Source organism: Aythya fuligula, chromosome 16 (assembly GCF_009819795.1).
Source record: "Aythya fuligula isolate bAytFul2 chromosome 16, bAytFul2.pri, whole genome shotgun sequence".
NCBI lineage: Eukaryota > Metazoa > Chordata > Aves > Anseriformes > Anatidae > Aythya > Aythya fuligula.
In genome coordinates this window covers 11,508,625-11,580,713 of record NC_045574.1, presented here as the reverse complement: position 1 = coordinate 11,580,713, position 72,089 = coordinate 11,508,625, and the positions used below count along the sequence as shown (strand labels likewise).

Genomic DNA, 72,089 nt, shown 5'->3' with positions numbered 1-72,089 from the left:
AAAGCTGTGTGCAGTGTGATGGCCAGTTTGCAGCTTCGTTTCAACCCATTCTCCTTTTCTCCTTACTGTACCTTTGGTCCACGTTTCTGTTTCAAAAATTGTTTCATAGGTGATGAGAGGACTAGGTCTTCCAATATTACATGAGCTTTTCTTTGGCAGGGAGCTTAGAGAATCTGCATCCCTCAGCTTTCATAGCTTGGATGTCCGCAACAGAAGCACAAGGCTACTAGCCAGTGAAGAAACTACTTAAGAGACCATTGAGAGTCTATTTGTTTGCATCACTAGTTTATCTCTCAGTGTAGGACATAAGTTAAAATAATTTATATGGACAAGTAATAGGACAAGTAATTCTTTTTCTGTTTTTTTTTGTTGTTGTTGTTGTTGTTGTTTTGGTTTGGTTTGGTTTGTTTGTTTGTTTGTTTGTTTGTTGTTATTGTTGGTGGTGGTTGGTTGGTTTTGTGTTTTTTTTTTAAGGATTTTTAAAGAATCTTTGTTGCACTGTTATGTTGTATATATACAGTGCATGAAAAGCATTCTCATCACCAGCATGTATGCTGCATGTCCCGCTGCTCTAGTGGCACTTTTAAATCCAGTTAAAGCTGGTTGAATTTTGCCCTTACTACTTTTGATACATGGAGCATGGAACAATTGAGAATCCACATTTTCATTAAGGCATTATAGGAAAAAAATATTATCTTCCTGTATATTGCTCTTATATAAAAGTATGTCTTCTTATTTGAACTTTATTTTTATTGATACTAGCTTTTCAATGTCACTATCAACTCTTCTTCTGACCAATCCTGTATGCAACATTTATAAAGTCAGTTTCTATCACAACTTTGTACAAAACAATTGTGTGCATCCATTTTCATACCATGTAGCTTCTCCTTTAGGTTCCTTTAAAGTCAAGCTAAGTATGAACAGCTAAGTTTTGTTGCCACTCTCTGATATATTTTTCTAGCAATTATATGAGTTGTCAAGCAAAAATAACTAAGATACACGGGTATGTGTATCTTAAATTAAAAGTGATTAATAGTGGGAAGTGACTTTTACACTGCTAAATGTTGTCTGTACAGGTTTCCAACAGTGTGTGGTTACGTAATGATTACTTAATGGCACTCACTTTATATTGAACAAGGCACTTTTATCCTTTTGTGTTCTAGTGTTGTCTAAATGTATCGCAAGTATCTCTGATAGGGGAGACACATAGCAGGGAATGACTCCAATGTCTGAGCAATAATACAACATCAATAGCATATATGCTTAATAAGTTTAACATGAGTGATGACCCCTTGTCCCAGCCCAGTCACTGCCTCAATCAGATCATCTGATTCCTTTTTTTTTAATGCCTGGTTTGTAAGCCATATGATAGATACTTCACAAATATGCATATGGATATAGATCAAAAGGGTGACTGCACACGTTGACAGGACACTAATTAAATTGATCCACAGTTAGTGATTTATCTATTCAGAGCTGTTAATTTTGCAAGTGATAAGATAGGCTGCCTTCTTACAGGCTGCCTTCTTTTTTCTTATTGAAGGTGCACTGGTACTATTTCCTCAAGACAGTGAGTGCCACCTACTGTGCACTCACTGCCTCAGAACTGCCAGGAATTCATAATGTGAGTCCACCTAAACAAAGGGAATATTCTGCAGCAATACAAAAACTTGCTTCTTCGTCAGAGCTAATCTCTTAATTCTGACATATGTTAGACACAAAATTGACTGGAATTTCTGTGCAAGTGTATGGAAATATGGTAAGTGATGGTTCTCCCATCATTTGTCCTATACAGTCATGCAAATGTTATTAGTGTCTTTATTTATTTATTTATTTATTTTATTAAAGAGATGACTAAAGAATGTTTGTTGTAGTGATGAAGAGCTACAGGAAATCTAAAGTCCATGATCAGGCCACCTCCCAGTACTAAAGTATTGTGTTTTGTTTTTTTTTTCTAAAAGCGTCATAGATATGCAGTGCTCAAACCTTGAATAAAATCTGAAAGTATATGTCCTGAAGCAGTTGCCAGTGTTGATATTTAAAAAAAAAAATAAAACCTGGTTATATTATTGATAATAATCATCCTGGTGGACCAAAGTAGGAAAAAACAGATTATATGGCACCTGTCAAAAATTCTTACCAAGAGAAACTACATGGAAAAATCACAGAAAATGTGCTTTGTGGGGGTTCAGCAATCCATTAACTGGCTGTGCAAAGATGAATACTGGAAAAATACTTGTAAAAGATTTGACCCTGTTAAGAGTAGTTGGACTTAATAGTCTCTTTAAGATTCTGTAATATGCCAGACACAGCTATCATTTTGCATCCTTAGAAATAGTACTCTTGTCTCAGGAAACAATACTGAGAAGAGGCATTCTTGACAAACTGTTACCAAAGAAGCTACACAAATTCACTTTTATTTGTGTGCAGTTCATTTTTCACAGTGAAGTGGCATCTCCATGCTGAAAGGAAATGGGTGTGATTTCTCTGATGGATACGATGGGACAAACTGATTCTGATCAAAAGACAGAAATGCTGAAGTTAAACTAAAATCAAAAAGAATTCTAGTCAGTTCATTTTGCTCTGAATTACATGCTAATGGGAGATTAGAAGCTCAAGATGTACTTAAAATATCTACACAAAAAAACTTTGCAGCTCTTCTAAAGGAGGAATTTGCCTGTAAGCAAAAAGATAAAGGTTTACAAACCTTCCTTAGACACTTAGCCAGTGATCATAGAATGGATAAAATAATTTTTCTTACTTCAGAGAATTTTTATTTAGATGGTTGGCAATAAAAACTAAAATAATAATAATAATAATAATAATAATAATAATAATAATAATAATAATAATAATAAAGTTCGTGAAACAAAAAACATTCAAGAATGGTTCAAGATCAGAAGATTTTATAAGTGATGAGCAAACACATTAGAGCTGTGTATGTCTAATATATATTGGTCATCTTCTCATGAACAAAGGATCAAAGGATTTAGGTTGGATCCATACTTTTTTTTGCAAATCTTTCTTTCAATCTAATATTTTTTTCTGTTTATAGGCCAGATTTGTAATTTCAGATTTACAAGAAGAGCCTAAAGGATGTAAGCACTCATCTGTTTATGAAGTTCAGTGGCATTTGAGTATTTGACTCCTTCAGGCTTTATTATGAACCACTATTCTAACCATAACTTATTGACAATAGTCTTCCAGTTCAGAAAGCACAAAATTGTTGCCCTTTACAATAACAGAATATTTGTTTCGTAGAGGCAACATCTTCCTTCCAGGGACTAGCTTGTGGTCAAAATCAGGGTAATTTATACAATTTAACCCAGTGGAAAATTTGGCTTCATATATGTGGGAATACTTATTTTACCACAGATTTACATTCACAATTACCTGCCTAAAAGATGTTATCAGCTCCTCTAACTTCTCACATCCAAAAACTTCTCTCTTGTCTGCTCCCTGACCACATCTAGTCAGCAGGTCTTCAGCCTAGCTCATAAATGCTTCCTCAGTATCTCTGCCCTTGCCCTGATCCAAGGCTTCACAGATTTTTTTCCCAGCTACTTTTCCCCTGACAGTGGTCTGATCCTAGAAAACACCCCAGTCATTGCTGCTGTCTGGCTCTGAGAATCCAGAGTTACATGTTCTGACACAAAACGAGAAGTTAGGTGTGATGGAGATCTAGAGTATTAGGTGAAGATCCAGCTTGTCTTGCAGTCTTTATATGTAGACTTTGCAGAAGCAAACTCTAATGAGCACATGTGCACAAAAGGGACTGTCCTTCCCCAAGTGTAGCTGAGCTACACTTGGTGTGAGATCTAGAGGAAAGAGCAAGAAGGGCTTAGAGACATATTTTGCTGTCCTGAGAGCTGGGTTGGCCAAAGGCAGGGACAAATGCCTGTTTTGCCATTTTTCATGTTAGATAAAGGATATTAAACCTTATAGCTACCATTGTACATAATTTTTGACCACTAAAATGTCTGTTAAAAGGTGTAAAAAGACAGGGAGGAAATTGAATGCCTTTACAGTAGGACCAAAATAACGATAGTAGTGTTATGGGAGTACTTAATAAGGTCTCTGAGTTGCTCTAGCAGCTCAACTTATCCTTTTGACAAAATGCCTGTAAATAATGATTACTGCTTGACTGAGGGTGTGAGGAAGGAAATTCTAAGACAAAGTTAATTTACATCTTAAAAGAGTTTCTTTTTAAAAAACACACCATGGTAACAAAATTTCAGTATTGTAATGATTAATGTCACCACATTGTACTGACTCTACTGCCTCATAATTAAATAGAAGATATTCAGTTGTATAGCACTTGAATTTGATAATGGTTTAAATATTAACTCATTCACCTTGCAATTTCTTGACCTATTTTTCATTTTTAGAGGCACATAATGATGGAATGTATACAATACTCAGTGAGCAGACTCTGAGCAGTCTCTAAGCATTCAAGGAGGAAGGAAAGACAGTGTTGCTTTTGGCTTTACGTGAGCCTTCCTGATAAAGTGAAATCAAATTTTGGAAGTACATTTTACAAGGGCTTTCCAAGTATTCCAATCTGAGTAAAGTCACTGTATACTTATTTCCCAGAGCATGGTTCTAAAAAAAATCTAAAAAATATATTTTTTTTTCATCTGAGCCAATGAACCCAATGACAGCTGAAATGTAAAACTGGGAAATATGCAGTTCCTGTTGTTGTGAATTACATCTTGTTGTTTGCCTTCTTCCAGTAAAACAGAGAAAATACTTAACCTTCTGTTCAGTCTCACCTTCCTTCTGCATCTGCCCCCATTTCTCCCCAACTTTGGCAATAGTTTTGCTTCCATCAACATCAAAGGAAACATTTCCATTGCTTGAGTAAAAAGTAAACTGACTCTATTTCCATTGGAAAAAGAAGATTACAGATTTTATGCAAAAAACCCTATTTTCACCAAAATGAAGTGCTTGCATTCATTTTCAAACCTCTTCATACCCACTTCCTTTTCAGGAAATTCATAATGCAAAGCTCAATTACCCACTCACTAAAATATCCTGAAAGTATTTTTATGGAGTCTCTTTTGTTGGCCTTCACTCTTGGGAAGAGGTCCCCATAAATACAGATCTTCAGTAAAAATATATACAGAAAATGTAGGAATGCGTAGGCTTCTATAAGCTGTGAGAGAGCCTATCAAAACAACTGATTTTGTCACATTTTTAGATAATGTTTGTTCATGTACTACCACATCTCTGAATATACACACCTGTTGTAACACTTATTCTTAATAAGTAAGCTTCCTTGGCTGGGGCCATCATTTTTCCTGTGTGTGCACAGCATCTGGGTATAATGGAACTAAAGACCAGAATTATCACATACAAGTATTAACAGTGATAAAATTTTCTACACACCTTCTTGAATTGTGTATTACTCTTCATGCCTAGATTTAAATATTGTAATTTTTGCTCTTAATAATAATTTCTCTCATAAATCAATTGTAAATTCCTGGCAAAAAAAAAGCCCATGTAGGGTGCTTTGTTCATTATCTTCTTCAAGGTTCCGCTGTGGCATATAAGCAATGGCAAAGAAAAAAGGTAATGGCACACCCTGTTTGCAATGGTTATAATGGTTTCCATAACACTAGTTATAATGGAAAAGCATAATGCAAGGAGAACTGATGGGAAGGAGTCTTACAGATTGCACTGTGAGTTAGCAGGGTGCTTGGGATGAGGAGTGGTTGAGGACAACTCCCTCTCAAAACCTTGTGGAAAGGTGGGCTGGCAGTTAAGGCCTGGAGATTTTATTTCATTGTGTTCATTTTGTGCTTTAATTCTTGGAGCACAATGGCTATTAAGGAGATCAATGGGATTAATGTCTTAGTTTGGATTTTTCATAGGGCATGCACAAGGGATTTAATCCTTAATTTCTCTGTTGAGATGGAACTCCCACTGGCTTCTGTTTGGCACATTGCCTTTGTGAGGAGGGCATAATGGAGCCGTAAAATGATAAAGGAGTAGGTGTATAATTGTTGCAATTCAAATGTCAAGTAACTAGCTAGCCTATTGTGTCTTTCCTTCATGTATTTCCACCTTCTGCCATTCCAAACTGTGTTTGGAGTCCCACCTATTCAGCAAGATCAGTCTCAGTTTCCATCTGCTGGTATTCAAGTGGGAGAGCAGTAATACAGCAAGTGAAAGAATGTAGTCTGCATTTTGAACATAAGACAAAATCCCCAATAATGGTAATTCTCCACCATGTTAAAATCACCTATGTTGCAAAAGCTTGGGATTTTAAATCAGGAGAGCTGTTTGTTTGTTTTGTCTGTTTCTGTCAATGACTCACTCTGTGATGTTTGCCAGCTATCTTAAATGAACTATTTGAGAGCCTGAGGTTAACCATTTAAGTTCAACAAGGTACTGAAATACATCTTGTTTTTATCAGAGGTGTTGAGCTCCCACACTCTCAGTTCAAGTCAAGTACATGATTGTTTCACCCTCTTCATGGTCTTGTTAGCAAATATCCAGGAACTCCATGGCAGGGTGTCAGTTTTCCTCCTCATTTCTGAAATAACTTGTTTCTCTACATGAAAACACCGACTATAAATAATATTGGATCTTTAGCTTAAAAAATGCATATCCTGTTGAATATTTATTTAGCACATTAAAAATATCACCCATGCCTTCCTTTCATTTGGCTCATAAACCTGAGTATTGCAGGAAATACATAATATATATATATTTAATCCATACTTCAGCATAGCATCAGTTAAGGAAAACGTCATATTTCTCTTTAGAATACTTACAAGCTCCCTATTCCTGTCCTGTCAGGACACTTCATAATCTTTGGAAGTATTTCTTTGAGACAGGAAGGACTGTTGTTCCCATTTCACAACTAGAGAGACAGAGTAGACAGATTTATGGCATTTAATTTCCACTAATTCCAGTGGAGATAGATGCTTAATACTTTGTAAAAATCTGTCTGCAAGTAACTTACCCAGGGTCACAGGGAAATCTCATGAAACATGATTTTCAGAGCTGCAGATTAGCAATCAATCTGTTGGGACACCTAACTTCCTAATTTTCCCCTGGTGTTGAGTACTTATTTTTAATACCATGACAAGGTGTACACAGCAGTATTAACTTAGGCTTCCATCACAGGCTTGAGCCCAGTTTCCCCATTATCCATCATACCACAGTGGTAGCTTGCTCTCTAGCTCTGTTGTGGAGTAAGCCATCTGGATCTCAAAGCAAGAGAACTTAGATAATGTCTTAATTATTGGTCTTGGCAGTGCTTCCCTGCTCCCGCAATAGATGCATGCTCCAGTTACCTTTTCTTGCTCTGTTGGAACAAGGTGCAAACATGATCTGTCTCCTCCACTAAGGTTCTCATTTTCTTTGGCAGAGATACTGCTGTGTCTGGAAAGGGATTTTGCAGTTCGAGTACTCCTACATGTATGGAATTGCTCTGGAGACACAGCACCTCTCTAATACAAATATGTCTAGGTTTACCTTACACCCTCCTCAGTACAGTCCTCTGTTAACAGGCAACATTAAGCCTTTTTAGTTTTATTGTAGAGTCATTCCAGAATTCTTTTTTTTTTCTTTTTTTTTTTTTTCCTTATTCCAGTTTGGATTTGAAGAGATACTGCTTTATACGACGTTTTTCTAGGAATGTCTGAGTAAGAAATTGACAAGGTTCTTCATTCTGTACAGATGTTACAATCCAAGCTTTTTCAACTTCTGACATCATTGGGAAAGTTTAGATTTCCTTTTTTTTTCTTTTTTTTTTCAAATTCTTTACATTTGTCTCTTTTTAAGTATATACATTCCAGAATATCCTCTCATCAACAAAACCTATAGTTCTTACATATTGATGGCTGCTGCAAATAAAATGTCCTGGTAACAGCAATGGATGCTCTGACCAATAAAGCCCCATCCTCTCCATTGATTTATTTGATCACACTGGCTTTCCTAGTATCATTCCTGATTTACCCTTACACAACAGAAAGAAGGATCAGGAAATGAAGTGAGAAATTCTTTCCACTATAGATGGAAATAAGAACTCACTTGTCACTACTGCTTTCAAATGAATTTCTAAATGAAAATACCTTTTATACTGTCAGTAATATAATGCAGAGATGACAAGTTCTGTTGGTTTTCCATCAGTTACAGCCTGTGTCAGCAGCTTTTCAGGATCTGCAATACACTTGAGCTCCTATACTAAAAGCCCTTTTTTATGTTGGCTTTTTCCTAGGAACAGCTGTGAGTGCTAGTGACTTTAATACCTTTGCTGTTTTTTGTTTTTTGTTTTTTCTTATAAAAATCTGTAAATGTGTTCTTTGGAAGATTTTTTGGTAAAGCTTCTACAATCATCTTCTATTCTTTTCCACATCTCTTCTAAATGCAGTTCAATTAAATAGGTTGATGGTACTTTTATTAATGTAAATAGCATTCTTGGAAAGATGGCACACTAAGCTAGATGAAGTTTTTGTGTTTTATGGCAGCCCTGGCCATAGCTGAAGTTTCTTAATCAAAATGTTTAAAAACAAAAATATGTGTTTTGTTTTGTTTTGTTTTGTTTTTTTTTCAAATGTGAGATTCCTATCTCTGTTTATACAGAATATTTTTTGCAGGAGGTTAATTATTAGAGAACATCCTTTCCCCGAAATTGGCCAAAGTATGTTGGAATATTTTTCAAAAGCACAAGTAGTCATTCTGTATCTGACTGCCACTATTTTTATTATGGAAACATCTTGGAACCCTAATTAGAGACTGAAATCTCTTGTTTCATGTACTATAAGGAAGTAAAACACAGCAACAACCCATACAGGATTGAAACTAAGGTTGGTTGGTGTTTAACGGAGATTGGGAAGAAAGATCCAGTGGTGGCCCACAGCTCTGAAAGAAATAGGTCTGTTTAATATTTTTTCTTCACTTGTATATTAATACGCTCATCTCTTATAATCAAAGACATTTTACTTTTCTCACTTTCTTGGATCTGATTCAGAACTTAGAAATGTGATGCTTGCCTTGCCAGCAGTGTACACATCTCCCTGTGTAACTGAACTATTGTATCTCAGAGCTGATTTGCAACAGCCCTACTAACCCAGCTCTTGGCCTTTTGTAAGAAGTGGTTTCAGCTATGACTTTGTGTTAGACTTTGTAAACGGTTAGAAAAAAAAAAAAAAAAAGAGATAAATTCAGTGACCATCAAGAACACTTTCAGCAGCTGCCAAACCAGGATTTGATCCAAGGTCCAAGAAGGTTTGCTTGTTTAATTACCTTTTGTACATCGTTTCACTTTTGGACAATAACCTTAGAGGAACAGACAGCGTAGTTCAAGTTAGTAAATTTCATACTAACCCCAAGGACACTTGTATCATCAAGAACTATAGTTTGACACTATAAAATGTCTCCTTGAGCCATGATATAGGCATTTAAAAACACTGAAGAAAATGAGATAAACTATTCTCTCCTTCTGTTTCTTCTTTAAAATATCAATTACTGCAGTGTGCAGAGCGTCTTATCTTCACTATTTATGGAATGTATAGGTTTGAATACTGAAAATACTGCTCGGAATATGTAAATTACTCATGCAAAAAGTTACAACTTTGAGGCCAGTTGCAAGCATAAATTCCCTTTTTGTGCTCATAAATGGTTATTTGCTGGTGTAAATAGATTCTCCCATATGCCCCATAATCTTAGAAATTATCTGAATAAAACTCCTTGGAAAAGCAAATACTGTGTAATGAGCTACATGGAGTACAAAACATAATAGATACAACAAAGTATAGATATATGTCTTATCAGTCTTTGTTACTGTCTCTTCAAAAAAAAAGAAAGAAAGAAAAATCCACAAATGTCTGCTTAAAATTTTCATATTACTCTCCCCATTTTCCTTTTTCTTACTACTGCTTTGTAGTCATTAAATGGTACATTCCTTGCATGATGCTGATGAGGAAAGGAACTCTTAAAAAAAGAAAACTCTTCTCCATTGACCACATCAAAATATACATTTTAATAAGGAGATTTGTTTTGAAATAAGATACTTGTATAGAGACTTCTTAGTTTTCGCTTTTTGCTACGTGAAGGTAGCCTGGCCTTCTTATAACTGGCCTACTTATGCCATCTTCTGGATACTTGAAGAACTTTCTTTACACAGTTTCTTTTTCAAGAAACATTAATAATTATCAGTGCCTTGGAATAATTTGCTAATTGCATCCCAGAAGTAATTTTCTTTCTTATTTTATCGAATATAGATCAAAGCAAAACTGAATTATTAATAATGTATCATATTCAGCATTTATGAATAATCAGTAGATTGTAACAAAAGGTCTTTGTAAGTGCGGTCCCAAAAATACCGAAATATTTAGTGATGTCATGTTTTAAGAAAAAAATACTTTATTAATGAAAGCCCCATTTATTCAAAAGACTGGGCTTCCATCCCTTGGAGGTAAGTCAAAAGAGGGAATAAATATTAGTCATGTTGCTTAACATGTTCCTGGTGATGGCTCTGCTGTGTGACACTCTGTTACTATTCTGATGGAAGTGGTAGAAGAACCTGCGAAGAACAGATGATTTTGTATGAGCTTCTGGAAATTTTATCTATGGTATTTTATTTTATTCATTTAATCGCTCTTGGCAAATCTCACATTGGATTATTACATCTCTCCAAGGGATAGGGAAGAAGGCTGGAGAGCCTTCAATGTCTTCTGTAGCCTCAGTCTGCATCATCTTCCCCAGTGAAGACTGGATATCTTGCAAACTGGGGTCTCCTATAGGATCCTCAGAGGGAGGGACAGGAAGAGCAGAAGAAATGTAGAAATGTGTCCTTCAGAGTACAATATACTTTGCGAGTCTGGGATTCATTTCACACTTTGTAAGGTAACTGGAGATAGTAGGCTCCTACCACACATGTTAAGCAAAACAAAGTGGTCACCTGAAATGTTAGATATTCAAATTTGTCAAGTGCCTTCTGTTTCTTGAGAAATGTACCAGTACCTAAGAAAGATTCTTGCAGGCTAGTGGTAAGTGTTTACACTAGACACTGCATTTATCTTATTTTAGACATCAAGAAATTATCCAGGTGAGATCCAGGTCAGATCCAGGACAATATGCCATGTTTCACTAGCATGGTCAGCACAGGAGAGCTAAGGTTTCCATTTTGAAGACTTCTCAACACTTTTGAAAAGTATAAAATAATGTGCGTGTGAAGGGCAGAAATGGCACAAGGATGTGGTGGTACAGCATCCATTTGCCTGTGCTTTCCAAGTGTGTTCTCTCACTTTTTCTGAGTCAGCAGTTTTCCATTCCAAAAGCAATTACAGGTTAAGATGGAAAGCCACTTCGGAATGGCAGTGTTATTGCCATGTCTTGTTATTCTCAGACTTCAGCATCATAACATAGTAAGAAAGAAAACGTCCATTTTTGGTTTCTTTAAAGGAAATAGTGGCTTTTGAAATGAGTTGAGAAACTTTGCCACTACCACAAGTGCTACAACATCTGTTCTCTGCTTCCTCACAGAAAACCTTGAGAAAAATCCCCAGCTTGGCCTATGGGATTTTTTTTTTTTTTAATCCAACACTCTATTGCAGGGCATTTAATTATTAGGACTGTGAAATACAACAACACCTAAAGCATTAATGGAAGTAACTAATTATAGTCCACTCAGCATGTGGTTTACTCTTCGCTTATAAAGACTCTTGTCATTTATTTGTCCTTTAAATGACTTCTTTTGATACCTCAGCCAGGACAAATGTGTCCTTCAGAAGGGAGATGACCCCAAACTGGCACAAAAAGATTTGATTAAAACATATACTCCCTCTGTGGCAGCCTAAAGATCCCATGGGATCTGCTACTGCTCAGCAGAGTAGAGGAAATAGCAAACTGGGGAAATGCTTTCTTTATGAGACAAAAAGATTTCATTACTAACATGCTGACATCCACTCTATGTAGGACCATCCTGTGATCATTCTCTGTTGTTTCCTTTAAAGCTTAGAGGCAGAAGTTTAGTTCCAGCGTGATTAATTTCCCTTTTACTGATTGTGTGTCATTTACTTTCAAGCAAGATTTTTATAAATGAGGCAAAACAAAGACAGAGATGAAGATTGTGAAGAGATAAACATTTGTGCTGCTGGGACTCCCACTGACTTGGGCACAGCGGGGGCCAGAAGTAATGGGGATTCACAGGCGTCATGATTAGACCTCTCACTGTGAACAGGTAATTGAAACACTATAGCCCATCACCAGCATTTACGAAACGGCAAGCCATGAAGGTACTTAGTTTAAAGCAAACCCTGAACAAACCAGAGGCTTCATACACTCACTCTGCCATTATGTACGAGCAAAGCATAAGCTCAGGCCATCCGTACTCTATACTTTTGTTTGCGTGCAGTGCACTCCTGTGATGCCAGCCTGGCATTGTCCCCTGAGGACTGGCAATTTTGTGTAGTTCCTTTTGTGAGCGACGTGTAAGCTGTCTGCCTGGCCTTGGGGGTCACCAAGTGCAAGCAGAGGGGCTTTGGGAAGAAATGAGGCAAGTTTCCTTGCCTTGATGGCCTGGCTGTCAGCCCAGGTTTACTGCAAGGCACTTGCAGAACAGGGGTATGTGTCGCACCAACCTTCGTGTGAACATCTGAAAGCTCCCTCAGCCACTAGCAGCCTGGTGGTTTGCTGTCACCCTCAGCAGAGACAGGGCAACAGCAATTTTGAGGGCTCAAAGACTGACTGATAATATTCACTGTGTGTTGAGTCGCCTATGTCTCCATCTGCTGACGTACACCCCAGCCTCACATGATTAAGAGCTGTTTAGTGACTAGCTTCCTGCAAATGTGACTGATAAAATCTGTGATGTGAGAAATGCTCTCACTCCTATTTTTCACTACTTATTAATCACCATGTCTCTTAAAAACCTCTAAGTAAACCTTTTTGATTCTAGTTCATAGCAGTGAATGTGTACCTCACCAGCCTGGGCCTCCCTGCTGCCAAACTCCACTAAAGTCACTGGTATCTCAAGCAGATGTTTCTAGCTTTTAAAACAGTGGGCAATTACTAGACTAATTTAGGTTTCCTTCACTCTCATTAGAGTAGAAACATCAACTCAAACCTTATTAGAGATGGAAAAAGAAGAAATTTTCATATGGAGCTGACACGCTGACCTACACCTCTAGGCCTTCTGGATCTTGCTGAGTTTTGTTGTTGTCCAGAGACCCCAGCTGATGCATGACAGTTTCCCTGCCCATATTTTGGCAGCAGGGACAATATGAGATTTCAGCAGATTGAGTGGAGGTTTAGGTGCTTGTATCATGTTTGTGTCGTGTATTGTTACATAAAATTACTCATTCCAAATAGGGGGAGCATAGTGAGGTAAAAAATATCACTATAATCATTCAAATGAGCTGAACACCACATTATTATGTACTTACATGGTACATACAGGTAACACAGATAAAAATATCAACCAACAGTGTGATCATTAGTGGGAGTTCAACTGTCACATTACTGAATTTGTGATTGCAAATGGTTAATGAGTAAAAGGAAAAACATTTTTTTGTCCAGGTAATTGCATAAATGACAAGCTTGACAGGAATTATGACTATAATGTTATGTCAATGATTATAATGCCAAAAGATTTCTGAAAAAATATTCATCCACTCTGTCTCTTTTTGACTATGGGAGCTGGCTTACAATTTCTGTGAATTGGTATCTTATCTGTAAAATTAAGATTTTAATTATTTATTACTTGTTAAATTATTTTAATTATTTGAGTTTTGGTGCTTGTTGTGCTATAGACCCAACACAAATCTACATGAACAGTACACACACAGAACGCTTTGATTATTATTTTTAATCTTGCATAATTTTCAGCAGAGATAAAAAATCAAAACAATTCTAATCTTACAACTATGGTTACAGTTTGCAGTAAAAAAAAAAAAAAAAAAAAAAAAAAAAAAAAAAAAGTCATCTTGCTATTGTGCTGTTGGTGGTGTTGGTGGTGCTGCTGATTTAAAGTCTTCCATCCAGACTTCTAAGTTAAGGGCAGTTTATCAGACTAGTGATTTACTGTGTAAACAGATCCTGCTGCTGGCATTTAGGAAAACTTAGCTGCCTGCCATTCAGCCAGATTCTTTAATCACACTTGACTGAAGTTTCCAGCCTTGAATTATTATTTAATAACATCTGAGCAAAAGCCTAATTTATTGTTTAAGTAAACTTTGAAACAGAAGAACAGTGCCTTAGATACCAGACTTAGTGCTTGCCTCGGGCAGAGCATTTTTCTTTTAGCACAGAAGTGGAACAGAACAGAATAGTGTGACTAATTTCACCTCTTGTTGCATGCATAACTTACCTAATAGCAGCATGCTATCTTCTGAGCTGTTATTTCCTCATTCATGTTTTGTAACACTGTTAGCCATCATGCTGTAACTAACCACGGGCCAGTTGCACACAGACAGGTACAAACCACGCAATTTAAAAGTAACACATTTGTGCAGTCCATGTAGGGAAAATCGATACCATCCTTTCTTTATCATATCATCTGTTTTAGCAGTGATGCCTGAGGAAACCCGTGTATTTCCTTATCATAGTCACTTGTAGCTAATTTAGAGAAGGTTTCTATTTCGATGATAGCCATACCTTGTCCTCCATCAATTTCTTACTACTTATCGTTTACAATGGTGTAATAATACCAAGAGCCACCAGATGCCAGCACAAGCACGCAAGCACTCAATAAGTGCCTGTTTTGGGCTAAAAGGCAAGGATGGTGCAGACCTCTCAGGTTATTATGCAGTATACAGTCACTCTAACAGTACAAGTGGGCTTTCTCTTAGATGTTTCAATATCATTTAGGAAGAAAAGATCTTATCATCAAGTCAGACCTGCATGGATAATTTTGGATTTAAAGAGACCATCTACTGGAGAAAGGACTGTATCACTGGCCTAACTGGTAATTGCCTTTGCTGTTCAAGAGTAGTTTAATTCCATATGGAACTTTCACTTGAATTTCCAGCCAAATAGCCCTTCTCATTGTGCAAGTCTGCACAGAATATGACAAAATCACTCCATCATCTCTTCAGAGTAGAGCGTACCTTCCACGTGTGCCATGTTCTTGGCTGCAGGCATGCAAACAGCATAGGCAGGCAGAATAAAAGACAGGTATTCATGGTGCAAATACAGTGCAACACTTTCAAACATCGATGGGGGGGTTCTTTGGAATTTGTCAGCGCTGCTGCCTTTGCAACACCGTAAAGTACTCACAGCCTTTTGAGATTAACTGAATGACGAAAATCGCTTCTGACAGATTTCGTCCAGAGCAGAAAACTTTGGTCCTAGAGTGTTCAAAAAATCTGTGGGCAAGTCGTCACTGCCCATGGAGAGAGAGTGGAAGGAGTTACTTTTCTCCAGTTCTCCTTCCTGTGCATATATGCAAGGTGCATAGCTTGCCCAATAAGGTTCCAGTGCGCTTTGGTCATACAATTTCTAAAGGGAAGAAACAACACAAATCATCATGGAAGCTCCTACTACCCTTCAGGAAATTAAAGGGATTCACAGTATACTGTTATCAAACAGGCAAGCAGGAGGCTACAGTGAACAGTATAGGTTTCTCTCTGATAAAGAACAGTTGAACTGAAGCTCTCAGATGGAAAAGTACGAGAGCCTGATCTTCCCCTGAAGTGACAATGAAGCAGGAAGGAGATTTTAATATGCCTTAGAACAAAGAACTCTAAGTAAATATGACTGCGTGGAGGCATGCAGTCTGGTGCAAGGAAGTGTGGAGAATAGGCCTGTTCAATGACCAGACAGAACATGGCAAGAGAACTAAGATTTCTTTGCTTCCACAGAAATGAAATAGCAGGAAAACAAACTTTAACCCTGGTATGGTCATATAAAGTATTTTAGCCCCACCGCCTAGTCTTGAAATATTCATTCCAGGTGAAAGTCTCCAGCCTTCCAAGAACTGTTGGGTGACCAGGTACATTCAGCGAGAAGTCTAGGAGACATGGCATCTTCAGCAACTAAGAGTCCTGACTGTTCCTCCGTCCAATACATTCCTTTCATTCCTTTTTTTTTTTTTTTTTTTTAATAGTAATGCTTTTTAGGTGTGGCCAGACAGAGTAGCTGAAGCAATAGCAGCTTTTCAGTTTTGCATGCTTTTTTTCCTATTCTTACAAGCCACCTCAACAAAAGAGGGATTCAACATCTGCTTTCTTACCTGATTCAATATTTTGTCTACTGTCTGTATGATGTTATCGTAGTGTCTTACTTGGACTGTCTTTTGTATAGTGTACAGGCCACTCTGAAAGATAAACACAGTTTCTCAGGTTTCACCAGTGTAAAGTTGCCTACTAACATTTCTTTCAGATACAGATAAATCCAACTGCTTTCTCTCTGTTACATCCATTTCTCTTGTGCTGTCTTCTCTATTAGATTGCAGCTTTTCCTGGTCAGGGACTGTTTCTTCTTCTGCATATGTAAAACACTTCCTGTATATGTGGAGCCACCATGTATGTGCTGTTTGTAATCTCCAGTAGCTAAATATGTTTCTTCCTCTGAATTTAGTGAATTCCTTCTTGCTAGTGCACCAACATGACCTCAGAGCTTTGTAATGTCTACTTGTATAAGTACTTGTAGCTCCGAACTACAGACTAAGCATTGTGGAATTAGATTCTACATACATTAAAAAAAAAAAAAAAAAAAAAAAATGGTTTTCATTTTCTTTGTCTGCTGTAAAACAGAGGTTATTTTTAGAGTCTCTTGATGAACATTACATACTTATGACCAGAACACATGGCAGTCACTTACTGATGTAGACCAGAATTTCCTTCAGGGATTCTTTGCAACAAAAATAGAGGTCTGTTGCATAAATTAGAGAATGCAGCACAAAAATCTGCAGAACAAATTCAAAAGCCTTCAAAACTTCAAAAGTACATCTTCCAGTTAAAATAAATAAATAAATAAATAACTCTTAAATCCTGTCCACACAGGACAGGATTAGCCAGTATGCTAAGTCAAAGATGTTGACTGGCATGTTTTTGATCAGATGAAGAATGATGGATCCTTTTCACTTATACCAAGAACTAAGTAAAGTTTTACTTAGTTTTATTTTACTTGTTTTATTTACCTGCATATCAATTCAGGTACTGTGAGAAGAATTTTGGAAGAAATTGCACTTCCAAATATTTAGGACAATTACTAATGAAAAGAAGTGTCAGTCTCAAACTGAAAGTTGCTGGGGAAAAAAAAAAGTGTCAACATTTTTTCATATGCTGCTGGAATCTCCAGCAAGTAAAATTTATTTCTAATTTAGCTATATTGCATTATTTTTCCCACTATAATTTATACCAAGCATCATTCTTAGGATTCCAGCCACACGGATGTATGTTTTTGCACTTACATGACACAATGGCTTACTGCTCTCTTCATTATAGTTGATAAAAGTCTGTTCACCTTCTTGAGGTAGAAAAACAGCTTTGCTTTTAGATTGTGGCACATGAAACTGACAAAGTAAAATACTGGAAACTGTTGAAAGAAGAAAGGAAATGATGAAATTTATGTTGCGAACAGATCTGTATGGTTAAGTACAGGTGTCTGGTGAGGCTACTCACCCAATAGTATTAAGAAAGCTGTCAGTATTATTGCAATGGCACCACCTCCAAATCTCACAGCTCCTTGTGGTAAATCTTCACATGCATGCCCATCTGGGCAAAAGCAGAGCCTTATATGCTGATTCTTCCTCGTAGAAAGTCCTCGCCTGTCCCGAATAATGAAGGGCACCACATAGGTACCTTGTGGGAGGCTTCTTAACATCAAAAGTTCCACCGACTCCACTAAAAAGACAAGCAAATTATTTCAAAGAATCACAGAATGGCTGAGGTTGGAAAAGACCTCTAGAAGTCATCTCATCTGCCCTCTGCTCAAGCAGGGATACCAAGAGCAGGTTGCCCAGGGCCAGGTTCAGGTGACTTTTGAAGATCTCCAAGAAGGAAGACTCCACAGCCTCTCTGGGCAACCTGTGCTGGTGCTCCATCACCCACACAGTAAAGTGCTTCCTGATTTTCTGATGAAACCTCATGTATTCTAGTTTGTGCCCATTGCCTCTTGGCCTGGAATTGAGCAGCAATAAAAAGAGTTTGGGGCCCCTATGTACCATCCCTTTACATATTTATAGACATTAATGAGATTCCCCCGAGCCTCCTCTTCTCCAGGCTGAAGAGTCCCAGCTCTCTCGGCCTTTCCTCATAGGAGAAGTGCTTCAGTTCTTTGATCATCTTGGTGGCCCTCCGCTGGACTCTTTCCAGTATGTCCATGTCTCTCTTGTACTGGGGGGCCCAGAACTGGAGACTGTACTCCAGGTGTGCCCTCACCAATGCTGAGTGGTGGGGCACGATCACCTCTCTTGACCTGCTGGCAATACTTTGTGTAATGCATCCAAGAACACTGTTAGCCATCTTAGTGTCAAGGGTATATTGCTGACTCATGTTTAATTTTGTGTTCATCAGGACTTCTAGGTCCCTTTCTACAGAGCTACTTTCCAATTGAGTAGCTCCCAGCATATACTGGGTTGTTCCCCCTCTCTCCTCCCCCCACAGGTACAGGACTCTGCTGCAGGACCTTCAAAAGTCATGGAAAAAAAGTCTGATGCTCCACAGTGCCTTCTGACAATAAAAGGAAACTCATCTGCAACCCAATTGCAAACAGTTTTTCCACCGTTAATGCATCATGGTGAATAGGGCAAAACCCCATCCTGTTCTATCACCTTGCTGAGCCTTCTGGGCAACGAGGTGTGTCCCAACCTTGCTGCATTCTAGCACAGCTGCACTGACAACCTCTAGAATTCATCAGGAGGTCATTCAAATGCAGAAGTTGTTCCTCAGATGTCTTGTCTCCCTTTCTACAACTGGAGTGTATTGCTTCTGGCCCTGTCCTCAGTAGGGATGAAGAACAATTTTTTGTGTTTGGTGTTTTTTTGTTTGTTTGTTTGTTTTTTCCAAATTGAAGAAACTTTGGATTTTGAATGTTGTTCTTCCATGTCCTTTCAGTCTCCTTGAGACTAACCAGTAACAGACCATAAAGTAAGTGACAGTGAAATAACTAGAGGGGACGTAAGTGACAATAGGCTTCTCATGAAGGGCACAGACAGAAGAACTCACCAAAGTTCCTTCCTAATTTCCAGGTACTCTTCACATCTTCAGAGTCTTCAGCAAGCTCAAATGTAAATGGCCAAGAATGTGAATGGACCAAAGGAGACTTAGCTTTTATAATGAGAGGTCTCATTTCTTTTTTGTCACATACATCTAAAGAAGGATCCACTAACGTTGGCATATGCTCTTTAATGTCAGACAAATAAAGCAGGATGGTGCCAGTACCAGTCTGTGGTGGAGCATCTAGAAAGGAGCAAAAGAAACAGTAAAATACTTATAACTGGATATTGACAAGAGCCATTCTACTGGCAGGAGCTCTGCACCTGGTATCCTAATAGTCACACATGACACAAGTGTTAAACATTGGGGTGTTCTGAATAACCATTCTCCACTTAAATTAGTAGGCTTGCTATCATTTTATATCTAGCATGCACCTCATCTCAAACAGTTGTGCTTGAATATTTTCTGACTGGCTGCTTACCATGACCAATAGCATGGACGATGATGGTGTACAGGCTGTTGTTCACATAAGGGGATTCTTGATCAAACTCTTTTACTACAGTAAGAACTCCAGAATTCTCATCTACACTCAGCCATCCAGCTGGGTCACGGGATAGTTCATATCTTAAAAAGAAAGGAAAAAGTTACAAGGAAGCACATTTCTTTAAGTGAATTTTGAAGAAGAGAATATTTCTGCTGCATCTTTGTTCTTTCGAGCTCTGTAGGTATTTTTATTAGTGATGCTTACTTTTGCTATCTCTATCACAGGTTGAAGGTTTCTGCATAGCCAATAGTTCCCCATGTAGTACTAATATACCTTGCACAGCCCCATCAAATCCATTCTTAGGGGTTCAGAATGTATCTGTTTCCACATCAGATTATTACCCTTAAAGCCAAACATACCTTAGTCCCTTCTACAGCATCAAAATTTGGTAGTCAAAAGTGACATATAAATAATGCAGCCTGTTTTTAGGCAAAACTGTTCTGAAGACAAGAGAAACATTGAGCAACCAAGGACTGACGATGCCTATAAATTTCATCTTACAAAAACAGCTATCTGGATCTGCATCATTATTGGTAGTAAACCTGCACCTCTAACGTGTATCTTTATATAACTGCAAATATGCATGTGTATGTATATATACACATTTGAATATATACCATATAAAACTCAAAAAAAAAAAAAAACACTTTATATTCTTAAGCTATTTCTTATTCTGAGAGATGAAAGCATGTCCACTTACCTAATCTTTTTTGGCCCACCATCTGGATATGTAGCAAGGTACTTTCTAAACACTCTTCCAGGCTTCATTTCATCTTCTTTTTGGACAACAAGTATAGGAGGATGAAACTGGGGAACATTTTGCAACTCTGTAACCTTGATATTCACAGTTGTGTTCATGGGTTCTAGGCTTGAGATCATCACAATGCCATTTTCACATGAGAAGAAAGGTTCTTCATTTGCTACAGAAATTATGAGTCTCTTCTCAGAGTCATCTTTATAGCGGAGAGGCTGAAAACCCCAGACAAGAGTCTCATTAGCAATTATGATCTTTGATATGGCAGTCATATTATTTCATATTTTTGTATGCCAGGGACTGAGAGGACAGCCGTGAAACAGTTAAGATGCTAAGCTATTATTCTTATAGTCAGACTGACCATGTAACACATTGCCATGTTGTAGTTCATCTACTACAGTTCCTCTGGTCTGCTCAATAAATATTACCTTGATAACACTCAAAATGCCTTCATTTGTGTCTGGGTCAGTCTCGATGGTGAATTGTTCCTTCTCATTGCCTTTTATTATTGTGTATTTGGCTCTCCAAGCTGGAGTGTAAGGCGAATCTTCATCTTCCACTTGGAGCCATAATGCAGCTGAGTGTTCTCGGCCTTCTGAAATCTGTAGCTGGTACTGGGAGCAGAAAGGAACGAAATAAAGATTATTTCCATTTCCAAGAGAAGTCTGTTAGCTCATTCTGAGACACAGTTCCAACACCAGACCATGTGGAGCTACTTTATGATCTTTATGAAGAATGGATTGTAATCTGGACCTTAGCTTCTCAGATATGTTAGAATAAACTAGTCTGTCACCATTGCTATGCTGTGAGAAAAAAAAAAACTTCTAGTGCTGTACATGGAAATCTGACAAAGTTTATCACAGTCAGTAGTCAAGTGCTCTCTTACCATCCACATTTTAAAGAGGTACTTCTTCTAGCACTATACCATTATATAAAGTACATTTGCAAGTGCTTTGGCCTGATCCTATAAAGGGTCTGAGGGTTCCTATTTCTACTGCGGAGTGCATTAAGCACTTCACTTGAAGGATGAACTGTATTTAGGAAGGCTAAATAAAGTACTAATGTTTTTCCTTACATTATCCCTAGTAAATACAGGGGGGTGGTTGTTTGCATCTTCAATAGCTACATTCACTGTTGCAGTAGATGACAGCTGGGGAGTTCCTTGGTCATAGGCTTTCACCAGAAGTTTGAAAGTGCTGGCAGTCTGAAAAACAGAAGTAATTTCAAACCTCAGGTCAGAAGCAGTTCACACCTTTTACCAGTCATAGCTACAAAGCTGGATGTGAAACTGCCCCTCTCCTCGTACCCAGTTAACATGTAGTTAATATTGATTAGGCATTAAATTACAAGAAGCTGCCATATGTACATCACCTTATAATTCAGGCATCCAGACAGATGTATTGTTCCTGTGGTAGGATCAATATCAAATGGGAATCCATCTAGAAGGGGCATTTGTGTACTTAGAGAATAGGACACCTGAGAATTAGCAGTGCCACTTTCATCTTTGTCCAAGGCAGTAACTTGGAAAACTGGGTCATCTAGAATGAAGAATCGAGACTTTAATACAAGTGCCTAGTCTTGACATGGAGTTTCTCAGGCCTATCTACACGCTCTTGGACACACAGGTCCTAAGAGCAACTGCAGCTTCTCCTGTGGCTATGGTTATACCCAGAAAGACTCAACTCCACCTCATTTGGGTGGTAAATCTGCCCACAGTATCAATGGACAATAGAAAGGGTTATCGCACTCCTGAATTACTTTGTCAAAAATATTCAGTAGTATTTATGACAGTTCTTGGCCAGCTCCAGAGGAGATAGCACCATGCCCATGTGTCTACATGTCTGTTCTTTGTGAACACAAACAGAGATTAAGTCTTTGTCTGAGCATTTTTCTGTGACATGGTGTGCACACACAGGTTTCAGATCCATGGTTCAGATCGGTCTCCTCTCTCCTCGGCTTACAGGTATGAGCAATTTTCACAGCAGTTTTTCCAGAATGTCTCTGACATTATGTTAATGTACAATCAGACAAGTCAAGCAGGAGGAAGTAGCCCTTCACATGAAATAAGTACTCATAATTTTAGGGACTAAGTAAAACCTATGGAGAAGAATGGATTTGGTAAGTAAAAGAAGGACAAAGGAATTAAGAAAGCATTCATACACAAACCAGTAGTATCCATTGTTTGGGTGGCATTTACCTTCACTGTGGTTCTCCCTTATCATAATGCTGAATTCCTCTTTGGCAAACTCAGGTGCGTTATCATTAACATCTTTTACTTTAATCTTGAAATATAAAGGGCGGTCCAGTGGCTGACCAGTTTCTCTGTGCACAATATCGAAACGTATCTAAATAAATAGTGACACAGTAGCTCATTTAGATATCAGAATAGAACAAGAAACTGAATTTTGAAACATCATCAGTCATATTTAGCTAGCATTTGGCTTTGCATTGCTAAGACATTTATTCATTTTTCAAAGGTAGTAGATGTATAATGGTCATCCATCACCTTAAACAATACTTTAAAAAAATCAGTTAAAAAAATCTGGATCTGCATTGTTTGAAATAACTGCTTAATGTAAAATATGTAAATACCCTTGAGGCCAAACACAAGAATGATTTCAAAGCTGCTTCCCAACTAGTATTTAATTGAGTGGTACACTCAGTTTTCTCTAGCTGCATTTCAGTTATAAGTTCTGAAGTCCCCTTTGCTACACTTATTTCTGCTTTAAAACCAAGCAAAAAGTGTCCTGGACCAACCAGATGTCCAGTGAGGGGGAATAAAAGGCTCTCCAAAAGTTGTCTTTTCAGTGTGGAAGTCAGGACTTTGCACTGAGAACAAGGAACTTTAACTATAAAGTGGGTATAATTAATCCACAGAGATGCTTGTATAAATCATCATAGAATAAACAAAAGGAGACCATAACCAATTTTTTTTCCAAGAAGAAAACAAACCCACACTCACATATTTCATTCATACACTTATCACATTTCTTTTGTCACACTTACTGCTTATGACCAGTTTCCTGCTTTTTAAGTAGGAACATATGCTTACGCATGTAAAGTTACTGTAATAGGACTTGGCAGCTCCTTCCTTTTGTAATGCTTAACTTTTTAGTTCCATTATCTTGATTAGGAGTTTGGAGGTTTAAAAAACTGCTGTAACACACTTTGAATTTCAGGACAAACTTTTCATTTGTAGGATATAGCCAAGGTCAAGTAAGAAAAATGATAGAACAGAAGTATACTGATACTTGAAATCCAAATATGTCATGACAGTATATAATCAGTAGTACGGTGGAAGTTCCCTATAGGTCTCTGCTGAGACAATTATCTTTGCAGGTTTCAAATAAGAAAATACACCCTTAAAATTCTTATTGGTCTGCCTCATTTCTTTGAAGCATTTGGCCATGAGAAAGCAGTTAATATTTGCAAAGAGTTTTAGGTATTCTTTAAAGTATATTACCTGAAAAGATGCAGTCTTTTCTCTGTCAATGGTACGATGTACATACACATGTCCGTTTTCATCATCTTCTATAGAAAACAATCCAATCTCTGGAGATTCATCTACCCCAGGTCCACTAATTAAATATTTTACTGATGTATTAAATGACCTGTTATTGAACAGCTTTTGAAAAGAGAAACAGCACAATGCAGTGTGAATAGGGAAGACAGAACAGAAGTAAAAAAGCTTTAGACCAACTATCTTCCTACCCACTTTGTCTTTGCAGATAAGGCCATTGTGTAGGCTTGTTCTCAGCCAACTCAACAGTTTTCTGGGTTGCAGCATCACTACTCTCTGCACAATGTGCAGGTACACAGCTCTGTACAATGACTCATACCTCTCCCACCCTATAGTCTCTTCTTTCCTTTGAGTATGCCTAGAGCCTCCCATAAAAAGAAGAAATCTCTCTTCTACACCACACAATCCTACCCACTACTCTGTTTAAATAAGCCAATTTTGAACAAAGTTTTTTTTTGTTTTGTTTTGTTTTAAAAAATAAAGCTGTTAAATACACAGTTCTTACCCTCTCCTGCTTTTGGTATTTTATAGAAAAATCTGTGCTGGTGAGTACCTTACTGTGAGGTTCAAGGTAAACTTCTACTAAAAGGTTGGTTGTACCTGTCCAGCATATTTTGGGAATGGTCCTTTCTCCTCCTCTGTAACATCGATGGTGGTGATAACCCATGTCCTTTTTGTACGCCGTAAAGGATGTAGGCTGTCTAATTGATAAGAATCTATCAGCTGTTGGATAAATAAGTGTATTTAGTGTCATAGTTTACACACTAACAGTTTTGTATCTGTTATTAAATTGTATTGACTACAAACCTGAGTATTCTTCTTTTGGACAGCTCGTCTTAAACTGAAATTTTCAATGTCATGAGAAAAACTGTTGGTGGCAGTAACCTTATTAAAAAGAGAGGTCATTGTGAGAAGTATGGTTAGCTAGAAACCATTGTTATGTTGCCTAGGAGGACTTGTGCTTCATAGAAACACATTGATTCGGTTTTGACAGTATTGTATTAAGTTGTAGCTGAATCTAGAAACCTGTAGAGATTCTACAAATATAGTCCATCTCATTCCAAATCAATTGGCTTTAGAGCTTGGATACTAATTTCTCCGGTCAGGTGGTGCCGGTTCCAGAAATACACAAACACTGCATCTAACACTATGGTACTATCCCTACGGATTTTCTCAAATCAAGTAGCTCAGTTTTCAAAATATTCACCTCTGTCTCTGTCTGTCTCACGCTCCTTTAGACGTTGTCTGGTATCCACTCAACATAAACCTATTAGTGGTGAAAGTTAAGCCTGGGGAGTATTTCAGGTTCTCAAAGACTGTTATGTTACTCTAAGTGTCCCAAATATAGCTGATCTACCAGAAGATGAACACTGGACCAAAGTCTCCAATCCATTTGAGAGAAATAAATTGAGAATGGGGACTATACCGTAATTGGCTGAATTTGCCTTTTTCTAAGCACAAGCTTCCTGCACAGGCTTCAAACACTGCTTTCAGTTTAAAATTTCCACCACAAGGGAGTATGACAGTACTCAACTTACACTGTCATCATTAGCGCACGGGTAACTTGTATACCTTCCTTTCGGCTCTTGCTGCTTTTACAGGAAAGCTTGTTTGGATTTTTTTACGACCCATCAGATGACTACAGCATCATATAAGATAGGAAACCAAGCTCTTACTGGCTCAACTCAGGCAAAGGTCAGGCCTTTACCTCCTGACCTGTTTCTGAAAAAACAATATACTGATAAGGTCATCATGGTTATTAACTTGCCAAGCAATGAGGTTTCACAAGTGAAGCCTTTGAGCTATTCTATAAAACTGTTGTATGATCTGGAGAAAACCTCCGTGGTGTGGAAACAGCAAGCAAGGCTTTAACCTGGCTCTTGCAGAGCACATTCATTAGCTTGGGGGCAGGTTCCTATCTGCCAGACTTGGTTAATTTGGTCTGTACCAGACCCCCCCAGCCAACCTGCTTTCCTATTTGTCTATGTGTAGCTACTGTTAATTATATTGGAGCTTCCGTTATGTATTTTATGGCTTCCACACTCTTCCACACGCACCCGTTGTACAGCAATGGCTCTGGCCAGATGTGGAGTTGCTGCCAGAAATACAAATCAAGTTCAGGCCCACAAACCCCCCAGAAACACTTATGGAAATGCCACAGAATTACTGCAGGGGATCGTTAACCCAGCAGGATCAACAACAGGCACCGGCACGCTGTGCCAGGCATGGAAGGCCCCATATCCTCACCAGGAGGACTGAAAGCTGAAACCCCCTTCACAGGAGCCCTGAGCCCGAGTCTAGGGTCAAGGCAGCATCATCCCCTCCCTGGGGGCACTGCAGCAGGGCCCAGCATAGCAGAGGGACCCCCAGGACCCCAGGGGCAGCACAGCACCCTCATCCCCATGCAGCACCTACCTGCAGGAGAAGCAGCACAGTGAGGAGATCCATGGGGCACGTAGTGGGATGGAGGGAGCAACACGTTCCCGTGGCTCTGCCAGCCCAGCCCAGGCGTGACAGGAGTCGGTGGGCCCACTCTGGTCCTCAGGCACCCCTGGTGAGCTCCGGCTCAGTGCTGGAGTGTAACCCACAGCCGGGCTTCCCAGCAGGTGCTGACTGCACCCTGTTGATGGGCTCCCCACCTTCCGTCAGGTTCGGTGCCCCCAGACGCTGTTTCCTACCTCAGACTGCACCTTATTGGTACAGGAAAAGCCTGTTGTTTAGGAATGTCCTCAGAGCAGCTGTTCTCAGCAGAACAGAGAGAGTTTCCCCAAAAAGCTGTCTGAAATTCGGGGATGAGAAGGCAGCGCAATGAATCCCAGCTTGTGTTCTGCCCAGCTGAGCGCGAGCACGCAAGGCTGCTTGGTTCTTTGACGTGCCAGGCTAGAGGGCATAAACCAGGCTGTTGGCACGCTGCAGTGGAGTTATTCCTTCCTAGGAAGTTCATTACAGTATCTTATTACAGAGAAATAAAAAAGAAACCAAAACACTGAATAGCTGTGGTGGCTTTATTGACAATCATATAGCTTGTGTTGATAATTACTTGGAATCATCATTTCCTACTAACTTCACCGTTTGCAAAAGTCCAAGCATGTGACTGTAATGGGAGCATGCTATTACCTACACTTGCGATAGTTCAGCACCCCAAGTTGTATTTATCTGCCATGCTTAGGAGTGCTATTGTATTACTTCAGACTTTGAACCAAAAGTTTACTTGAAAGCTGATACAACCATTACTGTCTTGTTAAACTCAAAAGCCATTAAGCAAGTTTGAACTTGTATGCCTGAAGCTGACTTCACACCCAGCTTACAAAAATACATTTTAAATAAAACTACATACAGAAGCAGGAAATGAAAAATAAAGTCTTGTAAAATCATGTAAAAAAAAAAAGACTGAGTGGCAGACAGTATGGGAAAGGTCCTGGCTCCTATGAAAATAATAGGCACTTTCCATTCCATGTCAGCATTGTTTTTACTGGGGACTTCTTTGGAACTGGAAAATTTAAGGTTGCCAAAGTTGTGAAAGGAAGACAGGGAAGAACTGATCTTCTGCTAGGAGAAGAAAAGCAATAGATCATGTCAATTAGGCCACAATATTTTAAATCAAAGTGAAATTTACTGTTAACAGGATAAAAAGTAAAGCTTAAATAGCAGCACAGGGTAGGAAGATTTAGACATTAAGAAAACCTCCATAGCAAGAATGTTGAAACACTGGAGAAGGTCACCTAGACAGCACTTGCAACACAAGTATGTGGCTGAGACCCCACTTGTGCAAGCATCTACCTACATGTGTTTGCTGTGCACTGGATCATGATCTAAGTGTCCTAGAGATTAGAACAGAGCATGTGAAGCACTTTGATCGCTGCGTTAAAAAAAAAAGAGTATGATGAATTATGAAAATTGAGTATGATATTTAAGGCTAAAATGATGCCTTAACACAGCCATTACAGAAGTGACTGCCATGTGGAGCAGAAATAATCATGTATCTTTTAGCCAGGTAGCTTGGCCATCAGCAGCAATACAGCTGAGATATCACTGAGCTAAGAGCCTTTGTCGTAGTAATGTTTTAAAAGAAAATTCAAAAGTGCCATCTTGTGGATGATGAAAAGAATACAACTAAGAAACAAGTAAGCAGCATTTCACTTTTAATATAATAAATACACAGTAACTTTGAATTACAAGATCACTTTCCAATGAAATTACCAGCAAAAATATCCACAGAATCTTCAAATAAATAAGAACAAATGATTGCCAACATCAAAAGCTGGGCTCCAGACAGTGGCCTGTTTAATTATTTTTTTTATGAGAAATTATTTTTTCATTAAGAACAACAGTTGTTCAAAGTTTATATATATTGGTATAACTGAAGTAGGATCTGGCTATTTAAAATGCAACCTGAGTGTATCAGTTTTGTAGGTAGTACTACAGAACACTAAAATTACATAGAAAAAAAATCATTCCATTTAAATAGCTCAAATTACAGTAAACTTGCTCTTCAGCATCTTCAGTGCTACACTTAGATACATGTGAATATAGGATAATATTGCTATATAGAGTGAAAAAATATAAATAACCACCCAAACTGTGCTGTGGAATTATTTAAATTCTGAATGTAATGTACTTGATGGAATAAACTTTTCTGTTATATTCAGAAGTGTTTTTAAAGAAAATACCCATCAATAGAAAATGAAGGAAAGATAAACCATAGTCCTCTTCATAAAAGCAGCTCTTTTCATCTATAGGCCCAGAACACAGACAAGTAAAATAGGAGCAAAACTGCTTCCAGATAATATCCAACACTTGCAGGTCTGCTCACAGTAAGAACAGTTTTTGAAAGAAAGCAATTTCAAAAGTATCAAATGAATGAACAAAAATTAGAATCAGAATCATGTGATTATCATGTGAGACAAACTTACTTGTCCTGATCACAGCCAGAGCTTAGTGATGAACAAGTATCCAGACTTGTTTTCAGTGCCATCACCATCTCTGCCTATTAAACTTCTTAAAAAGTCTCCAACAACAGATTAAAGTGCATTAGACCACAAGTGCTACATTAAAACAATACTTACTAATTCCTGGGTCTGTGAGAAAAAAAATTCTCAGTGCCAATCGCCTTTGCTCTAGTCAAAGCTGACTGAAACACCACTTATTTATTTATTCTTTAAGAGGTGATCATGCAAAATGCGTATGTCTACATGCTCTCCATGTAATCTAGGAAAGCACCAATATAGAGCCACATTTCAGATAAAAATTTAGCATACACTAATATTCAGTGTCATAATAACATGCTGAATTAATTACTGCATCTAAGAGAATTTGTTTTTAAAAAATGCCATTCTGATTATTGACTTGATCCTGCTCACCTTGCTTTTGGTGCCTATAGTAGTGTGCCAAAACAGGGTACTAAAATCATGCAGTAGAACAGCGCTTATTATATAGTAAGAGCAGTCTTACTTTCACTACTCTTAATGCGAATCAGGAAAACTTGACTAATGAAGGCTTGGAGAATTTGGCCAAAGCCTGAAATTCCAGCAGTGGATGCAAGATCCTTTCATCTAAAAAAGCTGAAATACACAATGAGTCTGGAACAAAACAAAAGGATGAAATGTGCCAGTGCTGTGCAGTTGCTGGTATTTGAATGCCATCCTGTAAGTTTCACCACACCTCCAACACAGCCAATTTACTTGATCACTGAGCATGTCAGATTAAGTTCCACTTTAATTGCATAGAGCACAACATACAAGCAACTACAATTTATTTTAACTGTATCCTAACAAATACTGAATATGTAAATATACTGTACATTAAATTTGTTTCCTTTATCAATTTAAAATTTCACATTTGGTCTCCAGTAGACTAGGAAAAAGCCACTAAAAATATTTCTCACACTATTCCTGAGCATTGTTTTTATGTACTGTAAAATAATCTCATTTATTACTATATTTATTAATGTTCTCTCATTTTAAACTATATATAAATCCATGCGTTGAAATTTTACAAAGCTGAAGATCTGGTAGGCACAATGAATGAATAGAAACAGCTAAGCATCTTAAAACCAACATGAGATCAACCAGAGAAGTGCAATTCAACTATGTACATAAATATATTCTTTAGCATTTGCTACTTTCTCATTTGATATCACAATGGGAAGGATCCACTTCTAAAATTTGGTCCATCAGACCTCAGCTCACTTCTCATAAACAGTTCGCTGTGACAGGTGGCTGAGGATGAAGCTAATGGTGCTCAGGAATTATTTCATTTTAAAATGAAAGTTCAAAACATTTTCTAGAACTTCATTTTAACAGGATTGTGTCCCCAGCTAACAGCTGAACTGACACTTGAATATCCACTGAATTATTTTTCACATTCTCTTGTATCTCACAGACACAATTCAAAATAGAGTCCAAGGACAGGACCCTGCATTAAAAAATTGTACAATTTCTTTCTGTAGGGTATTTCCCCATGCCACATCACTAAACCCTGAAATAAGAAGCCAAGCTAAGTGAAGTAGACTGGACCATGGAATAGTCATCTCAGTAACTGAAAATAGGTATCTTTTGTATCAAAATATATCTTTGACAGACCTTAAAATAGCTTTCAAATTCATCCCGTAAGAGTCTATTTTCTATGTTTTGAGAGTTTATGAGTTCCGGACATTAGACCACAGAATATCTAGTAATATTATTATTTTGCATTAGTTATTGATATCCATGTGCGGTTTGAAATTTGGTCATTTCTTCTAAATGACAAAAAACATCAAGGTTTACAAAGTTAACTTGAAGGAATACTGTATATAAATACAGTGAAGGTTTCTGGGTATAAAAATATGTATTCCTTTTTCTTAATCTGCCACTACAGAAGCTGTCTGCTCCCTAGTAATTGTTTGTCTTTAAAATAATCCTTTCTGCATTAAAATATTTCAATACTTTATTTCCATTCTTCTTCCTAGCAAAAAATAAATAAAAATAGAACTCATCAAAAAACTCAATTTATCATCTTCTATGAAGAATTAAGAGTTTGACTTTGTATAGATAGGTTACTCCATTATTTTATAAAAACAATTGAGCCCTTTTTCCATCAGAAAACAGAACACCATCAAACCTGTCTCAAAATAGCACATCTGTTACAGAAAAAGAGCACAGCTCCTATTCTCTCAAATACACCAAGGTAAGCAGAGGAAACACAATGGATTTCAATGGAGTTCAGCTGGTGCAAATAGGACATATTGTACATCTCTAAACTTTCATATTCTGCTCGTGTTATCTTCATTGAACAATTATAAATACTTTTGAGGAAAGACTGATGGAAGACATGCCTTCAGGGAAAAGATTTCCTGCTGGCCTTGCTGGCTTAAGATCAAATGTATTGAAAAGAACAGTGCTGACTTAGAACCATGCATTGAGAACATGTTTTTTCAGGATCTTGCGATGAAGAAAACATGACCCTTCTGCATTGGCCAAATGCTTTCTAGCAGTCAAAAAACATCAAAAAAGATGTTGTTTTTAACATTTACATTTTTTCTAACATTTAAAAATCATTCTTCATTTTAATTTGTGCGATGTTTGCTTCGTGCCATTTGTTTTAATTTTCCTGTCCCCTGTTGGTTTTTTAGAAGGAATGTAATTGTTAGCATTGCCATTTTTCTTTGGGTTTGTACATGCATATGTTTTTACACCTTTCATGGGAGCAGCTGAACCATGGTATACTGACGCTTGCTTAGGGGGTCTGATGTTACCAACATTTTGAATTTTAGATTTGTTCTCAGGTGGCTGAATATTGAGAAGCTGTTGCTTTGCAGTTGTTTTTTTTCAGTTCACTTCTTACTTCACCAGATTGTCTCTGAGAAGACATTGCATATCCTATTCTCTCAGATAGTTTCAAGTGACCTGGATGTGAACAGAACTGTCGACTTTCTTCACAGTATAAATCTCCCCTGTGACCTGAATAGCATGTAGGGAGCTTTGTAACACTTTCCTGGGGAGCCAATTGCTTGCTAGGCAATGGGCTTAACAATGCTTTGCATTTGCCAGGGCTTTTTAGGGTACGTATGGCACTGGGAGCAGTCTGTGGTCTGGCTTTGGCTGCCTTTACCTTCTCGTTCTGTACAGTCTGCATTTGCAGCCATTCCAGCTGCAGAAGGCGATCAATGTATTTCTCCAGAAATCCTGTTGGCTTTGGTCGAAACTCAGATTTACCCTCTACATTAACAAAGATGGCCAGTTGCTTCAAGTCCCATGAGTTGAAAGGGGGTGGCAGGAAGTCTGGGTAGTAATATTCTGATTCCTTAAAACCTGTATCAGGCACATGCTCCAAACAACCTGGATCAATTTCCTCAGCTCTGAGTATGAGTTCTGGTGGTGTGCAGGGAGATGGAGGAATGGGAATCCTTTCTGAATCAGAGAGATCACTGGCACTATCATCTTCGGCATCTTCTTTAATAATTTGTACCGATTGAAAATCAAGAAACATTTCACCTGCAGATGCTCCTTGACATTTAGAGGAGCATGGACCAGCTTCAGCAACATATTCTTCACGATTCTTTTCAAATTTTTCTTTTTTACTGCAATAAAAATGTTGTACTGGCACGTCTTTAACCTTACAGAAGCTACCTTGTGTGCTGCCTTTTATGGCAGGAGGGATCCTGTGCACTAAAGATTCACTTTGCCTTGCTTCTGGGAGACTCTTCTTTGATCCTTGTACTCTAGGAAGTGATGTGCAAACACTCGTGATCCTTAAAAAAACAAAGATCATATCCTGTTAGAATGATTGATGTCTTTGGAACAACAGGTTACAAAGTTCTTGCCACCTCCTTCAAGGACCTAGATCTACACAAATTAAACTACAAATGGCATGGAAATTTAGTAATGAGGTAAAATTAATATTTGACGGCAGAAAGAATGCTACCTACTACTATTTTTTTATTGTTTTATTTATTCTGAATTTGCCTGAGAACCTATTAAGGCAGTATAGTTAAGTTTCCATATTGACTACGTACGTTCATTATCCACAGAAATTCTGAATTCTGAGTCTAGGGAAGTTAAAGGCAACAAAATGAAGCCATGATTTTATCACAAACATTTAAATACCTGCTTGATTAAATTGAACAGATGATCTTAGCACAGAATTACCGTTTTGACTGAGCATTGTCATCCAGTTGGTTTCTTCCCTTCTTAAAAGTACTTGGTTGGTTGCCATATTGAGTATCATGGGAAGTCTGAAAAGATATGAAAATATGTGATGTTACTATTAAAAGCTGACATAAACTAGGTACCCTTTTTTCTATAAACATAGAACTGGTTTGATTTACCTTTTCACTGGCACTTGATACATTTTTCCCTAATGTTCCAGGAGTCAGTTTCACATGAGAAACTGGTTTCTTTAGTCCTTTGGTGTTTGGATGGCTTTTTCCATTACTGCAAATAGCAAGGATTAAACTGAGTATGACACACAAATAGCAACCTATCATCATCAGAATATAAATACAATAAAAGTTTACAGTACCATTAAGTTTTAGAGAGTTGATTGCAACTATTCTTAATATTCACTGGAACTATGCTATGCTAACTTTTTGGTTTTTATAGTATTACTATACTACTATACTTTTTACGCTATTATAGCAAAATGCATAATTGAATGATACGATAACAGAACTTAGCCCCCGTATAAAGCCTTCTATAAGAGGATCCCAAAGTTACTTTGGGGATAATAAATAGTAAATATTAGAGATTGTGTATTTAATTACTACTGTATATGATACCTGGAACTGATGGTTCTAATGCACTTTACCAAATTAATTACAAAGTACAATATGAAGGCCACCACAACCAAATCTTGCTTGCCTTTCTCATTTGCATAGTCTTAAAATTTAAAGGATTATTCCTATAATGTTAATGAGTGGAAGTGGGCAGGGAGCATACAATCTATTATGATATTACTACAAACTAATTCACAACAGCAGCACAAAAAGATTCATCAGTTTGTTTTATACTGGAGTTGTACAAATATTAGTAGGAAAAAAAATCATATGCAAGCAAAAGAAATGGCATTACCAATCTGGACAGCTTAAAACTAACATATGTATTTTACTTCAAATCAGATATATCAGTGTAGGCACACAGCATCATTATATCAGTGTGTTGTTTAAGAACCAGAGAACAGTGTTTGTTCTACAAACAAGAAACATTACTAATTTTACAAAAGAAAGTTTTAAAATGTCATCTTAGAACAGGAATAGGAAAATTATACTCCCCCATCTAATTTAGATTGACCACAGTTTATTTAATGTCAGGCAAGACATCTTGTTCACAGTTTTTAAGTCAATATAGTTGCATTTTCGTTTTGTTCAAAAACAAAAAACAAAACAAAACAACAAGAACAACAACAAAAAAAAACACCTTTAATTCATCAATTCAAGAGCTTGTAGCAGAATGAAAATGAGTCTGGTGCCTCCAGTGACACAGACACCTCTGTCATTTTGTGACCTGCATGGTCCTACTGCACGATCATTTGTGGTGGTGTGAATCAGAGAGGGAGATGAGAATCTGAACAGTACAGTCATGCGCTTATTAACTCTTCTACAGTAGAGATTTCTATAACTAGAAAGAGAGAAAATAATTTCCTTACTTTACCATTCCTTTGTGGTTTTCATTGATTTGGATTTCCTTTTTCTGTGTCTTTCTGTGCAGTAATAAAGGATGTTCTTGAATGCCTGGTCCCATTATTACTCTTTTAAAATGGTATCTGCACCTTTATTTGTACATAATCTTCAAATGACTCCAGTCTTAGGTCCATACGACACAGCCTATCAGATGCAATCATCACCATGTCCTAGAAATGCGATAAACGAACACATGCAATTCCTCCCAATGCGATTTATTTTTAAAGCAGTACAACAATCAATAAGCAGCTACCAAATGGCACTGGAAAGCACCATCCCCTCCCTGGGTGCTTGTGTATTATTCCTGCATTATTCCTCTTCCTAGTGTTGATCCGTGCCCAGCAGTCATCCCCCTGGGTACCGAGAGGCGAGCAGAGTAGGGGAGCAGCACGGCATACCCGCCAGGCGCAGGTTGGCAATTAATGCTGCAATGCAATGCACTGATAACGCAGCAATGCTGGGGGGCACTGCCAGCCAGAATCGACACACACTTTGCTGCTGCAGCCACCAGCCCAGTGCTGTCACCCCAAGGCTTCTGCAGTCAGTACCGAGGGGATGCCAGGCCAACCACACCGTGTTCAAGCCTGTCCTGGAAACGTGGTTTGTAAAGATACAGAGAAATGTTTTGAAGTACAGCGGCGTTAGGAGAGCTGCTTTTCATACTACAGCATGCTCTTCGTTTTGTTCTTCCTGCAGGGCCTTACGCGTGCTGACTGCAGCCAAGTACCAGCCAAATGGTGGTGGGTGTCGCTGCTCTCCATTTAACACGAACAGCTGATCAGCCTCCCGCATCCTGTGCATGCGGAGTTGTCCTTTTCTGAGCCAGGAAACGCGCTCATGGTACGTTCATATATGTGGATTTTGTATCAAATGCTTAATATTTTCCTTATTCAAAAGCACATCTCCCAGCACTCATAAACTGCTACCAAAAATGCTCCCAGCAGCGTATGCAGGGGTCCTTTCTCTTCCAGACACCGCAGTCCCCTCCGAGGGCTGCACAGACACAGATTTCGGAAGGGGAACAGCTGACTTGCACCAAAATACCTCTCCTCACCCACCCACAGCTTGGCTGCGCTGCGCTTTGTGTTTATATGTATTCGATGTGTATGTATGTGGTTTGTTTTTATATGGTTTGTGTTTATAGGATTTCTGTTTATATGTACACGATCTAGATGTACATGATGTAGATGTACACGACGTATTTGTACACGATGCAGATGCACATAATGTGTATGTACACGGTCTGTGTGCGTTACCTCACCCACCGCCGTTCCGCCATCCCCCGTCCCTGCTCTCCCTCCCGGCCGCCGGTCTCAGCGGCTCCCTCCCGCACCCCGCAGCCCTCCGCGCCCCAACACCGCCCTCCCGTGGCCCCGATCCCCTCCGACGGCCCCATTTAACGGCTGCTGCCCACAGCCCCGCTCCGCCCCGGGCACTGCCCGCAGCCCCAGCACGGCCAGGAGCGACCGGGCCCTGACTGAACCGCCCTCTCCCCCCCCTCCCTCCCCCCTTCCCGCCCCGTCCCGGTACCTGCCGCGGCCCCGCCATCCCCCGGCGGCTGCGGGCGGGCACTGCGCGTGCGCGGGGCGGCCATGGGCGGGGCGGGCGGGGCAGGGCCGGGGGCTCCGCGCAGGCGGCCCCGGGAGGGCGGGGCCGGGCCGGGGAACCGGGAACTGGGAACTGGGAACCGGCCCCGGGCCCCGGCACCGCCGGTGGGGGCTGCGGGGCCCCCGGGACGGGCTGAGCGGGACCCCCAGGGCTCCTGCCGGCCTGAAGAGCCGCTCCGCCAGCCCCGAGCGTAGCGGTCGCAGGGCCCGGGTGTTCCCCGTGAGGCGCCAGCCCCTGGTTTGCTTCCAGCCGCCGCGACAGGTTCCAGGTCTCTGCCCTCGCCGCCTGACTGTTACCACAGGGTGCGTGCTCCGGGGAGGCAGCGCTCGGTGCTGACACCATCAGCTCAGGATGGAGGTGCGAGGCCCTCGGAGGAACCCCAGCTACCTGTCCGATCTCTACCAGAACATGCTGCGGGCTGAGGGAGCAGCGGCACGAGGGCAGCAGCAGCCCCTGGCAGCGCGTACCAGCAGCAGCACGTCTGTGCTGAGCGGTGCCTCAGCCAAGGGGGGACCTCAGACAAACCAGCTTCAGAGCAGCGCTTCCAGCACCTGCGACCCAGCGTTACGACCCATCATACGCCGCCGGGCGAGATCGTTGCCTACAACACCTGAAAGGAGGAAGCGAGCAGCGGTGCAATGCCAAGTTCCCAGGTGCCAGAGCCGTATGAACAGGGTGAGGTTTGCTGATGCTCTGGGCTTGGAGCTCACCGAAGTGAAAGTCTTCCAGACTGGGGAGGATCCATCCATCCCTTTGCATGTCCTTTCCAGGCTGTCCATAAACTCAGACCTCTGGTACAGCAGCCTGGACGTGGAGTTCACCATGCAGTGCTTAGTCCCTGACTTCCAGCAGCCTGCAGACTGCATGGATTTCTCTGCCCGACTTCAGGAGCAGCAGGTGTGTCTTGAACGAGTCACCAGTTCAGATCTGGGGCTCAGCGGCACCATCCAAGTTTGCAATGTTGCTTTTGAGAAGCAGGTGTCTGTGCGGTACACCTTCAACCAGTGGAAGAGCCTCCATGAAGTGGCTGCTCATTGGCACAGTAGCATCCCTGAGAAAAATGGGCAGGGTCAGGTTGATGTTTTCACATTCTTTCTCCCCGTGCCTCCTTTCCTTCTCCAGCTGTCTTCAGTAGTCCAGTTTGCAGCAAGGTACCAAGTCAACGGGCAGGAGTATTGGGATAACAACAGGGGCAAAAACTACAGTCTGACTTGCCGGACTCACCCCCTCAAGATGCCTAGAGAATGTGAGGAGAGCTGGATCCACTTCATCTGAATGAAAGAAAGTGGCTGCGGAGCAGCTTTGCGAGTTTCAGTGGCCCTCTCTGTGCTCCTGTGGCAACAGTCCCCTCTTTGAAACCTACTGAACGTGGTGGCAGTGTTTCAGGACAGGCAGGTAGCCAACAACCTGTACAAACTGTTCTAAACCTCTCAGAGAGTATAAAGGGCCAAAATGTGTAGAGTTACATCTGCTGAAAGCCTGTGTGATCTCTTGTGTGTGAACCAATGCAATTCAAAGGGATGCTGCCAGGATATTTTGCAGAGATCAAAACAGGACGCTTCATGTTGCTAGTCATATTCTAGATTTCATAGAATATTTCTAACAGATCCGTTTTACTATTTTGTACTGTTTTTTTAAGTGGTCAGTGTGGCTTTACTCAATTTTTGTTTCTAATTCTGTTTGTATTATCTCACCAAGTCTGGGCATTGTTCCAGTTATGCATAATTTGCATGGCAGACACTGTAGGGAAGTACTTGTATTTATATACTTTATTTTTAATTAAGACTGTTAACCATGTTAAATAATTCCATTAGTTTTGGGGTTCAGAATTAACAAAATGAGCAAAACCTACAGGAAAATGTCCAATCAGCCCGTTTTTTTTGTTTGTTTGTTTGTTTAGGAAAAAAAGAAGTGCCTTTTCTTATCTCCCCTGTTGCGATTGTTACTGGAGTATATGAAGGCAGGTCTTCCTGAGGAAGTTCTTGTCTTTTCCACATGACATACCAGGAGGTTTCTCCTCCAGGTGGTGGTACAGGAATTGTTCTTCCCTTGTGCAACCGTTCTTACTAAGGGAAACTAGAGGAATTTTGCACTCGTGTTACAATTACACTTGCAGATCTCAAAGCACTGTAAGAATGCTACTGATCTTATACTCAAAATGAAGCAAATATGAAAGGTGAAAGAAAAGCTAATACATGGATCTGTAAGCAGCTCATTGGAACAGTGTGCTGGAATCCCAGCTGGTTGTTCCCCAGCATCCCAATGTCATTGCAGCAGTACTTTCTGAATGCTCTTATCAGCTACTTCTGGTTATAAACCAGCTGAACTCCAAGACTGCATTGGAACTCCTTGCAACTCCAAGCAGGAACTCCAAAGTAAAGTGATGTTTTTATTTATCAGTAAAAATGATATTTACATGTGTTCACAGATTCCCTTCTATAGGAGGGAAAGCACAGCAACACTCATGTACCATCTACCCAATAGATGCTTCCTACTCTGCTACTTTTACTGTGAGGAATTAGTGTGGCTTCAGATTGGCAACAGGTTTGGTGACAGGCATATCTAGTAAGTAAAAGATTTCCCATTGTTTTTTTGCCTACATATGCAGCACTTCATGCAAAGTTTATATATATATAGCCTAAATTTTCAAAACTGCCTGGCTGGAAGTATTAGAAACGCTGCTTTTCAGAAGAGCTATACTATGAAAATCATGCAGTGTATTCAGGCATCTTATTTTAGATTGCTGCTTATTCATCAAAATCACAGGTTATTTTTAAAATCACAGATGTAATCAGCATGCAGCCATATATCAGTCTAGAATGTCCACTGAGTAATTCTGGAAGTGTGGAATCCCCAAGAAAACTTTTGTGTCTGGCAGCTTCATGTTGTTACTTCGTTGTGTGACCTATTTAGCAAAACCAGGATTTGAAGTGAACAAGCTGCCCGGTTCCATTATGTCTTTGGCTTTCAAAGGAGCCAGTCGTAACTGATGGTTCTATGAGCTGCTGAGGAGCTCTTTCAGAGTACTGAGAAAACTCAATCCTATTGGAAACCATTGAGAAATGACTGTTGGAATGCAGTAGGACAGAACTAACCCTATGCAAATTAACTTGAACTTAGGCATTTTGCATTTTGTTCTTTGTTTTGAATTGCATATTTATAGTTTGTTCCATACCAGCAGTCCAATGCGTACAGCTCTGAAACTGATTTCAAAGCAAAACTGTTGAATTAGAGGTTATTCTCCGTGTTTTAGGGTATTTAGTCAGCCTTCTAGGGTGATTAAACATGCTTCGTTGGCTGTTGTCTTAGTAGATAAGAGACATATTTTTAAAAAGCTAATAGAATTTGCAAGTCATGTTCATTTTCATTCTCTAATTTGGTACATTCTGGTAGTAATTGCTGTTAATGGAGTGGCAGGTTACATGCAATTTTGATTTCTAAGCTAAGTGAAATGTCCACAGATCATGCATTTGATTTATATAGCTTACATAGGTATTCAGTATAGCAGCAGAAATACAAGATGTACTTTTAATGTCTTGTTTTCAGCAGTACTAAGCACTTGTCAGTACTTGAATTCAGTTGGGGTTGCAAGGGCTTTCCCCTGAGAGTCAAGTTCTAATTATTGTTCTTACAGTAAGTGTCCCTACTTTCAATAACGATGGGTTTTTAACTTGTATCTATAGTGGTCAATTACCAGTGGTTATCTGTGGGTAGGGAACAGTAAAAATCATCATTTCTTTATTAATGTTTTGCATAAAAGAACTTTCATTTTCCTTTTAAGAGAAAATGCATGCCAGTGGTGCTTTAATTTTGTATTGGAGCACTGAGAGGTCAAAAGCTTAAATTGAAATTGATTTGAACAATCAACACAACTACTCCATTGGGTATTTCATATCCATTAAGGCAGGCAGAACACTTCTGAGATCAGGGTGAGGCTGTACAATGATTGCCAGCTACGTGGATTGAAAGAGTACTGCCTGCTTTCATTCCACCTGCATATGTTCTGCATCTGAGTTAGAGTGACCATTAATCTGGCAGCAACTCTTGTGTCGTAGACAATCAGTACAAGGAACTAGAACTCTGGTCTTCCTCATATACCACAAAAAAATGAGAGCTCCATGAGAAGGGGCACTATTTGATGCCTCCTGTGGTGGGCTTCATATGACTGAATGACGTACAGCAACACAGGACATAGCGCATCTGTACTAGTCAGCCCAGGCTTTCTGTATAGTCAGTTGGGATGTTGCCTGTAGAGTTAGCAGAGTTGCTGTGGTGTGCCAAACTGCATCAGCTCTGCTGAGCGCGCAGAGAACACCACGGGGTGAGTCCTGCCACATGAAATTCTCAGTGTTCGTGCAGATCGTGCCAAATGATGCCAACTGGAGTCTGCAGGTGTCAGGTGAGGTGAAACATGCCTGCAATGACTGCAGAGGAATCTTTATTGGCATGACCTGAAATTCTTATCCTTACATTGGTGAAACTTGCTTACTTAAGTAATTCCATTCAAGTTTATTTAATACTGCTAAAAGTCCATAGAAGTGGAGTTCTTACATGTTTGTCAGCTAAGAAGAAAACGAACACGCAGGTACACACAGAAGGACATGTGCTGAATAAAAGGCACTATTTATTATTCCCCTTCCCCTACTGTGCCTCCACCCCCACCTCCACCCCCCAATTATTGTATTTCTCCCATTAGTAATAAAACTGAATTCTCTCCCAGCAGACAGTTAAATTCCTTCTCTGCTGAGCCTGCTATTTAACAGCAGTTTACAGTGGATGTTGCTGAAGCCCAGCGTGACACTTGGCTTACTGGTATTAATATGCTGTTGTCATCTTCTGGGAGAGAATCTTTCATGCTAGCAAATGTCAAAATCTTGGTGTTATTGCAAGCAGGGGGAGATTATGTAAAGCTGAGACTGTCAGTTTAAAGGTTAAAGTCATGTACACCACAGTGTCAGGGAAATGAGAACTGAATGTCTCAGCAAAGTGAATTTGGCTTGTATTGTCTTCCTTCTGCAACCTCTCAGGGTATTTGCAAATGCAAATTTTGAATATTAAAGTATTGTTCCAAGTTTGTTTTTTTTAATCTCTGTATGTCTTGCACTGGTGGAGAAGAGCTGACAGCAGCTGTTACTAACTCAGTTGTCTGTCATTACTGGCTGAGTTGAGCAAGCCTAGCTTGTAATGGAACTGAGCGTGGTCTTGGGATTAATTCAATATATGAAAAACATTTTTCTGTAGGGAGCTTGTAAGCTGCTAAATATTCACTCATGAGGACTGAGTCCTGCCACATGACATGAAATTTGCACTCGTTTTTTCCTGTCACATTCAGTAGTGAACATCAAAATGAGTCTAGTTGACAAAAAAAAAAAAAGAAAAAGGATTAAGCCATTAAATAGTGGTATGCACCTACAATGAAAGCAAACTTACGAACTTTCTTAAGTTCTCAGGACGACTTGACTGCTTGCACTGTGTTCAAACTGAGCGCTTGCCCTATCATGAGGATTTTGTAAAAGTGAATTCTTCACTAGAGTTATTGTCCTGTAATGCACTTTCAAAAGCCTGTATTTATTATAGTCATACAATAAATGAATGTCCAGCAGTACACAGTTTCAAGGTTCTTTCAAGCATGTTTTGTTTTTGAAAACCAAACATGGAATTCATGTAAATGAAAAGGGGTTATTTTTCCTGATGGTCTTGTCCGGAAAAAAAGTATATTACACAGTATGTCAATAAAGTATATACATTACACAAAAGGTCATTTTTTTTAAGTGGAAAGTTGTAAAATGGTACAGTGCTTAATTCATATAAAAACAGTAATAGAACTATGGCTATTTTAATACAAGAGATTGTAATAAAAGCTTTTCACCGTTTATATGTCTGTCAGTGGTGCTCTTTTTAGCAGTTGCTCTTTGGACAACATAGAGCTGAGTTGTTGCTTACAAAGCAACATAGTTTAGGAAAATAATGTGGGTTCAAGAACTGCTAAAAATGAAAACCATGTAAAAAAAATACAGTGATTATATAGCTTGAAAAATGACTGTGCTGCCACTTCTTACATGGAATTTGCTGCCATTTAACCTCAGATCTGTGCATATGGCACTTGCAGGCTTAAGATCTAATGTTGGAAAAAGGCACGCTGCCACTTATTCTGATAAGTTTCTAATATGGCCTCAAGGAAAAGAAGAGGGGTATTTTTTTCTGATAGCATTTCCCAAAATTGTACTGGATGCCTCTTAATTGATTTTGTGCCTCACAATTGTGTTATTCTTTCTTCCATTTCTTCTTCCAATTTTCAGTGCTACACTTTTTCTCAGCTCAGATGATGTTCTCTTCACTCACTAGTTTCTTGAAAATAGATGTACATAGAGTAACAGCATCCTTCTTTACAGCACCTGATTTGTCTTCTACATGAAAGCATCTTCCTCAGTGCCAAGCATTTACTTGATATAGTTCAAGTTTGAATTAATTGTTGCCAGGTTTGTTGTAAAGCAAGACACAGGTATTTAATCAGAAGACATAATTAATAAAGACATATATTACCAGTTACTTTTAAATCAGCAGTAATAACATTACATTGCCAAAGTTGCTTGGGGGAAGACATTATTGCAAATTGTATTAAATACATGGAAATGCTTATGTTGTTAAAGAATTTCAGTGCCATGTTTTATTATATAGAGATTGTGTTATAAATAATGCATAGAGATACATAAAGGAGGGTGCTTTTAGAAATACATGGTATTATATTATCTGGTCTTTAATACTTTTTTTTCTTTTTTCCTATGCTGCTGAGGTGAATCTGAACTAGCAGTACCACCTTCATTGTTTTCACATTCCCAGCTATAATAGAGTATTAAGCATCACCTGCAAATAAATACGGTATCCACAGTGTAGACTAACCAGAGAGCAGTAAAGGATAGAGATAGCACTCTTTGATTTCAACATATCACTTGAAGAGTGTGAATTTATTTTAGTCTGTGTTTTGCATGTATGTTTGCACAATGCCACAGTTCACAAGTATTTAAGATATCTGAATATCCCACAATATAAATATCAATACTATTTTGTTGAGCTGATTTTTTAACACTTTGGCTTTGTTTTTACTTTGAGCGCCATACCACGAGGTTCATCTTACAGTTAGTGTTATTTTTATGTTTTAGTCTCAAATGTATTTGAATTTATCTTACAAAATAAATAAATTCCAGCTTCTAGTAGTAGTAATATACAAATAGTCAACTGTAAGTACAGTACTTAAAGCAGTGTATCGTCAGTGCTCGGTACACTCAGTTGCATGCACTTTCTGAAACTGTCTGATAAATCCAGTACAGCAAGCCCGAGCGTGTAGTCATTTGTCACTGGGAGTCTAATGTTAGTACTGACTTAGTATTGACTTCTCTCCCGATTTGGCCTTCTCCCTATGACCTCAGATCCGCAGCTATTTCAGCTGACATTTGATATTAAAACTTGGGCACAAATGCTTCTGACCCTTCTCCGTTCTGCACGCCCCTGGAGCTGTGCCAAGCCCTGGTTTTGGTGCCTAGAACAGCGTTTTCAAGACCTCCGCTCAAGGTAGGTGTTGCTGGTACCACAGGGCAGCAGGGGCTCCTGCGCACAGCACTCCCCTACTCCAAAGATGGTTTTCCTTCTATTTTCTCTGAATATTTTAAGCATGGTTGGCATATCAATGACCCATATAATCCATTTGAAAGGAATTATCCCCAGGAGGGTCATTGAACTCAGTGAAGTCATAATGTATTTTAACTTTCTACATTTTCAACAGGGCTCCTGGCATGTGGGACTCGCAAAACATTCCCCAAAGTTTGCGTGAGCCCTTGCAGCTGTTCCTGCGGAGAGCCTGACAGCTTCCATGGTTCGCCCCAGCCCGGTGAAGGCCGAATGTGAGGAGGGTTCTGCGGCTCTTCACAGAGCCCCGACACCGAGCCGCCGGCACCCTCTGGAACCGGGCCCGGAGCTGAAGCCGCCCCGGGCATTACCCGCAGGTCTGTCACGGCCAGAAGAGCCCGCCTCCCGCTGGACGCCTCCGACAGCAATTGGCTTTCAGGGGGCTCGCTCGAAGGCAGGGATTGGCTCGCGGACAGTGGGGCTGGGAGTGATTGGCCGGCGGGAAATGGCGGGCTTTTCCCCCTGTGGCGGTGAGGTGAGGGCCGCCATGCTGGCCGGCCTGCGGCAGCCTCGCTGCCGGCTACTCCCAGGAGGGGCGCGGCGCGGCCGGGGGCAGTGCGGGGACAGTGCGGGGACAGTGCGGGGAGCCTTCCCCTCAGTAACGGGGCGCTGGGGGGGAAATGCCGGTGACTCCGGGTGTTCCGAGGGCCGAGGTGCCGCGCCCCCGTCGAGGAGGAGGCACCTGTGAGGGGAATTGTGTTCGATGCTTTGGCTTCTCTGACTAAACAAGAGACAAGAGAACTGTGAGGTGATAGCAAAGGCTGCCCTGTAGGAAGGTGCATTCGTGTACTGGAAACAAGTGTGGAAAAAAATCACCCTGTATATATTGTTTCTGCATTACTTAGGAGAGTGAAAATGACGTGTACTTTCAGTTACTTCTTATACAGAAGTCGTCCCCTGGTTTTAATTGGTATTTCCCTTTGTCTAGTTCTGTATAACTTATGGGATGGGGAGACCAAAACTGCACATGGTAGATCACTAGATACACATCAACATACAAAGCATCAAAATATTGTTTTATATATTAACTCTATCTAAAAGAAGTACTTTTTGTGCGCTTTAAATTTTTACAATAACACTTAGAAAACTTAATTCAAGATATTTTTGTTTTGTTTGGGTAGCAATAGGCATCTCAGAGTCCATGACTTGATATCATTAAGAAGGCTTTCTCCACATATGCATTACCACATTTTTCTTAAATAATTTCATCTACCCGTTTATGACAAGGCCCTTCAGGAGTTCTGCCGTTGGCTTTCCTATCTGAATGACCTAGTGGTGATGGTACAATCTGCCATCCTGCTGCACTTTCCAAGGTCAGGAACAGTGCTGCAGAACCTCTGCCTTGCCCTCCTTGCTAGAGCGGATCGTTGGTTCTCCTCTTTTTCAATTTTAAGCAATTGTTTACCCATGAAAGGAATGCTTACCTTAGCTCCCAAGTTAATTTCATATTTAATATATTCCTGACTCGTTAATTACTGAAACCATGTTTGCAAAACTTACTGGAAGTCTGTGTCAGTGAATCGTGTTAAGTGACGATTGTTCCCTTCTTATGCAGCTGAGTAGATGAACTGCCAAAATGGCAGCCAGGAATGAGACTCAGGTATGTGCCTATAGATCAAAATATGACTATTCATTGTTTTAATTACTAACTTTAAGCACCTCTTTTGGTATTTAACTAAAAGTAAAATTTGCAGTATGGCAGAGTGTGTTAGGAAGAAATTTTCTGTTGACATACGTTAGTGCTAAGAAGCTGGTTGGAAAGCAAGAGTAACTGGAAGTTTTTACTGATGAAAATAATTCATATGCATTGGATATGAATGGCTTAACCAGTCGGGATGATAATTAAGATCGAAATGTTGAAATCTGCTTATAATTGCATTAGAAAGAGTAGAGAGGCAAAATAGTTGAGGAAACATGTAGTCAATATACTAATACCGTTTGAAGTCACTAACGGGTAACTAGGAAATGCAACTTTCTGAATGTACTAAGAAAAGGACATAAACACAATAAGCACTTATGTAAGCACTTGTTTGTAATATGAGGAAAGAAAAAAAAACACACAGTTAAGGAAAAGTTGCAAAAGTAACTATTTGCACGATTAGTATGTTAGATATGGTGTTTTGTACTTCAATTTTTACACTTAATGATTTTGTGATTCAGTGTGTTTGCTGAGAATCTAGCAGACTACATGAAAAACATATATTAAACCTTATTAAATCAAGATCAGTCCTGAGCATACATTAATAGTGCTCTATTTTCTTTTACTCTTGACAGTTTGAAAAGTTAATCGATGAAGCTACAAGAAGAAAAGATTTTGAATTGCTAGAACAATATCTGGAAACAGAAGAGTATGAAAATGTTTCTCACAAATGCAGCAAACAGTTTGTCAACAAACTAGACAAGCTTCTGTGTCAGGTAGTGTCAGTGGTACATGAGAATGATATATGCTGCCATTGTAATAGCCTGAAAAATATTGCATTTGACTTGTTTTATACCAGTAGATGATTTGAAAAACTGAAATAAAGTCTAAGAACAAAATCTCTATTTGAATTGTGATTAGGGTGGTTTTTGAGAACGCAATGATTAACTAAATGTAACATCTAGTTACTAAACTAGTAACTAAAGCTAAAATCATCATAATAATTTCAATTTCAGGAGCTTGACAAACAAGAATTCAAAACTATTTCAACTTTACTAAATTCTCTTTGGAAATGTGGGGAAAAAATCAGCATAGCCGGCGAAGATGGGCTCCCAGCAATGATAAAATATGGTCTTATTGGAAAGATAAGTATAACCATAAACCATACAGGAACTTCTGAAAAAATATTAAGTAATATTTTAATACAATGTACAATACAAAATACATAAGTAATGCTTCAGTATTGAACAGCTTAGTATTCGATTTAGGCTTTGATTACCTTCTGAATTGAGAATTTCTTACAATTTCACAACAAACATTACTAATATAAAAATGTTTTTAGACAACCAGGTCCTTGTAAAGTGATACTGCTCTATTAAAGTGGAAGTTTGGCAAATTATGCAATACATAATTACTTGTGATAATGTTTTTGAGTCAGGAATTGTAATTTTCTCATGCAATTTAGTATTTTTTTGGTGAATACAACAATAATATTGTCCCTGTTCTTTCAACAGATTATAGTCCTATTCTAATTATTTTCTGTTATTTAAATGTGTACGTTAAATAACTTAGGCATTTGTAACTCAGTATATTAAATATACTGAAAAAAAGAAAACCCCCACTTCCTTAATGCTTTAATCAGAGAGTTCACTGAAGAAAGTTAATGGCAATGTCAGAAAGTGACTCTTATTCAATTGCCTACTGAACTGCTTTTTCCAGAAAAGTGTCAGTAACTTCCTGCTTCTACTCACACCTGCAAACACTTTTTCAGTCAGCCACCATCCATTGTTGGCTGTTTTGTCTTGTGACAGCAGTTGCAAAAGTAGATCTCCAGTTTTTGTGTTAGAAAGCCACAGAAATGACTTACTAACGGATTTCAGGACTGAAACAACCTGAGTGTGAAATTTCAGTCACTCTAAAGTGTGCTCAGGATGGTAACTGTTGTTGTTGTTATTTTAAACTTTGTATAGTTCGTTTGATTTTGTGTAAGTATAATACAAACTTGTATTTCATGCAATTAAAATACCTTTGCTTTTATTTTCTCTTTACATGGTTAATTGGTTTGAAAAGGTAAAAGGAATTTTGATCCTTAGAGGAAATGAAAATAATAAAACCCTTACAACTCTGGCTGAAGATTTCTTCAACATATTGCTGGTAAAAATATGTTGACAAATAAAATCCATTGTGTGTATTTGTGAAAATTAATATTAGTAGTTTCATGACAAAAAGACTTTGAAACATTTTTCCACTTACCATCCTTCTAAGTTAATGTTACAATTACTTCCAAAATAGATTACAAGTGGATAAATACTTTGCCTGTATTCTTACTCATTACTATAAAGAAAAAAAAAAGTTTTTAGTGAACAAAAAATTGACACCTTGGTTTAATTTTTTATTGCAAAATTAGCAGTATACTAATCTGTAATGCAGAGACACAAGCTTTGTAAGATCGATGAGTTTATAATAGAAAAGGTCTCCTGTATTCCTCATTAGGGATGCGATAATTTTAAAATCTGAAATGTTTTTTGATTACTTGCTTTAGGTACAATGACCTAAATTTTATGCTGTAATATTTATAGTGCTTTTTTCTTGTTTATTGTAGGCTGTGTATGATAGCAGACCTGAAGGTGAGCTTAAACAAATATACTCTAGATATGGGAGTTAAAATGTCTACTTTTAAAATTATTAGTGTTAAAATAACTCATTACCTATGGAGCCATCTAAAGGCAAGGTAGGTCTCATTTGGGCATGTATAATAAGGCTTCATGATTAATGTAAGTATTCCACTTTTCTACATGCTGCGGTTAGTAAACTAAAATAAAAGGGCTTATCCTCAAGAGTGCTATTCTGTGCATAAAGAACCTCGTTTCTCTTTCATGTATGTTTTTTTTGTTTAAAAAAAAAAAAAAGCTTGAATGTCAAGTGTAACTGTGTAACTTTGATTGTTTAATTTAAGGTTTCTGTACTGACAGGTTTTCTTTGTAACTTGTTAGTATCTGTAATAAAAGGATGAAAACATCTATTTAGTGATGGCAACTAAATGGAGGCTTTATTAGAAAGAACCATGTTTCTAACAGCCACAGTACTCCATAGCACAGTAGTATGTCTTTTTGGATATTGTCTTCACAAATATCACTCTTACTTTTCAGTGAGGTAACACTAGTGACAGAAAGACCATTTGGCTGTCACTGTCAAAGTGATGATTCCTTCCTTGTCCTTGGGAAGACATAATCCCAGGGTCAGAATTCTCTCTCAGAACTGAGTTACAGTGTGATGATGAGCTCCATGCACAGGGGACTCGTGCAGTGAGAATGCGATAGAAAGGCATGTAAACATAGAAAGACATACCTATGATAAATTGAAGTACTATTCCGTCTTGCATCTTCACTGTGAAGTTTAAGGCAATTGTTTTTATATATCAATAATCCTATATGGAAAGAAAGACGTGCTATGCTTACACCTGCATATAAGAATATTTTTCCAAATGCTGGGTGAGGGGGCACCCTAAACAAACTGATAACCTTAAATCTATTTTTTCTCTCCTCCTTAGGTAAAATGCAAATGTTAGAAAATTTTGTTTTGAGAACATGTACCCTCATTGCGGATGTAAGAATTAGTATTTATGTCCAGCAGGAGGTAAACATTTCCTTTTTTTAAGCAGCAGTTTTCTGTTTAGTGTTTAAACTGGCTTTGAAAAGATAGTAATTTAATTTTGCAAATCCTATTAAAAAAATAGTGTTGTAGTATAAGAAGGATGATTTAATATCTTTCTGAGATGCTCGTTGTCATTTATGTTTTTAACAACTTTCAGCTGCCGACCCTTATTGTTGCTTTGGACAATCAATTACAAAATGGTGGTAGAAAGATTCTGTTGCAAAAGCTATACAAATGCATAGAAAATAAGACACTAATATAGTTACTATAAATATATTTGAGAATGTAATAAATACTTTAGATGCTTGTGGGACGCTTGTATGCCTTCTAGAGTACTCAAGAATTCCTTGTATTTATTTTACTTAACATCATTTTAACATCATTTTTTTCAGGTTTTTCTTCCTCTTTGAAGAAAGGAAAAGTTTTTTGTTGCTTTTTTGTTGTTGTTGTTTTATAATTGTCTTCTTTAAAGGCTATATCTCAAAAGCACAGGCTTTTTAAAGCAAATTTGAGGTATGCCACAGCCAGCAATCAGCTGCAGACAGAATTTAGCTCTGAAAGTTTGTTGCTATGTTTAACCCTTGCAAATAAGAAACATAAGAAACATAACCCTTTAACAACCAATACTCACATTAAAGGTAATGTTAGTTACGGAAGTTCAGGTAGTTATATTAAGATAGATACCATTTAAGGTCAAACAGGACTTTTTTTTTTAATTTTGCAATTACTTATTCATGTTATTTTCTTCAGTCATATGAAATGCTTTATGTAGGCCCTAAATGCAGGTAGAGAATAATTTAAACTTAAGCAATTTACTTAATATTTAATCCTACTCGTTTTTTTCCACTCTTCTTAGGTAGTAAGAAAACTTAATTTAATGCTTGACAACATGCCTCGAGATGCCAGGAAAAAGATATTTTCTACAAAGGAAATGCTGCCTGTCATGTAAATAATCTTTGGTTTATTTTATTTTTTTAACCGTGACTATAATACATACAGATTAGTCCCTGTTTAACTCATTTTTGCATTTGCTGTTATGTAGCCAAGGGCAGTGCACAGGTATTCTCATAGTGTTTTTTTTCCCCTTACAACCCTAAATTGCCTCATTTTCAATCTGAGTTAGGTTTTATTTCATCCCAGTTGTCTTTAAACAATTACTCTCTTAATTATAAGGATGTGTATAGAGCACAGTGAATCATTCACTGGAAGGAATGTCTTTGTGTGTTTGGAAACTTTTTACAGCATTTAAAAACCAAAAACATACACATCAGGTGCTTCACTTCTCCAGTCTTGTTTTCAGTTGTATGTCCTTTGCAGATCAAAGACATCCCCTCTGAAGTCTGGTAATTCAGCTGAATCAGGGTTTCAGCTCACATACCAACAGTTTGTAATTAAGTAAACTTTTTTTTTATGCTTTTTTTTTTTTTTTTTTTTTCTTTTTTGCTGTCATAGTTTGACAAAACTGCTTACTTTTGCAGGAGTGACATGGGTAGGAGAATTTTGGATGCTGGAGGTGAGCATGGTTAATAAACCTACTACTGAGCTTAAAAATTACATGTAGACCCCTTCAAAATTGAGAAGAATACCTTTAGAAACTGCAGAATGTTGCAGTTACAGTCCTCTGAAGAATAAAATATTGCATGAAAACAGCCTGCAAACTGGAATGTATCAGATGTATGCAGAATATAGCTAACTTGCTGAAGCTTTTGGTCCTCTCTTCTAGCAAATAAGTTTTAAAACAGCAAAGATCAGAAGGAAATCAATCTTTAAGCATAGTAAATTGCTAGCCATGTTCCATATTACTATAACTTCTATCAGGGATCACTTCGGTTTCCCCCCATTCAAGTGAAAGTTGAAGATGTCTTATCTCTTCTTTATGTGCTTAGTGTTGCTTTGACGTTCCTTGAGAGATTGACTGAAATTTTATTTTGAAACATTAAGTTGTTCAGTCATCCTTATTCCCATAATACTTTATCCTTTATGGATTACATGCCTGGATTTAATGTGATGTGTAATACGAAAAGTTCAGCACTGCCAGTACTAGTTTCTTATGTAATATTTTTGGGGGGAAATCAGTAGTATCCTTAAAATTACTATTCCTGCAAAATGTATTGTGTTGTAGACTATGATCTGCAAGTAGCCATTACAGAAGCTTTATGCAGAATGATACCTGAGAAACAAAGAAGGGAACTGGCTTGCCAATGGTTTTCCATGGAGTTTGTGTCCAATGCATTTAAAGGAATTAAAGATTCGGAGTTTGAAACAGTAAGTCATATGAAAAATGTTTCCATGGAGGTAGACTTTTGTTTTTACACTTATTCAAGAAATGTCTCTGTTTTAATAGGACTGCAGAAAATTTCTTAACCAGGTGAATGGCATGCTTGGAGACAAAAGAAGGTAAAACTGATTTTTTTTTTTTTTTTTTTTTTTTTTTTTACACTAGTATGTTTTCTTTTCTGGACTCAATGGCTGTTCATTGAGAGTACCCTTTATGTCAAAAAAAAGTGTTTTTGGTGAACACTGAATTAAAACAATACAAGTAAATAAGACTAATATAGCAGTGGTATTAAGTCAAGGAACTGTAGACAGGTGTTTTTGTGTTTTGTTCTGTTTTCAAAGCATTAATTAGTAAAGAAATACTGTCCTTTGGCATATTGCCACAGGAATTATCTCCTCTATCTAGATGTTAATTTTATGTAATTCCTACACTTTGGGAAAAAAAGACAAACAATGTCAGCTCAAATAAACTGTTCGCTAAAGAACATTCAGCTAAGTGACTTCTTTTGCTTACTGTGATCTCTTAATTTCTAAAATACATAAGTTTTGCACTGAAAGCAATCCGTTTGCTTTGTTCAGATATGCAAAATTTACATCATTTTATTCTTTGACAAAATACGCTTTTCTTACAGGGTTTTTACGTATCCGTGCTTATCAGCAGCTCTTGATAAATATGAGGTAAAATGCAGACTTAATCATATATCCATAGATTTTTATTTGTGCAGATGAAGTATTTCTTTGCCTTGTCGTTCAGAGAAGTAAGGATTAAATAAGATTTTTCAGGCATACATATGAAAGTCCATGTATTTGTAGTTTGTCAACCTGTAACACAAAGCCTGTTAGCTGGTATAAATTGTTATTCTTAGCTCTCATTCTTTTATCTTAATTTTTCTGTTCAGCTACAGATACCATTAGATGAAAATCTTGAAGAATTTTGGATTGATTTCAACATTGGTAGTAGAAGTATATCTTTCTATGTGGCAGCAGATAATGCAGTAAGCAAAGTTTTGTCTGTCGCACTTGATTCCTCTAAGGCAGTAGATGCACATGGTTTCAAGTATATAAAATGTGTTTCCCTACATCAACATGTTGAAATTATATATGCATCTGGAGAGAAACAAAAAACATATATATATAAACATATATATATATATATATATATATATAAAGATATATATGATTTGGTGCAGAAATAGGCAAATGTGGCCAGTAAAAATTGATGTCATTGTTATATCTTTTTTAATGCATTGAGGTAAAAAAAAAAAAAATCATAGTAATGACCAATACTGTTTGTGAACAATTTAATATAACATAGTACATGTGAACAAGATGCCATTTAAAAATTACAATCATAGAATCAAATGACAGTTTAGGTTTTAACTCAACCATTTAAATGAGTATTTCTACCAAAGATCTTCTGAAAGATTGCTGTCTGTTATAAATGAAGCTGATGTTCATTGTCACTTCTTCTAACAGAGGCTGCAGACAGCTGAAAATATATCTTGACTGAATAGCTTTCTGGTCTATGTATTCCATTTAATTGTAATATATGTTTTTCTTTTCAAAATTATGTACTTTTTTATATAAGGATCATCAATGGGAAACAGTCATTGTACCAGAGGAAGAGGTAGTCCAGTACAACCTCGAAGGTATTGGCAGTCATGAATGTGATCTTTTGTTATACACTAACTTGGATTTTCAAACTGATTAATAATAAAGTACTGACTCAAATTCTCAGCAAAGCAAAATTCTCATTGAAAACATTACAGGTACTGTTTTTATATAATTACACTGCAGTCTTATTAGCATTTTAGGCACGCAGGTGTGATTTAATTAAAATAATTTTAACTGATGTCTTACAGTTATTTTAATGCAAAATAAAGCATAAAACAATGTTTAGTATTTTTCCTTTCAAATGTCTTAGAATGGTTTTGTAAATACCTATAATTTGCCTGCAGCTGTAATAAGTAAACTTCAGAAAAAATCTTACAGGTAAATATATAGAATAATTTTTTTTTTACTGGTTTGAGTCTTGAATTATTTCACTAATAACGTCTATTATAGGTTAGACAGAATTAAATAAAACATCTTAATAGCTTCACTGAAGCATACAAATAAGTATCATGTGTTTACAAATATTACATGAATGGAGATAAAAATTCTAATGAAAATACTTTCTGCAATTTTGTTTTTTGTCCAGAGAAAGATTCAAAAAAATTATTAACGATAGATCTAAAAAGCCCGATGAGTGTGGGTAATCAAGAAGGAGAGAAAATTTTTTTATATTTTGATTCTATCTTGGAAATCAAAGATGTAACCGGAAAGGTTTATGGATTAAGTAAATGTAAGGTAAGATTTAAACACTCTTCCTAACAGTTTTTATTCAATTTGAAATGATATTTCATTGCCATATAAATGTTGTTACAAGTGTGATTATTTTATCGTTATCTATTTATACAGATAGTTTCTGATTAACATTGCCACTACAGAGCAGCATTTCTCCCATGATCTGTTAAGCTTCAGTAAAGTTACCTAATAAATTTAAAAATAATTGCAACAAAAATGAAGAGGCTGTAAAGGGTTCGCTGTCAAGTTTTGCATATGCAAATTAGCATTTTGCATATATGACTTTGCAGAAACACAGGAAGTAGACGCTTAAACATACAGAAGTCTAGCATAAATGACTCATTACCATTCACGTACCCTCCTATGAATTGATTCACTTAATTAAAAACTTTTAGCCAGCCATAGCTTGCTCCTTGTTGCAAACTACTTTGCCCTGAACTCTTCCTGACTGAGAAACATGTGAGCAATGGAGCTGCTGTGAACTTGCAAGAATCTGTTTTCCCCTCTAATCTGATTTCAAACACTACTTCAGACTTAACTATTTTCTTTGTGTTTCTTGTTTTAAAGAAGTGAGCAAAATGTTTATTTTACATAATGGTTACTCACTTTGTAGGGATTTAGTAAGAAGCAGTCTTCGTCAGTTGCCAAAACAACTGTGCATGTTGTCTTTGATGAAAGTGGATCCCAGGTATTTTACTTCAGTATACTGAGATGGCTGTTTTCTTTTTGTTGTTTACTCTTAATTCTTAGCTAATTATGATCATTCACCATAAAACAGTAACTTTTGAAACACCAATGAGCAAAGATGGCTCTAAAACCAATTAAATGATTTCTAGTAAGTGTGAATTGTATCTGATTTGTATCCTTTTCGGAAGGAATCATTAATATGTGGAACTGTGATTCGGTAAACCATTCTTAGGTAAAGTAACAGATCGGATACTTTTCAAATGCATATAAGCTCCAAAGTTTATTAAAATCTACAGTGAGGAAGGTGTTACTCAAGGTAAATATTTTTTTTGATTGTGTGTTTATATGTATAAATATAAAACGTTATATTATTTTGGATTTATATTTATGTGTGTGTTTATATAGAATTTTGATAATGTGTGTGTGTTAGGTTCTGGTACCAGAAAGTCAGTTTTCACCACATTTGGAAGAAAAATCTGAAGAGGAGAAACTCAGTAAGTACAAAACACAGCAACTTCCAGGGACACAAAGGACTCTTTGCGCAAACAACAACCAAGATAAACACAAAGGTAGTTCCTCCAAGGTAAGCTGGAGAATCAGAACAGAAAAGAATACATAAATAAGTAAACTTAAATGTTTATATACTTTAGAATATAAAAAACTATTATTTTAAAATTGGAGTATAATACAGATTTTGATTTCCCTATGACTTTTCACTAAGAAGTGTAAATCCTTTTTCAAAAAAGTTTGTCATCATTACTGTTATCGTTTTAAAATGCATAACAAAGAAAAGAGCAATTTTTGGCATTATTTAATAGACCATTATCCTTGTAGAATTCTCCTTGGAGAAGAATGTTTTGAAGGTATGCTTAGATATCTTATGCAAAAGTCAAGTATAGCTTCTGAAGACTAATTAATGATCAGCAATAGTACTCGCTCTAGTTAGCGACAAGTCCTATGCACTGGGTGTTCACAGATGTTTACAAAAAAGCTCTGATGTTGTTAAGATTAATCCTGTGTCGTGATTAACCAAACCACAATTTGATGGGCCTGTCCCTGTGCATAGCTGATTCTCTGGTTTAAACTGGGAGGGGTGGGATTGTGAAGCCTGGTATTTCTTTTGCTACATAGTTCTATAAAATTGTGAAGTTATAAATGTTAGTTCCAGTAGAACCATAATACTACAGATATGTTAGGAGAAAAAGATGAAGCCATGTTGCCATTTCTTCGTAATGCAATAGTCATGCAGTGCATGTCTTGTCAGAAGTTTTCTTCAGTAGACCTGTTCCTGAGGTTCTGCTGGTTTATGTGATAGGTTTGTGGAAACTCCTGGAAGTCATCTTGGTTTCTTTGATTGTTAACAAGGGACAGGATTTGGCCTTGTACTGTTGAATTAATTTAGGAACAACAATTGCTGCTCTCAGTTAAAAACCTTTAGTTTCAAGTGTTATGGTGAACTTTTTTATGGAAAGAGAACTGTGTAAAAAAAAAATCCGTTTCATTGACGAGTGTAGCAAGAACAATTGTCATTTCAATAGCAAAGTGTTCAAAGACTCTTGGAAATAGATTTTCTAAAAACTTGTGTTGTCATCCTTAAGTCTGTATATTATGGTCAAGTGTTTTTTTGTGTCTCAAGATAACCACATCTTGTAAAAGGAAAGTGTCTGAAGCATCAGTGCTTATTCCTGGAACTACAAGATTTCCCACACGGAGCCCACTGCTATTCGTTAGTACATGTAAGTTTACAAGTACTTTAAGGGTAAAACTAAACTACAAATAGTCTTTGAGATGGCTGGTTGAGATAACATACAAGGATGAACTGTAATCCACTGCAGAACTGAAAATGAATAATAGACTTCATAAAATCTCCTTAGCAGGTGCTTTAAACTTGAAATTTTTAAAGGAGGCCACTTGCTACTGTTCCATAGACAGAATAGCATTCTAAACAGCTGAAAGCCACCTATTGGTTTTACTGCAGCTGTCAGTATGCTGTTTTTGCTGGAGCAAGCTGAGAAGTCAGCTTGTGAGGAAAAGTAGGAAATAATGGATCAGAAGGTCTGTCACAGACCCAGTGCTTCCAATGCTTACTTCAGAAGTGCTTTTTACAGAGAAAAGGATAAGAAAGATACTTTCCTTTATCACAAACAGGAGTCATCACTTTCCTACTAACAGTTCTACTGTAATAGATACTTTCTAAAGAAAAGGGAGAGACTTTTAAGACAAAGGCCAACAAAGGCTGGAGATAAAGCTGGTGGCCAAACAGCGTGACTTAACAAATCTAATTTTCTGTCTTTAATGGTCTCAAATGCAGCAATATCCTTTGTCAAGTGTATCCATGTGTCATACAAATTAAAAGAACAGAGGATAGAAATGAAAGCATTTTAATTAGGATGGAACAATACAGAAATTCTGTAGCTTTTTTATTTGGAGTTTACCACACTATCTGACCCAGCCAAAATGTATTACAGTAAAATATTAAACAGATGAGTAAGCGTTTTCTACAAGAGCCTGGCTGTAAAAACATTGCTTGCCTCCAGATAGCCACCATTGGCTCATTAATCTCCTTAATAACATAATTGAAATCAATAAAATTATTAAAGATGGATAATGAGTTGATATCAATGCTACTCAGCTTTAAAAAAAGTATATGCAATAAATGAGATCATGGGCAATGCTCTTCATATTGATCAAATACTAGAATTGTAACATGTCTCTTGTTTGCTTTCAGCCACTCCTTGTAAAGGACGGTTTAAATTACCTTTGAAAATGATGAGTTCTGCTGACAGGTCTAACAGTAATGATGTAAATGAGACCAGAACAAAAAATGTCTATAAAGAACCTACTGGAGTATGCATGCCATCTGTAGCTAAGTCTTTCTCAGATTAACATTAATCTGTATTCTAATATATTCTTAGTTTGTATTTTGGAGAGCTAGAGTTTCGCAATCAGTAAATCACTGTTAGAAAATAGCGTGTTACATACACAATGTATTATTGCCCTCTGGATTTCAAGTTTAATCATTCTAAAGTCAGACTGAATTCTTGCAAAAATAGCCAAAACTTGCATTCAGTCATTAGTTCTGACCCATAAACTTGCTTCTACTAGCAACCACAGTTCTTCCTTTGTGTATAATGTGACAATAGTGTATACATAAAATCTCAGTTACGTAATGTTGATGTAGACTTAAAGAACGTATAATACAGTCAGCTACAGTTGTGAAATGGTAACATCTTCAGGTTATAGCATTTGTATCATCAGTTTTAGAGCATCTGTGATCAGGCATCCATTAAAATCTAATAGAACTACATAGGTATCACTGAATAACTGCAGTTTGAGTATGTGTATTTTTTGGTTCTTTTCCAATTAACAAAGACATCAAACTAACATTTTTATTTTATTTATATCTTTGAATGTTTTTTTTCAGATTCAGGTCAAATCCCCAAGAATGGGACTCTGAAGCAGATATAGCTATGCTTCAGAAAAAGGCTTTATTATATAGAATGTGTAGTTTAGAATACTTCAAGCATTAGTGGGAAAATTTGTTCTGTTTTTTTTTATGGATTGTAATTGCCATTTATTGTACTTTCTAGAATGGGCAAAGACATGTATCAGATAATGAATTTTCTGAAACAGAACAGAATGTCAGGAAGTCAAAAATCAGAGATGAGACAAAACTACCTGAAAAGGTATTGGAACCACTACTTCATTTAAAAGAAAAAATAATTCTCCGTATTTTTAGGGAGACTGTAAGTTTGATGTGTCTTACTGTTTGTAGTTCTGTGACAGTATTTTATTTTGGATGTTATTCTCCTGTAGGGAAAATGTAATGAAGAAGTTTTAAAAAATATAGATGAGGCAGAAAATGGGGCCACCAGAAAGCAAGCCTTAGGCAAGTAATTTCACAAATGTTGATAGTCCTTACTTTAATTTTTTTAATCTTGTCTTTTTTTTTTCTTTCAAAAATGATTGATAACAAATTAATGTCTTGTTTAGATGATGCACTAGATATTGTTCCTGATTCTCAGCCAACAGGGAGAAGCAACAAACATCCGTAAGTATTGCAAAAGAATGCCAAGTCACTGCTGTTTTATGACTTATTTATGACTTGTTTATGACATGAAAAGGTTATTCTGTTGTATTAAACAGATTCACGATTTAGTTAGTCTTTGATTGCTTTGAGAATAATACTCATTAAGAGAAAGAGTAACATTTAGTAGTACCACAGAGAGTAACTCTCTCAGATGACATCAGAAGGTAAAATAAATATGGCATGGGATTACATATAAGTAGGTGAACTGTGTCATAAGAAGCAGCAGACTTCATCTAGTTCTAACTCTTGTAGACACACCACAGAATTATCAGGGTTCAAGTTTAATGGTGGCCATTGGGTATTGCTGCCTTTTTGAAACTGACTTAATGTGTATTGTTTGTGAAGGTTTGCCATTTAACAGTGCATTGGTTAATTGAACAATGGTAGCAGGCTTAGCGCTAATGTAAAATGCACTGATATCTATAAGCCATCGCTATTTTCCTATATTGTGATGTACATTTATTGTAATTCAAACACACTTTCTAAAATTTACTGATAACAGGATGGTATCATTTCTATTAGACTGCCTGGTCTTTTGGAAAGTTCTTCTGATAAAAAAAGAACTTGGAAAAAAAGAGCGTGTTCTGTTCCTGAGAATACTATAGCAACTGGTAGCAGGCAAAAGTTAAATCTGTCATCAGGACCTACATCCCATACAGGTTATGTTCATATTTTGTTAATTGTTAGTGTTAAAAATGTTTGAGATGAATTTTTAACCCATGGCTCTGCTTTCTTTGTATATTAGTTCCTGTTTTTAACGAAAGAGATGTGAAACAAAATGTTTTTTATTCAGTTTGTGGAAATACCTCTCCAGATAAACAAATAAATACAAATAGAGAAAAACAGCAGCAAAATGGAATTCAAATCACGAGGGAAGAAAACTGCAAAATACTGAGTGGACAGTCAAAGAGCATTAATAATTTGGAACTGAAACAGTTGAGTACAGAAATTAAAAATATTTCAACTACTGCTGAAACATTTAAAACATTTCTTTCAGCTAGAGTGTCAGAAACATCTTTGCATTCTGATTTTACAAAATACAGCAATACAGAAGAAGAAGCTGATGTTCTCTCAGGAAAAGAGACTTCAAATAGTAAACAGTCGAAAATGGTGAGAGTTTCTTAACTTCATTTCTTTGACGTGTAATTAAGGTAATTGTCAAATTTCCAGTATCCCAAAATTCTCAAAATGTATTTTACTTTGATTTACTCTCAAACTTATTTTTACATTATTTAATTCATTCTTTATTAGTTGAAAATCAATGTCAGGTTAACAGTTCATTTTCAGTGTGATCTGTTTAAGAATATCTTACTCTGAATTTCTTTTTTAAAATCAGACTTTTTATTAATAATTCTTAAATATGCAGCTCACTTGTGCTTCACATGCAGTGCTCATTCATTCACTTCCAAATGTCAGAGTACACAGAAACAAAACATTTAAAACAAAATATCTGCTAACCTCATGTCTTATGGCCCACTGTATGGGCAATGCAACAGAAGATTTTCAAACAAATGTTACTTAGAACATCTAGAAGGCTTTTGATTACTGGGAAGCAGTAGTTCTGTTGCAGCTTTACCCTTTTGTTGCATGGGTTCAAAGCTGAATATTCAACACTTATTTTTCTAGAAAACAAAGTCTAAAGAAATGACAGATGCAACAAAATCACTAATTAGTAAAATCAGCGACAGATATAAAGAAAAGACTAACGAGAAAAGCAAAACAAGAGACTCCTCAGGTTTCGACAGGTATGATGTAAACTATATACTTTTATGGTTGTTCCTTTGTGTGGAGCTTCATCTGCAATCTACTTCTCTATCTACAGTTATTGCACATCAGCTTTTATGTGAATTTTTGTTAATTTCTGATAAACCTTGTGGTACAAAAGAGGTAAGTAGTTGTAATAGCTGAAATAAGGCTGTTGGAAATTCCATTTGGTGTTTTCACTCATTCATTCACAGAACTTTCCCTGGAGAGAATTTAGCTGGAATAGTTAATGATCACAGCATATACTGAGTGTCTCTATCCTATCTTCTTCATTCAGGATTCAAAATTGGATTAATTTATCAATTTTCTGATGATCAAAAACGTTCCTAGTTCTCTTCTCCTGAAACAGTTGGCTGTTAGTTTAAATTAACAAATTCTTAAATGGGAAGACTAGTCTTACCTTGCACTGATAAGTGGAGATGTACGTTACATATCCTCCTTTCCAGTTTGATGCTAACTCGATAAAAAGAGAATGGAGTAGTTGTTAGGCTACTTCACCTTCCGAATGTTTTGGATAGTGACTTGGAAGACATGCATGATGTGTACATAGCTGCTATAAGTACATAGGTTTTGTAAAGCACAAAAATAGGTGGGAGCTGATCTATTTTTAGCCACTTGCTTTACTATTTAAATGCCTGAATACATTTAAATTTGTATTACACAAGGCTTATATTTGCATAAACAGTATTTTTATATATATTCTAATTAGGATCTAACAAAATGTATCCTTATTTTTTCAGACCATGTTTAAGTAAATCTTGTTTCAGTGTTAATAAGGTAATTGGAGTTACCGATTTAGTTCCTTTTTTTCTTAACAAACGTGTGCATATATGATGGCATTTACTAGATGTAAATCGAAAGCTTACAAATATCAGTGAATGTTAAACAACTCTATAGAAGTTAATGTTAATTCTGCATTGAATGTTAACTATCTAAACATACTTTATATATATGTTCTTTTGTTTTCTGGAATATTATTTTTATGAGCAACTGTTAGCCAGAGAAACCCCAATTAATTTCTGTTAACATATTCTGTATTTGAGTCTGTTTCCTTGTAATATAGACTCTTTAATTTTGAGCATAACAATACTAAACATTTACAATTAAAATGCTGTAGTAATCAAGCTGGTCTAAATGAGACTACAGAATCCTTAAATGAGATCTAGCTAGGATACAGAAACTACTCCTAATATTTGGGGGTGGGGGGAAACAATTGATGTGAGGTTTAGTTAGTGTCATTAAAGGATAACTTCTAACAGATTTAGGTTCTACTAACGCTTTTTTACATTTGCATTATTGCTAATCAAGTGCAAGTCTGAGAAGTTCTAGGTTTTTCCGTAAGTTCATGCTGAAAAACTTGTTTTGTGAAATGACAGTTTGTACAAATGCGTAGTCCCAATTTGACATGAGTAAATTCCAATTTATGTCTAGGAAAAAGTTCAGAATAGAAGCTTAAAAACTACTACTTTCCTTGATACAACTTCTGGTCATATTGTGTAAGTAGTTAAAACATTTTCAAACAAAATTTATAATTACCCTTATCAAACTATGAGAAATATTAATTTATGTACTTACAGAATTGATCTCTGTGTCTGACAGGGATGATGTCTACAACTTTAACGTCAGTGGGTTTGATGAGCCTACAATAAAGCTAGGGGTAAGAATATAGTTGAAACCGATATGTAATGAATAGAATGTAAAGCAGCTCTATCAAATGAAAATTATGTCTACTGAAAGTATAGTTAACATCTAAAAATTCAAATTAGTGTCACTGAAGGGTGTGGGGGGGAAAATAGTTTGCTAAGTTCTTGTTTTGTACATAAGTACCTCCGTCACTTTCAAATGTATAATGATGTATGCTATCGTAAGATTCTGGCCACTTTTCTGAATTAAGAATGAAACAGTTTGTAGGAAGTATTATGTATCTATTAAAAGATATAAAGAAAAATCATTATCGCCTTCTTTCTAACGTCCCATCCTGTAAAGACATCTTTTCCTAGCTGTGTGAGTAACAAGAAAATGGATGACAAGAGACAATGTGTTGCCTTTTATGGCTAAGAGGAGCCTACCGAATAGGTGAAGGTAATGGTTGAAAGGCAAGTGGTTGGAAGCAAATGTATTAGCCGGAGATACGCAAGTTTTAGTCAATTCTAGATGGTTTTAATTACCAGCTCTGTTCTTAAATAATTTCTAAGATAGAAATTAATCATAGCAAGTTAATTGCTGAGTACAAAAACTGAGCAGAAAAGCCCTTAATCATGTTATCTGATGGCCTGTTTAATTTTGCTTAAACTGTATCTTGAATGAAATTTGTCATTTATTCTCATTTGTGTTTTTTAGATCCCAGACTGTCATGTTAAAGAACAGAATGTTCGTACAGATCCAAAGAAAAAAGGGTAGAGATGTTATGTTGTGTCCTAGTCTCCTGAGGATAAGCAAGTATAGTACTGTCTGCATTCCCCAGCATTCCATTATGACAATCCAGGGAATGCATACATGACATTATTATCTTGACTGTTGTTTTTTCAAGCTGTAAACATAGCTGCTATCATTTCCTACTCTATTTCATTATTTTCTTTTGGAAAACATATCTAAGTTTTCTATAACCTGATAAAAATGAAAGATTGTGTTTCATGATGAAAGCAGCTTTAGTATTCATGGAATACTACAGGGATTTAACCTCCTAAACAGAGTGGGGTAGTTCTTGGTTAATGCCCTGCTTGCAAATGGACTTACTTCTAAGTGTGATGTTACTGATCATTAGCAAATACACGTCCTTTAGGGATAAGGTGAACAGAGCTTTCCAAAATAGATTTGAGAAAAAAAGCAGGTACATCTGTTTGATTCCTTAATCCATACATCATACAAATAGCAGAAAGATTTACATGTTGATTTATTGTTTAAAGGTGTTTTTTCTTTTTTTTCTTTCTTTTTTTTTTTAATCAAGGAATCCAGATGAAATTAAAACTAGCACTGAAATGAAAGCAGGAAAAAAAGTAAGACTCAGAACTTTGTGGAAACAAAACAATTTGTCTTCCTGTGTTTAAATACCAAGTATGTAAGTGAAAGGAAAATTAAAAATAAATGAGTAACTTAGAAGAACTTTTTTTTTAATAGACTAGAAACAATCGGGACAAGAAGCATCTCTTCAGTGACACAGACACAGAATACAGAGGTGATGACAGCAAGACAGACATCAGCTGGCTGCAAGAATCAAAATCTAAACCCCAGTTAATCGATTATAGTAGAAATAAAAACTTAGGGAAATCAATAAGCACAGGCAAAAGTAAGAAACTTTCTTCATATTTAAATGCGCTGCAATAAAATTTGCCCATAGACACGAACTGTACAGCATGTAATGTGCTTTTTTGTATATATGGTAGGTTTTAGTTGTCCTGTTTCCAAGGATGAGGACATTGTAGATTAATTATCCTAATCATTTAGGAAGGTTAATTTCGAAAAGGTCTGTATTTCAATATGGAAAATTATTGTAGACAGTGAGGCTGTTTTCAAGAAGAAACTTCGGATTTTTACATAGTGCACTGAAGGCAGTTTACTAACCACATTCATAGGCATAAAAGTGATTTCATGATTTTACTGCTAAACTTTGAAATGTTGAACATTTTATTATGATCCTGTTTTATTTTCTAACTTTGTGGTGTAACAGCAGATAAATTCTCTGAACCTGCTTGCCGGATGGATACATCTAAAGGCAAAACAGCAAAAAAGAAAAAGGTAAATGTAAATTTGCAACCTGACTTCTAATATTCTAAATACCTTAACTCACTAGAACAACTATTTTAAATTTATTTCATAAATATATGCAATTTCTCCATGCTTATTTCAAAATCATTGTATAAATGCAATTAGCTGTTTTCGGGTACTATATTTTTTAGATAGTATTTAGGAAGTATTTCTGGTGTAATACTAGCTGTGACTTGGAATGATTATTGTCTATCAAGACGTTTTGTTACTTAATTATTGATTATGCTTATTTACTGCTTAATAACAATCAACTCCACTGAATAGGTCATTAGCTGTTCAGTGAGCGTTTTCATGTGGCTAATATGCTTAATTGCTTTTTAATGACTATGAGATTATAATTCCTTTAAATGAATATAGGTAATGTACTGAAACTGAGAAGAAAAATGTTTGATGTTAGTAAAGAATAATAGTTGAAAAATATTGTAAGCCTATTGAAATTGGGGGTGCAATGAATTATGAGCGATTATGAGCATGGTTATGGAAGACACTTGTAGATATTTGTAAGCTACAGCTTAAAGACAAATAAAAAACTATCATGTTAGCCTGCCCCGCAAAACCACTCTTTGGTGTCTCAGACTGTACACTAATCATTCAAATCTATGTAATGTTAGTAGCTTAAAGCTATTTATATTAACACAGTGTAAATTGTGAACATGAAAATATCACTATATGTAGGTATCAATGGTGGTCTAGTCCATGTAAATGAAAACTGAAAAGGTCTTAAAGTACCTAATTAACCAACATTGAATCAGCCTACTGTTTACTCTACTATTATCACTTATTAAATATTGTGATATAAATTGAGAAGTTTTTGTTATTCTGAAGGAAACTGAACGTAAAAAACAAGCTCCAAGACAAGACAAAATGATAGAACAAACCTATAGAACAAAACGACCTCGAAAAGCAGCATTAGCAAAAAATTACAAAGAGCCTTCCAGCTCAGAGGAGTCAGAGAGTGAAAGGGAGTATTCAGCATGTACCTCTAAGAAAGAGAAATCAAAAATACAGGTATACAGTTGCACTGTATCTTAAAAATGTACTTCTACTCTATTTTTTGAAATAGACTCTGGTCTACTTTTTACTTAGACTTTAGTAAGCCAGAGTGTTATTTGAGGTAATGTTATGCCTATTCTGTATACAATGGAAAATGCTGACTTGATAGAAGGTATGTCAATGCCTTTGTTGAATATCTAAGTAGGGTTTTTAGTAAATTAAGCGATGACAATTGTTAAATAAAACTTTTTTGTTTCTTTTTAGCATAACATTTCAATATATACGGATAAACCATTAAACTTCATTGGTTAAATCCTGAAACATCAGTATTTGTCTGTAATAGTTAAGAACTTTATTAGAATAGAAATTCAGGTGCTGAATTATGCAAATTCAATGCTTATTGACATTAGAACACCTGATGCCCTTGTGAATTTAAGTACTTCCAATGATCTTCCTATTTGGTCCTTGTGTTTGTTCAACTGTACACGTAGATAATACACTCTTTACATATATATGTATATATATATATATACACATATATATATGCTTATATATGTTTATGTGTTTAGCAGTGCTTATATACACTTCTTATTTTAATAGAAACCTATGAATGAGGAAAACAGAGATTGTGATCAGCAGAAGAAATTCCAGAATACTGTATCTTTGGAGCCAAAGATAGTAGTAGACTATGTAAATAAAGCGTTTATTAAATCAAAGAAGTCTGATGAAGAAAAGGAAATTGAAATGTCATTACCTGAGAGTCCAGCATCTCTTGAGACAATGAGAGGTATGTATTTTGATTTTTTTGTATAGAAATACCATGTCAAATGTTGGAGCTTAAATTAAGATTATCACAGTAATAAAATTTTATGTTTAATTCATGCTCTTAAAATGAGATCTCCCAATTCAGTGTGTATACCACATAATTTAAGAAAATATATTAGTATGTCATTACAACTTTTATAGGTTTGTATAGTTGTTTGACATCAGCATAATACATTTATGTAATACATAAGTGAAAGTAGGCTGTTAGAATTAATCTGGTAATGTGGAGGATGCAAAAAGTTCAATGTGGTAAGAATTATGCCAATATGTAAAATAAAATTTCACCCATCTGACACTTCTAAATAGCTAGAGTAGGGACAGTTGGCAGTATGGGGCTTTAACATAGTATCATTCTTCACGCTTACAGTTCGGTCACTGTTTTCTAGGTGCTGAGAGATTATCAGAGGGAGATGTTTCTCAAGAGCATATTTCTATTGAAGGATCGCCAGGTCTTCAGGAGTCAACACCAAAAAACAAGGAAACATTAAACTTCGGGAAAGGAATCTCTCCTAATAATCTCTGTCCACAAAAAAAGAGTTTTCAAAGCATGTGTCTAAATCAGTCCCCTGAAATAACTGTTAAAAAGTTAACAATTGGAAATAAAAGTTTCTCGCCAGTTATGACTGCATCGTCTTTGGTAAGAATATTAAAGTTTCTCTACAGTTATTTTAACTGATGATGTTTCATTCAGCTGCTATATATTACGCTCTTGTGCATCTCATTTCAATAATGATTTTGTTATTTATGCGTAGCTCAACTTAACTCCAGTAACCCCATATAAAACTGTCAGTGGAAAACATACAAAGGAATCTGTATCTGAAACATGTGATGCTAATGAAAATTTGAGTTTTAGACATGGCTTTTCAGACAAACTTTCTGTTGAAGGAAAGCTACAAGATATCACTAAAGCTATCATCAAAAATAAAAGAGAGGTATGTTACTAAATCCATTCCTCTACAGAAAAGAGTTGCAGCTTCTTTTCATCCATTATATCTACATTGCAGTTGGTGAGATTTTAGGGGAATGGATCTTTCTTAATGTTAAACACTTGATATAATGTGTACTTGTTAATTTTTATATATTTGAAATAATTTACTTCTGAATTGTGTATCTGACAGATACAGTTACAGGAATTGTGTATCTGACAGATACAGTTAAAGAACTGGGTCCCAACAAGACCAATTATTAATACCTTCAAAAAAGAATAAAGCAAATATTTTAATCTTGACTTTCAAAAAGTAATAAAAGATCTTTTATAGATTACATAATTATGACATTGGCATGGAGAAATTCTTGGGGTGGATAAGTGCTCTCAGTAATAATGTATTACTTGATATAACTTGTAGCACTGACAAATAAAAACAAACTATACCTTCAACCCATTTTTGTAAGTATTTTTTCTGGTGAAAAAAGCACTAGTGACTCCACTGAGAAATAATTTTTGCTTTTTGTACTGTTGCAAGAAACTGACCTTATTGGGCATTTATCTTACTGCTATCATTATGTATTAATATGGTAAAGATTTTATTTTTCTCTTTGATGTAATGAGACTTAGTAGTAATTCACGTGTTTATTTTTCCTTCCTGTAGTTGTGTTCCCGTTCATAGTTTATTGAAAAGCAACATAAATGTGGATTTTTGACAAAGACTTCTAAAAGCACTTTGTTGTAGAAGCTAATAAATCAATGGCCTTTCTTGTAGGAACCATCTCCATTATCTGTTTCCAGTGGAAGTAAAATACAGTGTTGGAGTCAAGAACGTTATGGCCCTGTGCATGAGTCAGGTACAAACACTAAAGGCAGCAGACTTTCTGTGTGTGTTAAGAACAGTTAGGAAAAAACATTTATTTGCCATAGAAAAATGTCACAACTCTTTGATTTTTTTTTCTTTTTTATTATATTTTCAGTATTGTTCAATTCTTATTCTTATTTTCTCTGCTGTTTTAAGTCCTCCAAAAAGACTGAAACATGGGCTCCAGCATGTAGATACTCTAAAGAGTAGCTGGTCTCTTAAGAAAGAGATCAAAAAGCATTCCCGCCGATACTGGGGAAAAAATGGGAAAACATGCTTATACCTACTGAACATGCCCTTTATAAATGCAATGCTCCTTAATTCTTATATGGTTCTTGAGTTGTAAAGAAACATACTGCTAAAGTTTTGATCCAAAGGGATCAAAACTATTCTTTATCTTGCACTGTCATTGTTGTAAATAATCCTAAAGTTAAGCATTGCTTTCATGTTTATTAAAGGACCAACTATACATACATTTCTGAAACGAAGGTACCAGAGTGATACAGAAAGCCATTCTGATGAAGTAGAAACAAGCAAAAATGAGGAAAAGAAAAGAACCAGAAGAACAAAGTTGCAGCCTAAAAAATTATTTAAAAAGGATGACACGGTTACTTACAGAGGTTAACTATGAAATGAAAGTTGATTATAGTTATGCAAAAGTTGAAAATAGCATAATAATTTAAAGTTTCAACCAAAAACAGTAACATCCATAAAAAAAAAAAAGTTTCAAAGAAAAAAATGCCAAAAAATAAAAAAGAACTAAATATTTAGAAACTATCTCCATTTAAAAAGTCAGAAAATTGATTCGAAAATAGAAACTAGCCCCAGCCATTTAATTGGTGCAATTAATCTGTATTTAACAAGAGCTTATCTAGATTGTAACTACAGATAGGAAACTTCTTCATGCTGAATCGTGACATTACCATTATTTATATATATATATATTTTTACATTTCTTCAGTGTCTGAAAGCTTATCTACTGTATCTGTAAATGATCCATCTGTTTTGGGTGAGGATGTCTGGGAACCTGGTTATTCAACTCTAAGTATGTGTCAGAAGTTCCAGAAAGAATTTACTAAGAAAATGGAGGCAAGACATTTTATATACAATATTAGTTGTGTGTGCAGTTACATGTGCATATGAATAATAATCTTACACTGTGGAATTTACTTAAAAAAACATGAAGATAGCTAAGTGCATAGAACTTCAAGAAATCATAGAGTTAAAGTTGCTTTTTAAGTCTTTTTCGATTCGATTATGTACTTAACCCTCCAGTGGTTTTCTTATGTTACTAACGAGACTACTGCATTTTGGTTCTTTTCAAATTATCAACACCATGAATGTGGCTTACCAGCTAAAAGAAAAACATGAGCCTAAATAATGCATTTGTTCCTCTAAGACAGCTGCAAGCACACAGCATTCACTCCATGTGTACTTTATCTATTTTCAGGAAATCTATTTTTCAAGTAGTGTATTTCTAATAAAATATCAAAAACATAAACCCATGATTATTAACATCTCATTAACAGAAAGTTTTTCCTTAAAGTAAAAGGAGATTAAAAAAAAAAATGTACTCACTACTATTAGTATTAGTAATAATTAACAGTACTAAACATAATATAGCTTTTTTCTTCAAGTGAAAATAATCTGAAAGTAATGTTAAAATGTCTTTACAGAGCCGTTCACAAAAAATGGATCATTTTACAAAGCAATCATTAAGAGCTGCCCACCAGCATTTAGCAACAATGAATTACCAGCTTCACGAATGCAGGTGTGTAACAAAATATTTATTTTAAAGCACTTAAAATGCAATGAATATCTTCTAAAGGTAACTCATTCTGTTTTGGTAGGATTAGACAGCTGGACAAATTTCATTTAGTTATCCTTGAGGAAATTGAAAATTTTGAGAAAGATTCTCAGTCCCTGAAAAACGTGGAAAAAGAATTCTTGGTTTGTATTTTAATTACTTTATTATGGGGAAAAATGAGTTTTTATGAAATCTATAGATTGCTCATAGGATCTTTATGTTATTAATTCTAATTTTAAAAAGCTTTTCTGTTCTTCCTTAAATTTGATTCAGATTTTAAATAATGAATCTGAAATGTCTGGATTGGCTTATGTGGTTCTGTAAGAATTTCTATATCACCATTATGTGTTTTTACTTTTTCCTAGAATAAACTACTCATACTATTTCTAACAGGCTGTGTATGCCAATTCATATGCTTTTTTTCAGCTGTCTTTTATTTCAGCTACAGTGTGTAGGCACTTGAAACCAATGTGCTGTGTGTTCTAAGACAAGTCAGTTGCCTGCTACTTGCTGTAATGTAAAATCAATATAATCAATATACAAATAATCATGTTAACAGAAGACTTCAGTAGCTTTTTTTTTTTTTTTTTTTTTTTTTTTTTTTACTCTGAAGGCTTTTCTTTATTATTATTTTTCTTTTAATCACACTTAAGTGTATGGAAAATATGATTAAAACATTATGGATGTTCTTTTCCATCATTTTGAAACTCTTAGGCACAATAGGTTTACAGATTTATGGCAAATTGTTTCCGTGAAAACAGAATTCCTGAAGTGCCTTATCCTGCCAACTAAACTTTTTTTTTTTTAAAAAAAAAAAAAAGTATCTGTGGTTACTGTTTTACTCCTACTAATTCTGTGCTGAGGCTGTGACAATGGGTTATTTTATTCATAATAGATATTAGTCAGTTTTAGTTAAGAAAATAATAGTTACTGCTGACTGTTAATTGTTTTTCTCTCCAGACCTTTTGGAAAAAACAGAAGCAGACTTTAAGTACGTACCTGAAAAATGAGCAACAGAGGTTAGTACTTTTCACTAATGCTGTTTTGAAACTTGTTTTCTTCTGTAAATTCAAGGTTTAAGTTAGGCCAGCTAACTGTTCTTTACACAATTGCTCTCTTCCATAAAATAAGGATAGTAGATGAGATGAGAAAATGAGATTAAAATGTACTGAAAAAATGTAATTTTTCTCCAGTAGGAATAATAATTATTAATGTTTTTAAGTACTATAAAACTACAAATAATGGGATATAGTCTTGATATTTGGGAAATGTTCATATGTAGCAAAACTCTTTGAATTGCTTTTTATTTCTTTAGATTTCAGATCCTTAAAACATCATTTGAAAAGAACATCTACCATAGCGTTGACTATGAAGAACATATTTTTACTTCACAGGTATTACAAGCTTTCAGTTCTTTGCTGTTTTTAATCATATTTGTTTCTTCCACTAGAAAGAAACAATCTGCTAACAGATACCAGTATTGACTTATTTTTCCCCAAAGAATTCCTCATCCTCACAATTACATTAATGCTACCTAGGTATTTTTGTAGCTTTTCATTGTCATAAAATATTTTTACTGTAACACTGTTCAGCGTTTTAGGGCTAGATTTAACCTGTCAGAAGGTATTTGCAGTTATCTAGAAAATTGCTGCAAGGCTTACACTGTATTCTGTGACTTTGTTTACCAGTGTAAGTCATCCAAGAAGGAACAACTCAGATGCAAAAATCCCTTTCTGTAAGCGGGTAGATGCATGTGCATCTCTTTATTTCTCACTTACAAACCATTTAGGGATGTAATTGTCATCTTGAAAATGTTACTAATTGCAAGCAGAGAGGATACATTCAGTATGAGTATCTTTTTACAGATGCATCTTATGAAAGAAGACATGAAAGGACTCCAAGAGAAATTTCTTAAAGAAATGGTAATGAAAGTTACCTTTTCTTTTTATTTATTAATGATAATGTAAGTATAGTTGTTTGAATGTTAGAATTTAAAACTTTAGTAATTTGTTACTCTATCAAGAATAAAAATTAATTAAAATCCTCATATCACTGACATTTTCTAGGTTAAGCCTTTTACTTGAGTGATGAAAGTATCAGGTAGATATGGATATAGTGTTTTATTTCTGAGCCTTAATGTGTTGAATGATAACATGGAAAAGTACCTTATTTTGGATATGTTAGAAGCAGGACACTATGCACCAGAATTACATTACAATATTTTTTAATAAGTTTTATTTCAAATGTGTGATAATTGTAATGCTTTTTGCACAGCAAGAAGAGGAACTGATTAATGTTCGCAGAGGATTGCAGACATTGTTTCTATCAGAAGACCAAGAATTCTAAAGTAATATTTTCAGACAATTTCCTGAAATTTAAGCTGAATATAAAGTCATTTTTAATGTAAAATTTGACAACTAGATTTATTTATTTTATATAAGGAAATAATTGTAATGAAAGTATATTTTCCTTAGTAAGATTAAAGTCTTTTGAATAAGACTTTTATTAGAGAGATTTGGAATTATTTTACTGAATATGCTAAAATGCAATATGTAAATTTTTGGATTTTTAGCA

At 36.7% G+C, this 72,089-nt stretch overlaps 4 protein-coding genes across 4 annotated transcripts; 2 read left to right on the top strand and 2 right to left on the bottom strand.

Moving 5' to 3' along the window:
- Positions 1-15,243: 15,243 nt before the first annotated feature.
- Positions 15,244-24,839, bottom strand: CDH26 (cadherin 26). Its single transcript, XM_032198532.1, has 14 exons — positions 24,741-24,839; positions 24,534-24,656; positions 23,877-24,038; positions 22,611-22,758; positions 21,785-21,951; positions 21,489-21,617; positions 20,842-21,027; positions 20,360-20,628; positions 19,597-19,739; positions 19,125-19,358; positions 17,580-17,801; positions 17,369-17,493; positions 16,187-16,270; positions 15,244-15,453 (listed from the first exon to the last, which is right to left on the bottom strand). The coding sequence occupies exons 1-14, from the start codon at positions 24,837-24,839 to the stop codon at positions 15,244-15,246; spliced, it is 2,301 nt and encodes a 766-aa protein (XP_032054423.1).
- Positions 24,840-31,471: 6,632 nt separating this feature from the next.
- FAM217B (family with sequence similarity 217 member B) lies at positions 31,472-36,146 on the bottom strand. The gene is given in 6 exon segments (XM_032198352.1): positions 31,472-31,738; positions 31,740-32,661; positions 33,059-33,144; positions 33,238-33,343; positions 34,554-34,757; positions 36,118-36,146. Coding segments are annotated over 5 exon segments (1,476 nt in total). The 5' UTR covers positions 34,649-34,757; positions 36,118-36,146.
- A 283-nt stretch (positions 36,147-36,429) lies between these two features.
- On the top strand, positions 36,430-42,927 carry PPP1R3D (protein phosphatase 1 regulatory subunit 3D). Its single transcript, XM_032198408.1, has one exon. It carries the CDS (start codon positions 36,547-36,549, stop codon positions 37,468-37,470), a length of 924 nt encoding a protein of 307 aa, XP_032054299.1. The 5' UTR covers positions 36,430-36,546; the 3' UTR covers positions 37,471-42,927.
- A 10,765-nt stretch (positions 42,928-53,692) lies between these two features.
- SYCP2 (synaptonemal complex protein 2) lies at positions 53,693-71,861 on the top strand. The gene is made up of 30 exons (XM_032198530.1): positions 53,693-53,797; positions 54,912-55,064; positions 56,118-56,217; positions 57,210-57,328; positions 58,072-58,167; positions 58,298-58,370; positions 58,475-58,532; positions 59,094-59,231; positions 59,324-59,472; positions 59,578-59,681; positions 60,198-60,316; positions 61,076-61,112; positions 61,767-61,831; positions 61,935-61,992; positions 63,290-63,331; positions 63,453-63,621; positions 64,006-64,070; positions 64,926-65,108; positions 65,694-65,880; positions 66,305-66,555; positions 66,671-66,850; positions 67,619-67,700; positions 68,167-68,328; positions 68,670-68,797; positions 69,385-69,479; positions 69,559-69,658; positions 70,476-70,534; positions 70,831-70,909; positions 71,381-71,437; positions 71,790-71,861. Exons 1-30 carry the CDS (start codon positions 53,693-53,695, stop codon positions 71,859-71,861), a joined length of 3,285 nt encoding a protein of 1,094 aa, XP_032054421.1.
- Positions 71,862-72,089: the final 228 nt, after the last annotated feature.

Bases quoted from the DNA above. Each gene is read 5' to 3' on its own strand.
- CDH26 (XM_032198532.1), bottom strand. From the start codon at position 24,839: ATGACCTCTCTTTTTAATAAGGTTACTGCCACCAACAGTTTTTCTCAT. The intron at 21,618-21,784 runs GTGATGTACATA...TCTGTTTTTCAG, and splicing joins CTGGATGCCTGAATTATAAG to ACTGCCAGCACTTTCAAACT. The intron at 17,802-19,124 runs GTGAGTTCTTCT...TTGTCTTTTTAG, and splicing joins GAAATTAGGAAGGAACTTTG to TGGAGTCGGTGGAACTTTTG.
- PPP1R3D (XM_032198408.1), top strand. From the start codon at position 36,547: ATGGAGGTGCGAGGCCCTCGGAGGAACCCCAGCTACCTGTCCGATCTC.
- SYCP2 (XM_032198530.1), top strand. From the start codon at position 53,693: ATGAGTGTGGGTAATCAAGAAGGAGAGAAAATTTTTTTATATTTTGAT. The intron at 61,832-61,934 runs GTAAGTAGTTAA...TGTGTCTGACAG, and splicing joins ACAACTTCTGGTCATATTGT to GGATGATGTCTACAACTTTA. The intron at 68,329-68,669 runs GTTAACTATGAA...ACATTTCTTCAG, and splicing joins TGACACGGTTACTTACAGAG to TGTCTGAAAGCTTATCTACT.